Source organism: Hetaerina americana, unplaced genomic scaffold, assembly GCF_022747635.1.
Source record: "Hetaerina americana unplaced genomic scaffold, ioHetAmer1.1.p SCAF_77, whole genome shotgun sequence".
NCBI lineage: Eukaryota > Metazoa > Arthropoda > Insecta > Odonata > Calopterygidae > Hetaerina > Hetaerina americana.
Genome location: NW_027287394.1, coordinates 1028276 through 1100364, shown reverse-complemented (window position 1 = coordinate 1100364; position 72089 = coordinate 1028276). Strand labels below are relative to the sequence as shown.

The 72089-nt window shown below is 42.4% G+C and overlaps 6 protein-coding genes across 6 annotated transcripts; 4 read left to right on the top strand and 2 right to left on the bottom strand.

Moving 5' to 3' along the window:
• The first annotated feature begins 1746 nt into the window (after positions 1-1746).
• LOC139697465 (serine-aspartate repeat-containing protein I-like) lies at positions 1747-6086 on the top strand. Its single transcript, XM_071596188.1, has 5 exons — positions 1747-2029; positions 3088-3345; positions 4770-5291; positions 5618-5809; positions 5872-6086. The coding sequence occupies exons 1-5, from the start codon at positions 1747-1749 to the stop codon at positions 6084-6086; spliced, it is 1470 nt and encodes a 489-aa protein (XP_071452289.1).
• Positions 6087-13404: 7318 nt separating this feature from the next.
• On the top strand, positions 13405-14118 carry LOC139697464 (serine-aspartate repeat-containing protein I-like). Its single transcript, XM_071596187.1, has one exon. The coding sequence runs from the start codon at positions 13405-13407 to the stop codon at positions 14116-14118; it is 714 nt and encodes a 237-aa protein (XP_071452288.1).
• A 2351-nt stretch (positions 14119-16469) lies between these two features.
• On the top strand, positions 16470-18149 carry LOC139697463 (serine-aspartate repeat-containing protein C-like). The gene is made up of 2 exons (XM_071596185.1): positions 16470-16848; positions 17965-18149. Exons 1-2 carry the CDS (start codon positions 16470-16472, stop codon positions 18147-18149), a joined length of 564 nt encoding a protein of 187 aa, XP_071452286.1.
• A 5988-nt stretch (positions 18150-24137) lies between these two features.
• On the bottom strand, positions 24138-24944 carry LOC139697462 (serine-aspartate repeat-containing protein I-like). Its single transcript, XM_071596184.1, has one exon. The coding sequence runs from the start codon at positions 24942-24944 to the stop codon at positions 24138-24140; it is 807 nt and encodes a 268-aa protein (XP_071452285.1).
• An 18301-nt stretch (positions 24945-43245) lies between these two features.
• LOC139697461 (serine-aspartate repeat-containing protein I-like) lies at positions 43246-46791 on the top strand. Its single transcript, XM_071596183.1, has 4 exons — positions 43246-43423; positions 45475-45996; positions 46323-46514; positions 46577-46791. The coding sequence occupies exons 1-4, from the start codon at positions 43246-43248 to the stop codon at positions 46789-46791; spliced, it is 1107 nt and encodes a 368-aa protein (XP_071452284.1).
• Positions 46792-56642: 9851 nt separating this feature from the next.
• On the bottom strand, positions 56643-57449 carry LOC139697459 (serine-aspartate repeat-containing protein I-like). Its single transcript, XM_071596182.1, has one exon. The coding sequence runs from the start codon at positions 57447-57449 to the stop codon at positions 56643-56645; it is 807 nt and encodes a 268-aa protein (XP_071452283.1).
• Between the last annotated feature and the right edge of the window lie 14640 nt (positions 57450-72089).

The following is a 72089-nucleotide window of genomic DNA, read 5'->3' as shown; positions in this document are numbered from 1 at the left end:
ATAAGAATACGGATGCGAAATCTGGTATTTATGCGGAAACTTTTTAAACATTGTAAAAGTGTACATTTTCCCGAAGAGTATGCAAAAACGTCATTCTTATGACTATGAGGACATGATTGAGGTGTTCTTTAAGCAAATAATCCATTTTTAGAATTTAAATTTTTTTTCGTTTTACCGTAAAAAGTGCCATTACCCCCCTTGGATTGAAATTGGAATAAAAGATTGTAAAAACTAGCACCAGAAGTTTTGAGGGTGTTGATTCTTATGTGGATACGGATGCGGATACAAATGCGAATGCGCATGCGTATACGGATGCTAATGCGGATACAGATATGTATGCGGATGCGTATACATATCCGGATGCGGAAACGGATACGGATGCGGATAAAAATGCGGCTGAGGATGTAGGTACGAAATCTCTTAAGATTACGAAAAAAGATGCGGATACTGATGCAGGTACGGATACGAATTCGGTTCGGATATGAATGCAGATATAGGTACAAATACGAATGTTGATACAGATACCGATGTGGATGCCAATACGGATACAGAGGCAGATGCAGATGCTGACAGGAAGCAGATATGGATGCGGATATGGATTTGGATGCGGAAACGGATGCTAATTTGGATATGGAAGTGGATATAGATACGCAAACGGATGTGGATACGGATGCCGATACGGATACAGATACGCATGACGTGATAAATGTGGACACTGATTGGAATACGGATAATGCGGATGCGGATAGCAATGTGGATAGGCATGGGAATTCGGAAATGGAAACGGAAACTGACATGGATTAGGACACGAATACGGATGCAAATACGGATACGGATGCGGATACGGATGCAAATACCAGTACGAATGCTGATGTTATTATCTATCCGAACAAGATACTGACACGGATACGAATACGGATACTGATGCGGATACGGATATGGTGGCGGATATGGATTCGCATATGGATAAAGATACGGATGTGGATACGGATACGGATTTGGATTTTAATTGAACTGCTACTGCGGAAACGGATGCGGATGCAGATGCTGATGCGGATGCTGATTCGGATATGGATTTTTATAGGGATACGGATGCTGATACGGATAAGACGCGGATACGGATGAGGATTCGGATGCAAATACGCATTCAGATGCGGATATGGATACAGATGTGGACAGATATTAATGCATGGCCAATACGGATCTGAATGCGGATACGGGTACACATGCGTATTCGGATGCAGTTTTGAAATTGATAACGATACGGATGAAGATTCGTATGTGGATACGACGATGCGACCCATATAACTACGCAGATATGGGAACATTCAAATACGGATGCGGATTAAATTTGAATACGGATGCTGACATGGATACTGATATTGAACCGGGTATAAATGTGGACACTGATGCAGATCCTCATACAAATGTGGATGCGGATAGCGATGCGTATACGGGAGCAAAAGCGGATATGGAAACGGAAACTACCTCGGATTAGGACACGGATGCGGATATGGATGGGAATACGGATGCGTTCATAAATTTGAATGCCGATACGGATGCGAATTCCGGTACACATCTGGAAACGGATGCGGATTCGGAAAAAAATGACGATCATGTGACGGATACGCTTGTGGTTACGTATGTGGATGAGGATAGAGACGCGGATGCGGATTATGTTGCGAATTAGAATACGGGGAAGGATATGGATAGAATGTTGATGCGGAAACGGATGAGAATGGGGATATGGTTGCAGATACTGATGCGGATACAGATTGGAATTTGGATGCAAAATACGATGCGGATGCGAAATCAAATACTGGTGCGGAAACGGATGCGGATAAATACTCGAATGTGGATGCGGAAGAAGAAGCGGAACTAATTGCAAATGCGGATAAAGAAGCAGTTATATATACTGATGCAGATACGGATGCTGTAACTTCTACAGATATGGTTACGGATACGGAGTCGGATGTGGATAAGGATGAGAATGCGGATTCTATGTCGATGCAGAAAGGGAAGCAGTTACGTAATTAGATGCGGATTGGGATGCGAATGAAAATGTGAACGCAGATACTGACGCGGATACGGATTCCAATGCAGTCACTGGGGATACGGTTGCGGAAACAGATGAAAATACTGATACAAAAAAGGATAAAGATGTGGATACGGATACAAATGTGGACACAAATTCGGATGCGAATGCGGATACGGATGCGAATTCCAATGCTAATTCAGATACGGATACATAAATGGTTGCGGATACGGATACGTATACGGATCCGGATGCAGAATCCAGTACAGGTACGGACATCTATGTAGATACAGAAACGGATGGGGATAGGGATTCGGTTGCGGATACCGATACTTACACAGGTGCGGATGCAGATATCGAAGGGGATACGGATAAGGACACGTATGGGGAAATGGATACGGGTTCGGAACGACCTCTGATGGGGAAACAGATACGGATGTGGATACGGATGCAAATACGGAAAGTGTGGCGGACAGGGATGCGATTGTTGTTACGGATTTTAATACGGATATGGATTCCGATGCGGATATGTATGAAGAAATAAATAAGGATGTGGACGTGGATGAGAAAACAGATGCTGACACTGATACGAATGGTGATGCGGATATGGATGCAAAAACGGATGCAGATACGGATACGGAAGCGGATTCGGTTCGGAGACTGATGCGGATACGGATGCCAGACAGACGTGAAAAGCGGATGCGAAAGTGGTGCTGAATGAGGATACCGATAAAGGGACGGATGCAGATACGAATGCGGACTTTGATTCGGATGAAGATGCCGATAGAGATGCGATATATTATTCGGATTAGGATACGGATGACAATTCACCTACGGATACGGATTAAGATACGGATGAGGATATTAAGCCGGATGCGGAAACGGATACGGATTCAGAACCAGATATGGATTGGAAATAGGTGGCGGAAATGGATGAGATTACAGGTTCTTCAACGGATGCGGATACTAATGCACATACGGATTCAGAAGCGGATATGGTAGCAGATATGAATACGGATGTGGATACGGTTACGGATTAAATGCGTATGCAGATGAAGTGGCGGATACCAATGCAAATACAGATCCGGATGCGGATGTGGATAATAATGCAGATACGGATACCGATAAGAATATCGATGCACTTATAGTAATGGATAATGATGTGGCTACGAATACTGATGTGGATTTTAATACGGATGCTGATCTGGAAACGGATTTGGATGCAGATGCTGATGCGGATGTAAATACGAATGCAGATACGGATACAGAAGCGGATACGGATAAAAACACGGATGTGAATACGGATTCGGGTACGTATTATAATACGGATGCGGATAAGTATTCGGAATCTTTTGTGAACGCATATGGGAAACGGATCTTAATCCAGATACGGATGCCGATTTGGATACAGACGAGGATACAAATGCGATTACATATGCGGATTAGGATACGGATGCGAATTCATACACATATACGGATTACGATGCGGATGCGGATGTATATCCGGATGCGGAGACGGATAAGGATACTTAACCAGATGTGAATGCGGAAGAGATGGCGGATACGGATGCGAATACGAACCCGGTTTCAGATATTGATGCGGATACTGATGCAAATAAGGATTCCGATGCGAATATGAATGCAGATACGGATATGGATGTGGATACGGATTTCAATTCAAATACGTATGCGGATTCAAATGAGGTGGCAGATACCGATGCGAATACAGATGTGGATGCGAATACTGATACAGATACCGATTAGGATATCGATGCGAAATAGTTACAGATACGTATGCGGATACGGATACGGATGGTGATACGGATACGGATGTGGATTTTAATACAGATGCTGGTGCGGAAACATATGCGGATGCACATGCAGATGCGGATGCAGATACGGATGCGGATACGGATTTCAATAGGGATACGTTTGCTGATTCGGATAAAGAAGCGCATACGGATGGGGATACGGTTAAAAATACGGATTTGGATACGGATTTAAATACAGCTGCGGATACAGATACGGCCATAGATATGAATGTATAGCGCGTGCAGATCTGAATGCTGTTACAGATGTTGATATGGATGGGGAAACCGATGCGGATACCGATGCAGATTTAGAATCGGATTCCGGATGCGGATACAGTTTGGAATACAGATGCGGTTACCGACGCAGATAAGGATACATTTGCGAATACGGATGCAGATTTGGAAACGAAAACCGATGCGGATACGGATGGAATTTGGGATATTTATGCAGATATAGATGCGAATTTAGATACAGATGAGGAAACAGATGTGAAATCAGATACTGATGCGGAAACGATGTAAATATTTTAAACGTGTACGTATTACTGAAGATTGGGGAAAAATGTCATTCTTTTGTTTTAGATTCCATGATTGAGGTTTGGTTATGCATATTATCCATTTTTACCAATTTAATGTTTTCTTCTTTTACCATGAACAGAGAAAGTTAACCCCCCCCCTTAGCTTCAAATATTCGATCGGAAAAAGAAGCATTAAAAGGTTTCAAAGGTGTTGATGCGAATGTGGAACAGGATGCCGATAAAAATAGGTATACGGACACGGATACGGACACAAATACGAATACGTATATCGATACGGATACTGACAAAATGCAAATGCGGATGCGTATATAGATGCTAATGCGAGAACGAATATAGATGCGCAAACAGAAGCATTTGCGAATGCGCAAACGGATACGGATGCAGATAAAGATGCAGCTGAGGATGCGGATACGAACACTCTTGCGGATGCGGATAGCGATGCAGGTACGGATAAGGATTCGGTTAAGGATGTGGATACGAATAAGGATGAGAATGTGGATACAAATGCTGATACGGATACCGACGTGGATATGAATGCAGATATGGATGCCGATGTTGATACGGATACGGAAATCAATTCGAATACGAACGCGGATGAGGTGACGGATACCGAGGCGAATACGGAATCGGATACTGATGCGTATATTGATACCGATGAGGATATGGATGCGCATATAGTAACAAATACGGATGTTGATATGAATATGAATGTAGATTTTAATAGGGGTTCTGATGCAGAAACGGATGCGGATGTTGATGCTGATGAGGATGCAGATACGGATGCGGATATGGATTTGGATAGAGATATGAATGCTAATACGAATAAAGAAACGGATACGAATGGGAACACGGATGCTAATGCGGATTCGGATATTGATGCGGATACGGATGCAATTGCGGATGCAGGTGAGGATATGGATACGAATGCGGATACGGAAGTAGATACCAATGCGGATAAAAATGCGGATGAGGATGTGGAATCGGAAACGGATAACGATGCGGATTGGGATGTGAATTTAATACGGATGCGCGTAGAGGTGTGGATACCGATGCCAATACCGAAGATTGATATGCTGATAGCGATGCGAATGCGGATGCTGAAGCAGATACGGATACAGACGTGGAGACGGATGCAGCTCCGGATACGGATACGAATGAGGATACGGATAAAAATGAAGATACGGATACATTTGGGTATTCGGAAGCGAATTAGGATGTGGTTGGGAATGTAGGTACGGATACGGATGCAGATTATGATGAATATACAGATGCAAATCCGGATGATTATCCGGATGCGGAAATGGATACTAATGTGGAGCAAGATCCGAATGTGGATGCGGATGAGGAAGCGGAAACGGATGCGAATGCAGATACGGATGTTGATACGAATGCAGATATGGTAATGGACACGAATGCAGATAACCGTATGGAAATGGATATGCATAGGAATGTGGAAACGGATGTGAAACATATTCAATTTCTGCAGAAGAAACGGATGCTATTACGGACACGGATATCGATTTCTTTACGGATGCGGATACAGTTACAGATGCTGATTCCAATATGGATGCGGATACAGACATGGATGGGAATTTATTTTTGGGTACGGATTTCGATACGGATGCGGATACATATCCGGAAGCGGAGCGAGATGTGGATATAGAAGAGGTGGCGGATAAGGATGCGAATACGGGTTCTTAAACGGATGCGGACACTTATGTTATAACGGATTCCGATGTGGATATTGATGAAATTATGGATCGGATGTTGTATGGATACGGATTTAAATTCCATCGCGGATGCGGAGGCCTATGAGGTGGCTGATATGGAAAAAAAATACGGATACGGATGCGAATACTGATGCAAATACCGATGCGTATATTGATGCTCATATAGATACGGATACGGTTGTGTAAACGAATATGGATTTAATTTAAATGAATATTTTGAAACGGATACGGATGAATATGCTGATGCGGATGCAGATACGGACGCGGATACGGATATGGATAGGATTACCGATCCTAATGTAGATACAGAAGCGATTAAGGATTGGGACACAAATGTGATTACTGATTTTGGTACGAATGCGGGCACACATGTGAATACATAGCTCATACGTATTTGAATGCGGAAACGGATACTCATGCGGATACAGATGTAGATTTGGATTCGGATACCAATGCGGATGTAGATTCGTATACGGATGAGAAAACCGACGCAGATAAGGATACATATTCGGATAAAGATGCGGATTAGGATACGGATACGGATGCGATTGATGATAAGTATGCTTATACGGTTGCGGGTTTAAATGCGGACACTGATGCGGATACGGATACAAATGCGGATAAAGATAGCGATGCGAATACGGAGGGGAATACCGAAATGGAAACGAATACGGAAACGCACACGGGTAAGGACACGGATGTGAACACAGATGGGGATACGGATGCGAATACAGATGGGAATGCGGATGCAGATACGGATGCGAATTCATGTTGGCATACGGAAGCGGATAATGGATGCGGAAACGAATGCGTAAAAGGAGACGGATACGGATGCGGTTACGTATGTGGATGAAGATACAGACGCGGATGTGGATACGGATGCTGATACCGATGCGGATAAGGACACGGGAGATATTTTGATGCTTTAACGGATGCGAATGCGGATAAAGATGCAGATGGGGATACTAACGGGGATACAGATGCGAATTTGGATGCGAATGAGGATAGAAATGCGAAATCAGATACTGGTGAGGAAACGGACACGGATGCGGATACATATGCGAATATGGATGCGGTTGAGGATGCGGACCGAGATAAAAGTGTATATTCAAAAGCGATTACGTATATGGATGAAGATAGTGATGCGGTTACATTTGCAGATTCGGACAGTTAAGGAAACGGATGCGGATAAGGATGAGAATGCGGAGAATAATCCCTACACATGCATGAAAGGAAGCGGTTTGGTATACGAATGGGTATACGGATACGGAATCGGATACAAATGCTGGTGCAGATACGGACGCGGATACGGACGCGGATACGGATTCGGATGCGGACAAATATGCGGATAAGGTTGCGGATAGAGATGAAAATACGGATACGAATAAGGATGTAAATATGGATACGGATATGGATACGGCTACGGATGTGAATGCTCATGCGGAAACAAATTCGGATGCACAGGCTGATAAGGATGTAGATTCGGATGTGAATACGGTTTTGGATAGGGATAAGTATACTAGTACCGATACAAAACGGATACGGATTGGATCACGAATGCTAAAACGGATTCGGATACGGATTTTAATACGGATTCGGATACGGAGACAGATGTGAATGCATGGCGGATACGAATCTTAATGCGGCGACGGATACCCATTCGGATATGGATACGGAAGCCGATGCGAATACGGACGCATACTTGGAAACGGTCACCGATGCGGATACAGGTTTATATACGGATGCGAATACCAAAACAGATACGGATATATATGCGGCGACGGTTGTGGATTTAGATACGGATACGGATGCTGTAACGGAGACGAGTACAAATGCGGGCACTGATGGGGATTTGGATAAAAATGTGGATGTGGATAGCGTTTCGGATACAGATGCGAATACGGATATGGAAACGGATTAGGACACGGATGCGTATACGGATGCAAATGCGAATATAAATGCAGATGGGGATACCGATGCGGAAACAAATTTTAATTTAGGTGACGATAAGAATACGGATGCGAAATCAGATAGTTTAGCGGAAACGTTTTAAACATTGTAAAAGTGTACATTTTCCCGAAAAGTATGCAAAAACGTCATTCTTATGCTTAAGAGTATATGATTGAGGTGTTTTTAAATCAAATAATCCCTTTTTAAAATTAAAATTTTTTCTCGTTTCACCGAAAAAGTGCCATTACCCCCCTTGGATTGAAATTGGAATATAAGATTGTAAAAACCAGCACCAAAAGGTTTCAAGGGTGTTGATTCAAAGTGGATACGGATGCGGATAAAAATGCGAATGCGCATGCGTATACCGGCGCTAATGCGGATACTGATCTGGATGCGAATGCGGATAAACATCCGGATGCGGAAACGGATACGGATTCGGATAAAGATGCGGCTGAGGATGCGAATACGAAATCTTTCGAGAATACGGAAACAGATGCGGATACCGAGACAGGTACAGATACGGATTCGGTTGAGGATGCGGATACGAATAAGGGGACGGATGTGGATACATATGCTGATACGGATACGAATATGGATGCGGCAGTTAAAACGGATACGTTATTATAAGCGGATGCAAATGTTGATACGGTAATTAAGCGGATACGAATGCGCAAACTGATGCGGACACGGATGCCGATTTAGATATGGATAGGGATATGTATACGGATACGGATGTTGATACAGATACCGATGTAGATGCAAATACGAATACAGAGGCTGAGATAGATGCAGATGCTGACAGGATGCAGATGTGGATGCTGATACAAATTTGGATGGGGGAACGCATGCTAATATTGATATGGAAGTGGATATAGATGCACACACGGATGTGGTTATGGATGCTGATACGGATACAGATACGGATATGAACTTTTATTTGGAAATGGCCTTGAATGCGGATAAGCATGAATGTACGGAAAAGGATACCGATGTGGATACACATGCGGTTACGTATACGGATGAGGATACGGATGCGGATAAGATATTGATTCGAAAGCAGAATACGATGCGGTTTCGTATTCGGATGTGGATAGGGATGCGGATGTTAATGCTGTGGAAGATACGGAATGGAACACGGATAAGGATTCGGACACGGAGGCCAATACGGATTCGGCCAAGGAGGCAGATACGGATACCGATATATATGAACATGCGGTTTTTATTAAGGATGTGAATGCAAATACGGATATGGATTTGGATTCGCAATGGATACGGATGGAAACTCGCATGCGGATATGTGGATGTGTTTATCGGTGAAATGCGGATATGGTTAGGGAAACGTAGGAAAGGAATAATTCGTGCTCAATGACCAAAAATTAAGTAGAAAATAATTAGGTCAAAAATTTCACCTCTATTAAATGCGTAAATTTTACCGAAAAATATCCAAAAGATGTCTTGCTCTTAAGGAGTAAATGCTTGCGGTATTCTGAAGGCATTACTTCCATTTTTAGAATTTTTAATTTTTATTATTTCACCATGAAAAGTGTCAGCCCCCCTAGATTCCAATCGTAATAAATCGTAAAAAAATAACACCAAAAGTATCGAAGGTGTTGATACGAATGTGGATACGAATGCAGATACGGTTGCGGATACCGGCGTGGATGCGGACACGGATGCAGAAATAGTAGCGGAAGCGGATACTGATGTAATTGTAGATTCGGATGCGAAAGCGGATACGGATGCGGATAGGGATATGGTGCGGAAACTGAAAAATTTGCTGATATAGACGCCAATGGGGATACGTATTAGGATGCTGATATGGATAAGAATGCGGATACAAATGGGGATGCTAAGGTGGATTAGGATATGGATACAGTTGCAATTGTGGATGCAGATGAGGCCATGAATACGGATGCGGATACGGAAGTGGATACCAATTCGGTTAAGGATACGGATATGAACGCTAATGCGGATACGGATGCTTATACGGATGTGAATACTGATGCGAATGCAAATATGGATGCGGATACGGATGAGACACGGATGCTGATGCAGATGCCAATGCGGATGCTAAGGCGGATGCTGATGCGAATACGGACGCGGATATGGATAAAGTTCCGGATACGGAAAAGAATGTGGATACGGTTAAGGCCACGGCTACAAATAAAGATGTAATTCGGAAGCGGATGAGAATGGGGATGGGAATGCAGACAATGATACGGGTGTGGATTATGATGCGGATACAGATGCGGATACGGATGTGGGTGTGTGTTCATAGCGGATATGGAAGCTAATGCGGATAGGGATGCTTATACGGATGTATATAATGTTTCGAATACAAACACGGATGTGGAAATGGATAAGACGCGGAGGCCAATGCGAAAGCTGAGGCGGACACTGATTCGTATACGAATGCGGACACAGATGTGAATGCGCATGCGGATACGGATGCCAATGCCGAAAACGCATACGAAAGCGGATACGGATGCTAAAACGAATGCGGATAAGGGGACCTATACGAAAGCGTTTACGTACGTAGGTTAAAGACGCGAATACGAAAGCGAATAACGATGCGGATTTGGATGGGGAAATGGATACGGATACCGATGTGGGTACGGATGTGGATTCGAAAATGGATGCAAATGCGGATACGGATGCTGATGCGGATGCGAATACGTATTCAGATGAGCTGTGGTTACGAAAATGGATGCTGATACAATTACGGAAGTGGATCCCGAAGCAAACAGGGATGTAGATACGAATGAAGATACGGATTCGGATACGTATATGGATACGAATAAGGATACGTATGCGGATACGGATGAGAATGCGGCTGGCAGAAATATATGAATTCTGATGTGGAAATGGATATGAATGCGGATACAGATAGGGAATCTGATGCAAATAAGGATGCGGATGCAGATACGGATGCGGATTTGATTACGGATGTGGATACAGATTTATTATGCCCATTATGCAGATATGAATACTTAGGGTATCGGATCTGAATGCGAATACGGATACGCATGCAGACTCGGATACGGAAGCCGAAGTGGATACGGATGAAAATTAAGAAACAGATACCGATGCATATGCAGATTCGTATTCGGATGCGGATACCGACGCAGATACGGATACATATGCGGATACGGATATGGTAATGGATACGGAATCGAAAGCGGATACGGATACATACGCGTATGCGAATTTGGAGGGGAATTCGGATATTGATACGGAAACTGACAGAAATTAGGATGCGGATATTGATACGGATACGGACGCCAGACAGATTTCAATTTGGATGCGTAAATGGGTTTGAATGCGGATTCAGATACGGATGCGGATACAGATGGGATTTATCATGCGGATTAGGATACTGATGCGAATTTATATACGGATACGGATCACGACACGGAAGCGGATATAGATCCGGAAGCGGGACGAATACGGATCCAGAACCAGATGTGAAAGCAGAAGAGGTGGCGGATCGGGATGCGAATACGAATCGTGTTTGGATACAAGGATGCGGATGCTGATGCAGTTTGATGCAGATGCAGATTCTGATGCGGATATGGATACGGATAAGGAAAGGGATACCGATGTCAATTTGAAAACTGATGCGGATGCGGATGAGTTGGCCGTTAACGATGCGAATACAGATACGGATGCACATGCGGATACTGATGCGTGTACGGATACCGATGCGGATATGAATGCGCATATAGTTACGGATACGGATGTGGATACGGATACGGCTGTGGATTTTAATACAGATCCTGATTCGGAAATGGATGCGAATGCAGATCCTAATGCAGATACGGTTGCGGATATGGATTTCGATAGGGATACGGATGCTAATATTAATACAGAAGCGGAAACGGATTGGGACAAGTATGCGAATATGGATTCAAAAAAATTTTAATACGAAGACATATACGGAGTGGGTCACAGATGTGAATGCAAAGCGGATACGGATCTGAATGCCGATACGGATACGCATTCGGATTTGGACACGGAAACCATTGCGGATACGGATGCATACTCTGAAACGGATATTATTAGGATATAGATTCGTATACAGATGCAGATATACACGCAGATACGGATACATATGCGGATTAGGAATGTGGATTGCGGAATACGGATACATATGCGGATGCGGGGACCCTGATGCAGATACGGATACAAATGCGGATGCGTCTAGCGATGCGGATAGGGAGGTGAATTCGGTTATGGTATTGGAAACGGAAATGGAAAAGGACACGGATACGGATATAAATTTGAATGAAAATTTTTATCCGGAGGCGATGCGGATACATATGCTGATGTGTCTAACGCTGCGGATAGGGAGGTGAATTCGGTTATGGTATTGGAAACGGAAATGGAAAAGGACACGGATACGGATATAAATGTTAATTCGAATTTGGATGCGGATGCGAATGCCGTTACGAATGCGGATGTGGTTACCAATGCGAATTCAATTACGGACACGGATACTTTTGCGGATACGGATGCGGATGCAGATGCTGATGCATACGCAGATACGGATGCGGATAAGGATTTGAAAAGGGATACACTTGCTGATACGGATTAGAATTGGATACCACTGGCAGCACATATGCAAACACGGTTTCGGATACCGATTTAAATACGGCTACGGATACGGATACGGACACAGATGTGAATGCAGAGCGGATACGAATCTGAAAGCGGATACGGATACGCATGTGGATTCGGATGCAAGAGATGCTCATTCGGATGTGGAAATTTATTAAAATTAAGCAAATGATACGGATGCTGATTTATGTACGGACGTGAACGTAGATACGATTTATAATGCGGATTAGTACACGGATGCGAAACCAGATGGAAATGCGGAAAAGGTGGTGGGTTCGGATGCGAAATCAAATACGGGTTCGGATACGGGTGTGAATACTAATGCGGATATGGATTCCGATGCAAATAAGGATGCAGATTTGTCAATGCAAATACGGTAGCGGATGCGGATGAGGTGGCGGATAGCAATCATAAAACAGAAACAGATGCGAATACTAATGCGGATACGCATACCGAAGCTGATATGGATTCCTAAATGGATACGGATACGGATGTGGATTTGTATACGGCATATGACAATTTTAATACGAATGTTGATGCGGAACCGGATGCGGATGCAGATGCTGTAAGGCAGAAGATATGGATTCCGTTTAGGGTTTTGATGGGAATACGGATACTGATACGGATACAGAAGCCGATACGGATAGGGACTCCGATGTAAATACGGAGTCGCTTATGGATTAATATACGGATGCGGATACAGATGTGAATGCATTGCGGATATGGGTCTAGATGCGCATACGGATACGCATGCGGATAATGTAACCGATGCGGAGGCGGATGCATACTATGAAACGGATAACGATGCGGATACAGATTTTTATACGGATGCGGATTTCGAAGCAGATACGGATACATATGCGGATACGAATGTGAATTTGGATTCGGAGACAGATGCGTATACGGATGCTGATACGGATACTGATACGGATTCGGGTACAAATTCAGCCACTGATGTGGATACAGATACAAATACGGACGCGGATAGCGATGCGGATACGAAGGCGTACAAGGATATGGAAACGGACATGGATAAGAATGCGGAAGCGGATATGGATGCGAATATGGATGGGGATACAGATTTCAATGCAGATCCGGATGAGAATGCTGGTACAGATATGGAAGCGGAAAGGGATTGGAAAACGGATGTGGATAAGGATACGGAAAAGAGTGCAGTTACGTATGTGGATGCGGAAACAGACGCAAATGCGGATACGGATGCAGATACGGATGCGGAATTTGGAGAAGGAGAAAGATACGGTTGCGGTTACGAATGTGGATGGAATACAGAGGCGGATGCGTATACGGATGCGGATACCGATGCGGAGAAAGATACGGATACGAATGTGAATGCCGATACGGATTCATATGCGGATATGGATAAAAAAGAGGATACCGATGCGGATACAGAAGCCAATTTTGATTCGAATGAATAAACAGATGCAAAATCAAATACTGTTTTGGAAACGAACACGGATGCGGACACAAATGTGAATTTGGATGCGAATAAGGAATGCGGATGCGCATAGGGATGGGGTTGCGGAACAAGATACCCATGCGGATACGAAAGGAAATTTTGATGCGGATGAGCATACGGATGCGAAATCAGATACTGATGCGGAAACGTAAAAATTGTAAGCCTGTGCATTGTAAACATTGTAAAGGGGTACGAATTAAGCAAAAACGTCATTCTTTTGTTGAAAAGTAAATGATTGACGTGTTTTCAAGGCATAAAATCCATTTTTAAAATTTCGATTTTTTCTGATTTCACCTTGAGAAGTGCCATTCCTCCCAAGGAATATTGATGCTGATACGGATACAGAAGCTGATAAGGATGGCGACTTGGATGAAAATACGGATTTAGATACGGATTAAAATAGGAATGCACATACTGATGCGGACGCAGATGTAAATGCATAGTGGATACGGATCTAAATGCTAATACAGAAACGCATGTGGATACGGATATGTATATGGATGCTGAATCTGACACAGAACCGGATATATATATATATATATATATATATATACTAATACGGATGTAGATTTGGATACCGATGCGGATTCGGATACACAAGCGAATGCGGATAGCGATGCGGATAAAGAGGAGAATAAAGATATAGAAACTGAAACAGGCACGGATTAGAACACGGATTTGAATACGGATGCGGGTACAGATGTGAATGCGGATGCGGATGCCAATGCCGGTACGCATTCAGAAGCGAATACGGATGCGGAAACAAATTGGGATACGGATGCGGATGAGAATGCGAATGCGCACAAGGATGAGGTTGCGGAAAAAGATAACGTGGCGGAGATAAAAGCAGATTTTGATGCGGATAAGTAAACGGATGCAAAATCAGATATTGATGCGGAAACGTTGTAAACATTGTAAAGCTAGACACAATACAGAAAATTATGCACAAACGTTATTTTTTTGTTTCAGAGTAAATGATTGGGGTTTTAAAAGGCATATAATCCATTTTTAGAAATTGACCTTTCTAATTTCTCCGTGAAAAATGCCATTAACTCTCCTTGGAATATGGATGCTGATACTGATACGGAAGCGGATACGAAAGCGAACAAGGATAATGATACAGATGAAGATACGGATGTGGATACGCATACGAATGGCGGACAGATATGAATTAGATGCGGAAATGTATCTGAATTTCGGAAACGGATGCGGACGCTGATGCCAATAAGGATGTGGATGCAGATGCGTATACGAATACAGATGCGATTAATCATGCGGATTATGTTACGGATGCGAATGATAAACCAGATCAGGACGCGGAAGAGGTGAAGGATATGAATGAAAAGATGAATACGGGGGCCGGATACGTATGCGGATTTTGATGTATATACGGATTCGGATATGGATACGGTTGTGGATACGAATACGGATGTGAATTTGAATACAGATATGGAAGCAGAAAAGGTGGCGGATCCAAATGCGAATATAGATACCGATGCTGATATGGATGGGGACACGAATTCGGATGCCGATTCGGATACGGAAACGGATATGGATGCAGATGCGGATTTAGATAATGATTCGAATAAGGATGCGGATGCGAAAATGTAGAGGAATGCGCACGCGTATACGGAAACGGATGCATAAACCGATGAGGATACCGATAAAGATACGGAAGTTGATGCGGAAGCAGATTCTGATGCGGGTGTTCCTACGGACACGGATGAGGAAACGGATACGGCTGCCAATACCGATACGTAAGCTCATACGGATATGAATGCGGGTATAAATCAGTATCCGCATTTGCATCCGTATCCGCTTCCGTATCAACATCCTAATAGGCATCCCCATCATTGTACGTATCCGCATCCGTAAACATTTCCTGGTTTCAATATACCTTCCATATAGAACTAGAAACCCAGAATTAATGCTCCATGACAACGGAATTACGTAAAAAATAATTATGGCAAATATTTCATCTCTTTTAAATGTGTATATTTTACCTAAAAATATGCAAAAAATGTCATCCTTTTTATAGTATAATCCTTGAGGTGTTCTTAAGGGAATAATTCCATTTATAAAATTTTTAAATTTTCTCATTTCACTATAAAAAGTGATATTTCCCCTAGGCTTCCAATCGTAAAAAATCGTAAAGAAAACACCATTAGGTTTTGAGGTGTTGATTCCAATGTGGATAGAAATGCGGATACCGACGTTGATGCGGACATGGATGCGGAAATGGATGCGGAAGGGGATACTGATATAAATGCAGATTCGGATGCGAAAGCGGATACGGATGCAGATAGGGATATGAATGCAAAAACAGAAAAATATGCGGATATAGACGCTAATGTGGATACGGATGTGGATGCGGATATGGATAAGATTGCGGATACAAATGCAAATGCGGATGCGTGTACGGATGCTCAGGCTGATTCGGATATGGATGCGAATTTGGATACATATCCGGTTGCGGAAACAGATACGGATACAGATGCGAATGTGGATGCAGATGAGGATATGTATACGGATGTAGATACGGAAGTTGATAGCAATCTGGATACGGATACGGATGAGAATGTGGCTTTGGAAACGGAGAACGATGCGGATACGGATGTGAATGAGGATACAGATACGTATACGGATGTGGATTCCGATGCGAATACAGATACGGATAAGACGGATACAGGTACAGGATACGGACATGGAGACGGATGCAGTTCCGGATACAAATGCGGTTGTGGATAGGCATGCGGCCACGGATGCGGATGTGCATTATGATACGGATACAGATGCAGATACGGATGATGTTACGGATACTAATACGGATATGGGTACAAATGCTGACTCTGGTGTGGATACGATTACAAATGTGGATGAGGATGACGATGCGGATACGGAGGCTCTACGGATATCGAAACGGGAACGAACACAGATTATGACACGAATGGGAATACATATGCGGATTCAGATGCGAATAGAGATGTGAATGCGCACGCGGATATGGATAGGAATGCCGGTACGCATACGGAAATGGAATTTGATACCGTATACGGATGCGGATAAGGATTAGGAATGCATATGACAGACTGATGTGAATTCTGATGTGGCAATGAAGCGAATGCGGATACGGATACCGTTGCGCATGCAGATACCAATACCGATGCGGATGCAGATACGTACGCGGGTACAAAAGCGGTTACGTATATGGGTGCAGGTGCAAATGCAGTTGCGTAAACAGATACGAATACGGCTACGGAAACGGATGTGGAAAAGGATGCGGATACGGATGCAGATATCGATGCGAATTTTGACACGGATACGTAAACGGATGCGATTTAGGATCCGGCAAAAAATATTTTTGGGGAAAAAGTTACGGATACGGATGTGGATCCGGCTGCAAATACGAAAAAGGATGCGGACAGGAATGCAAATGGAAATACGGACACGGATGCGGATTTTTACACGGATACTGATGCGCAAACGGATGCGGATGCAGAATCTGATGCCTAAGAAAATAAGGATGCAGTTAGAGAATTTAGATAGAAATGCGGATGCTGATACGGATACAGTGGTTGATATCAATGTGGACACTGATACGAATACGGATTCGGATACTGAATGGAATACGTAGTTGAGTACTAATAAGGACACAGATGTAAATGCATTGCGCATACGGATGTGAATGCGGTTACGGATACCCATGCAGAAACGTATACGGATACCAATGCGGAAACGGATGCAGATTTGGAAAAGGATACCCATGCGGATACAGATTCGTAAACGGATGCAATTATCAACACAGATCCGGATACATATAATGATGTTGATAAGGATTTGGATACGGATACGGATGTGAATACGAATGCTGATACGGATACTGATACGGGTACAAATGTGGATCATGATGCGGATACGGATAGAATTGCGGATGCTGATAGCGATGTGGACACGGAGGCGTACAAGTATATGGAAACGGACATGGATTAGGACACAAATGTGGATACGGATGCGAATACGGATGCAGATACATATAGGGATGCTAATACGGGTGCGAATGACGGTACGCTTATGGCAGCGGATACGGATGCGGAAACGAAAGCGGATAAGGTTACGCATACGAATATAAATGCTAAAACGGATGCGAGTTTGGATATGGATGCAGACGGGGATACCGATGCGAATGAAAATTTTGAGGGTACGGATGCGAAGTCAGATACTGATGCAGAAACGTTGTAAAAAGCCTAAAGATGTACATATTACCAAAAATTACGCAAAATGTCAGTTTTGTTTTAGAGTGAATGATTAAGGAGTTCTAGAGGCATGTTACCAATATAAAGAGTTTTCATTTATTCTCTTCCACCTGTTAAAAGCACTGTTCGGCGCCCCTTTTGGCTTCAAATCATAATATTCGATCATAAAAATAACACTTAAAGGTTTCGAGCGTGTTAATGCGAATGTGCAAACGGATGAGTATGCAAATGCGGATACGGACGCGCATACAGACATGGATACGAATACGGATGCGGATACGGGTATGGGTAAATTTGCAACTAAGCATGCGGATACGAATACTCTTGCGGATAAGGAAACATGCGAATAACGATGGATGTACGTATTGCATTATGTTACGGTTGCGAATACAAATACGTTTACGAATATGTATACAGATGCTGATACGCATACGGATGCGGATAGGGATGCGAATACAGATACGTTAGAGGATAGGGATGCAAATGCGGATACGGATTATACGGCGGATACGGATGCATAAACTGATGTGGACAAGGATCCAGATTCGGATATGAATTCCGATATGTATACTAATGAGGATATATATACAGATGTCGATGCGAATACGGACAGAGATGTGGAAAAGATTGCAGATGATGTAGGGATGCAGAGACGGATGCGTACACAGATGTGGAGAGGGAAACAGATGCTGATAAGGATACGTAAGTGAATACGGATGGGCAGATGGATGCGGATACGGATGCTAATACGGATGAGGATGTAGTTGCGAATTCGTATGCGGAAAAGGATCTGAATGCGGATAAGCCTACGGATGTGGATGCGGAAACGGATGCGGATGTGGATTCTGATGTGGTTACATATATATACGGGTATATTAATGCGGAAATTAATGTGGATGCGGATACATATGCGATTTATTATTTGGATTAAAATACAGATCCTAATTCATATACGGATACAGATGAAGATACGGATACGGATCTTTATCCGGATGCGGAAACGATTACGGATGCAGCTGTGAATGCGTGAGAGGTGACGAATACGGATTCAATTACGAATACACAACGGAAGCGGATACTGATGCGGATACAGATTAAAATGCGAATATGGATGCTGAGATGGATACGAATGTTGAAACGGATGTCGATTCAAATACGGATTCGGATGCGGTTGCGGATACGGGTGCGAATGCCGATACGCATGCAGTTAAAGATGCAGATAATGATGCAGATACGGATACTGAGGCATTTATGGATGCCCATTTAAATACGGATAAAGATGTATTTACGGATTAGTTTAGCTTTTGGTTTTTAATACGGATGCTTAAGTGGATGCGGATGCAGCTGCTTTTCCGGATGCAGATACGGATGCGTATACCGAAATGGATAGAGATACCGGATCGGCAGGGAAGCTGATACCGATGCAGAAGCGGATACTGATGTAATTGCAGATTCGGATGCGAATGCGGTCACGAAGGCAGATGCAAAAGTGGATGCGGAACGGAACAATATGTGGATATAGATGCGAATGCAGATACGGATGATAATAGGAATACGGAAGCGGATACGGATGTGGATGCGTACATGGATGCTAATCCTGATTCGTATACGGATTTCGATACGAAATGCGGATACATATCCGGATGCGGAAACGGATACAGATGTGGATACAAATCCGAATGTGGATGCAGATGGAGATATGGAGACAGATGCGATTACTGATGCATATAAGGAAGCGGATACCAATGCGGATAAGGATACGGATGAGGATGTGGATTCGAAAACGGATAACCATGCGGATACATATCTGATTTTTTATACGGATGCGTATACGGAAAACGATGCGGATACGGATATAATATGGATGCTGATATAGATACAAATTCGGATGCTTAGGCAAATGCTGATGCGGATACGGACGCGGAGACAGATGCGAATGTTAACACGGATCCGTAAACGGATCCGTGTTAATATTTGCATCCGTTTACGAATCTGTATCCGCATGGGTATCCTTTTCCAAATCTGCATCCGTTTCCGCATTGGTTTCCGTATACGTATCTGCATGGGTATCCGTAACCGCATTCACATCCGTATGCGCAATGCATTCACATCTGTGTCCTTATTAGTACTCAACTACGTATTCCATTCAGTATCCGAATCCGTATTCGTATCAGTGTCCACATTGATATCAACCACTGTATCCGTATCAGCATCCGCATTTCTATCTAAATTCTCTAACTGCATCCTTATTTTCTTAGGCATCAGATTCTGCATCCGCATCCGTTTGCGCATCAGTATCCGTGTAAAAATCCGCATCCGTGTCCGTATTTCCATTTGCATTCCTGTCCGCATCCTTTTTCGTATTTGCAGCCGGATCCACATCCGTATCCGTAACTTTTTCCCCAAAAATATTTTTTGCCGGATCCTAAATCGCATCCGTTTACGTATCCGTGTCAAAATTCGCATCGATATCTGCATCCGTATCCGCATCCTTTTCCACATCCGTTTCCGTAGCCGTATTCGTATCTGTTTACGCAACTGCATTTGCACCTGCACCCATATACGTAACCGCTTTTGTACCCGCGTACGTATCTGCATCCGCATCGGTATTGGTATCTGCATGCGCAACGGTATCCGTATCCGCATTCGCTTCATTGCCACATCAGAATTCACATCAGTCTGTCATATGCATTCCTAATCCTTATCCGCATCCGTATACGGTATCAAATTCCATTTCCGTATGCGTACCGGCATTCCTATCCATATCCGCGTGCGCATTCACATCTCTATTCGCATCTGAATCCGCATATGTATTCCCATTCGTGTCATAATCTGTGTTCGTTCCCGTTTCGATATCCGTAGAGCCTCCGTATCCGCATCGTCATCCTCATCCACATTTGTAATCGTATCCACACCAGAGTCAGCATTTGTACCCATATCCGTATTAGTATCCGTAACATCATCCGTATCTGCATCTGTATCCGTATCATAATGCACATCCGCATCCGTGGCCGCATGCCTATCCACAACCGCATTTGTATCCGGAACTGCATCCGTCTCCATGTCCGTATCCTGTACCTGTATCCGTCTTATCCGTATCTGTATTCGCATCGGAATCCACATCCGTATACGTATCTGTATCCTCATTCACATCCGTATCCGCATCGTTCTCCGTTTCCAAAGCCACATTCTCATCCGTATCCGTATCCAGATTGCTATCAACTTCCATATCTACATCCGTATACATATCCTCATCTGCATCCACATTCGCATCTGTATCCGTATCTGTTTCCGCAACCGGATATGTATCCAAATTCGCATCCATATCCGAATCAGCCTGAGCATCCGTACACGCATCCGCATTTGCATTTGTATCCGCAATCTTATCCATATCCGCATCCACATCCGTATCCACATTAGCGTCTATATCCGCATATTTTTCTGTTTTTGCATTCATATCCCTATCTGCATCCGTATCCGCTTTCGCATCCGAATCTGCATTTATATCAGTATCCCCTTCCGCATCCATTTCCGCATCCATGTCCGCATCAACGTCGGTATCCGCATTTGTATCCACATTGGAATCAACACCTCAAAACCTAATGGTGTTTTCTTTACGATTTTTTACGATTGGAAGCCTAGGGGAAATATCACTTTTTATAGTGAAATGAGAAAATTTAAAAATTTTATAAATGGAATTATTCCCTTAAGAACACCTCAAGGATTATACTATAAAAAGGATGACATTTTTTGCATATTTTTAGGTACAATATACACATGTAAAAGAGATGAAATATTTGCCATAATTATTTTTTACGTAATTCCTTTGTCATGGAGCATTAATTCTGGGTTTCTAGTTTTATATGGAAGGTATATTGAAACCAGGAAATGTTTACGGATGCGGATACGTACAATGATGGGGATGCCTATTAGGATGTTGATACGGAAGCGGATACGGATGCAAATGCGGATACTAATTTATACCCGCATTCCTATCCGTATGAGCTTACGTATCGGTATTGGCAGCCGTATCCGTTTCCTCATCCGTGTCCGTATTAACACCCGCATCAGAATCTGCTTCCGCATCAACTTCCGTATCTTAATCGGTATCCTCATCGGTTTATGCATCCGTTTCCGTATACGCGTGCGCATTCCTCTACATTTTCGCATCCGCATCCTTTTTCAAATCATTATCTAAATCCGCATCTGCATCCATATCCGTTTCCGTATCCGAATCGGCATCCGAATTCGTGTCCCCATCCATATCAGCATCGGTATCTATATTCGCATTTGGATCCGCCACCTTTTCTGCTTCCATATCTGTATTCAAATTCACATCCGTATTCGTATCCACAACCGTATCCATATCCGAATCCGTATATACATCAAAATCCGCATACGTATCCGGCCCCCGTATTCATCTTTTCATTCATATCCTTCACCTCTTCCGCGTCCTGATCTGGTTTATCATTCGCATCCGTAACATAATCCGCATGATTAATCGCATCTGTATTCGTATACGCATCTGCATCCACATCCTTATTGGCATCAGCATCCGCATCCGTTTCCGAAATTCAGATACATTTCCGCATCTTATTCATATCTGTCCGCCATTCGTATGCGTATCCACATCCGTATCCTCATCTGTATCAACATCCTTGTTCGCTTTCGTATCCGCTTCCGTATCAGTATCAGCATCCATATTCCAAGGAGGGTTAATGGCATTTTTCACGGAGAAATTAGAAAGGTCAATTTCTAAAAATGGATTATATGCCTTTTAAAACCCCAATCATTTACTCTGAAACAAAAAAATAACGTTTGTGCATAATTTTCTGTATTGTGTCTAGCTTTACAATGTTTACAACGTTTCCGCATCAATATCTGATTTTGCATCCGTTTACTTATCCGCATCAAAATCTGCTTTTATCTCCGCCACGTTATCTTTTTCCGCAACCTCATCCTTGTGCGCATTCGCATTCTCATCCGCATCCGTATCCCAATTTGTTTCCGCATCCGTATTCGCTTCTGCATGCGTACCGGCATTGGCATCCGCATCCGCATTCACATCTGTACCCGCATCCGTATTCAAATCCGTGTTCTAATCCGTGCCTGTTTCAGTTTCTATATCTTTATTCTCCTCTTTATCCGCATCGCTATCCGCATTCGCTTGTGTATCCGAATCCGCATCGGTATCCAAATCTACATCCGTATTAGTATATATATATATATATATATATATATATATATATATATATCCGGTTCTGTGTCAGATTCAGCATTCATATACGTATCCGTATCCACATGCGTTTCTGTATTAGCATTTAGATCCGTATCCACTATGCATGTACATCTGCGTCCGCATCAGTATGTGCATTCCTATTTTAATCCGTATCTAAATCCGTATTTTCATCCAAGTCGCCATCCTTATCAGCTTCTGTATCCGTATCAGCATCAATATCGTTGGGAGGAATGGCACTTCTCAAGGTGAAATCAGAAAAATCTAAATTTTAAAAATGGATTATATGCCTTGAAAACACGTCAATCACTTACTTTTCAACAAAAGAATGACGTTTTTGCTTAATTCGTACCCCTTTACAATGTTTACAATGCACAGGCTTACAATTTTTACGTTTCCGCATCAGTATCTAATTTCGCATCCGTATGCTCATCCGCATCAAAATTTCCTTTCGTATCCGCATGGGTATCTTGTTCCGCAACCCCATCCCTATGCGCATCCGCATTCCTTATTCGCATCCAAATTCACATTTGTGTCCGCATCCGTGTTCGTTTCCAAAACAGTATTTGATTTTGCATCTGTTTGTTCATTCGAATCAAAATTGGCTTCTGTATCCGCATCGGTATCCTCTTTTTTATCCATATCCGCATATGAATCCGTATCGGCATTCACATTCGTATCCGTATCTTTCTCCGCATCGGTATCCGCATCCGTATACGCATCCGCCTCTGTATTCCATCCACATTCGTAACCGCAACCGTATCTTTCTCCTTCTCCAAATTCCGCATCCGTATCTGCATCCGTATCCGCATTTGCGTCTGTTTCCGCATCCACATACGTAACTGCACCCTTTTCCGTCTCCTTATCCACATCCGTTTTCCAATCCCTTTCCGCTTCCATATCTGTACCGGCATTCTCATCCGGATCTGCATTGAAATCTGTATCCGCATCCATATTCGCATCCATATCCGCTTCCGCGTTCTTATCCATGTCCGTTTCCATATCCTTGTACGCCTTCGTATCCGCATCGCTATCCGCGTCCGTATTTGTATCTGTATCCACATCAGTGGCTGAATTTGTACCCGAATCCGTATCAGTATCCGTATCAGCATCCGTATACGCATCTGTCTCCGAATCCAAATTCACATTCGTATCCGCATATGTATCCGTATCTGCTTCGAAATCCGCATCCGTATAAAAATCTGTATCCGCATCGTTATCCGTTTCATAATATGCATCCGCCTCCGCATCGGTTACATTATCCGCATGCGTATCCGTATGCGCATCTAGACCCATATCCGCAATGCATTCACATCTGTATCCGCATCCGTATATTAATCCGTAAGCGACTCCGTATTTACATCGGAGTCCCTATCCGTATCGGCTTCTGTATCCGTATCAGCATCCGTATTCCCATCAAAACCCTAAACGGAATCCATATCTTCTGCCTTATCAGCATCTGCATCCGCATCCGGTTCCGCATCAACATCCGTATTAAAATTGTCATATGCCGTATACAAATCCACATCCGTATCCGTATCCATTTAGGAATCCATATCAGCTTCGGTATGCGTATCCGCATTAGTATTCGAATCTGTTTCTGTTTTATGATTGCTATCCGCCACCTCATCCGCATCCGCTACCGTATTTGCATTGACAAATCTGCATCCTTATTTGCATCGGAATCCATATCCGCATTAGTATTCACACCCGTATCCGAACCCGTATTTGACTTCGCATCCGAACCCACCACCTTTTCCGCATTTCCATCTGGTTTCGCATCCGTGTACTAATCCGCATTATAAATCGTATCTACGTTCACGTCCGTACATAAATCAGCATCCGTATCATTTGCTTAATTTTAATAAATTTCCACATCCGAATGAGCATCTCTTGCATCCGAATACACATGCGTATCCGTATCCGCTTTCAGATTCGTATCCGCTGTGCATTCACATCTGTGTCCGTATCCGTAGCCGTATTTAAATCGGTATCCGAAACCGTGTTTGCATATGTGCTGCCAGTGGTATCCAATTCTAATCCGTGTCAGCAAGTGTATCCCTTTTCAAATCCTTATCCCCATCCGTATCTGCGTATGCATCAGCAATTGCATCCACATCCGTATCCGCAAAAGTATCCGTGTCCGTAATTGAATTCGCATTGGTAACCACATCCGCATTCGTAACGGCATTCGCATCCGCATCCAAATTCGAATTAACATTTATATCCGTATCCGTGTCCTTTTCCATTTCCGTTTCCAATACCATAACCGAATTCACCTCCCTATCCGCAGCGTTAGACACATCAGCATATGTATCCGCATCGCCTCCGGATAAAAATTTTCATTCAAATTTATATCCGTATCCGTGTCCTTTTCCATTTCCGTTTCCAATACCATAACCGAATTCACCTCCCTATCCGCATCGCTAGACGCATCCGCATATGTATCCGTATCTGCATCAGGGTCCCCGCATCCGCATATGTATCCGTATTTTGCAATCCGCATTCCTAATCCGCATATGTATCCGTATCTTAGTGTATATCTGCATCTGTATACGAATCTATATCCTAATAATATCCGTTTCAGAGAATGCATCCGTATCCGCAATGGTTTCCGTGTCCAAATCCGAATGCGTATCCGTATCGGCATTCAGATCCGTATCCGCTTTGCATTCACATCTGTGACCCACTCCGTATATGCCTTCGTATTAAAATTTTTTTGAATCCATATTCGCATACGTGTCCCAATCCGTTTCCGCTTCTGTATTAATATTAGCATCCGTATCCCTATCGAAATCCATATCCGCAACCGTATCTGCATTAGGATCTGCATTCGCATCCATTTCCGAATCAGGATCTGTATTAAAATCCACAGCCGTATCCGTATCCACATCCGTATCCGTAACTATATGCGCATTCATATCCGCATTGGTATCCGTACACGCATCAGTATCCGCATGTGCATCCGTATCTGTATTCGCACCGTTAACGGCCAACTCATCCGCATCCGCATCAGTTTTCAAATTGACATCGGTATCCCTTTCCTTATCCTTATCCATATCCGCATCAGAATCTGCATCTGCATCAAACTGCATCAGCATCCGCATCTCCGTATCCAAACACGATTCGTATTCGCATCCCGATCCGCCACCTCTTCTGCTTTCACATCTGGTTCTGGATCCGTATTCGTCCCGCTTCCGGATCTATATCCGCTTCCGTGTCGTGATCCGTATCCGTATATAAATTCGCATCAGTATCCTAATCCGCATGATAAATCCCATCTGTATCCGCATCCGTATCTGAATCCGCATTCAAACCCATTTACGCATCCAAATTGAAATCTGTCTGGCGTCCGTATCCGCATCAATATCCGCATCCTAATTTATGTCAGTTTCCGTATCAATATCCGAATTCCCCTCCAAATTCGCATACGCGTATGTATCCGTATCCGCTTTCGATTCCGTATCCATAACCATATCCGTATCCGCATATGTATCCGTATCTGCGTCGGTATCCGCATCCGAATACGAATCTGCATATGCATCGGTATCTGTTTCTTAATTTTCATCGGTATCCACTTCGGATTCCGTATCCGAGTCTGCATGCGTATCCGTATTCGCATTCAGATCCGATACCCTAAGTATTCATATCTGCATAATGGGCATAATAAATCTGTATCCACATCCGTAATCAAATCCGTATCCGTATCTGCATCCGCATCCTTATTTGCATCAGATTCCCTATCCGTATCCGCATTCATATCCATTTCCACATCAGAATTCATATATTTCTGCCAGCCGCATTCTCATCCGTATCCGCATACGTATCCTTATTCGTATCCATATACGTATCCGAATCCGTATCTTCATTCGTATCTACATCCCTGTTTGCTTCGGGATCCACTTCCGTAATTGTATCAGCATCCATTTTCGTAACCACAGCTCATCTGATTACGTATTCGCATCCGCATCAGCATCCGTATCCGCATTTGCATCCATTTTCGAATCCACATCCGTACCCACATCGGTAACCGTATCCATTTCCCCTTCCAAATCCGCATCGTTATTCGCTTTCGTATTCGCGTCTTTAACCTCCTCCACATACGTAAACGCTTCCGTATAGGTCCCCTTATCCGCATTCGTTTTAGCATCCGTAAGTAGAAGTAAAGTAAGAGTTCTGCCCCAGAATTGTTTAAACAATATAAAAACGTTATTTAATAGTTTAAACAAAAGCGCAACGAAAAGGTGGCGTTGGTGTCGAAGTGAGAATTCAATTGTTAAACAAAAGAAGGTCTGAAGCGTCAGGTTAGTCATTTGTCAATATGTTATTTAAACGTGCAAGGCGTTTCAATTTTTAAACAAGAGAAGTGATTCGGTTGGGGGGGTCGGGGGGATTGGGGGCATCTGGGTTTGTTGTACGAGGAAATATTGTTTTAAGTGATTTTTAGTTTTACGTGAGGAAATATTCACGAAACGCGAGGAAATTGATTTTTAGTTGTACGTAATATTCACGAAAAAATACGCGAGGAAATATTTTTTATTCACTTTGAAAGTTGTGATAGCAGTTTCCGGCAGCGCGAGGAAATATTTTTTATTCACGTTGCCGTGTTGGAAAAAAATACGCTAGTGATAGCAGTTTCCGGCAGCGCGAGGAAATATTTTTTATCCACGTTGCCGTGTTGGAAAAAAATAATTTTTCCTTAAGAGTACGAGAAGATTCCCGCGAGCGTCTATATTTACGATCTGTAATTATTGAGTCCTGAAAAGGACTTTTTTCCTATCAAATAGTCATCCTATCAGATATATCCTAGCAATCAATGAAACCATATCTCGATAAATAATAATTGTATTTTTTGTTATTAAGATATTTCAACCTATCAATTATTAACGGCTTTAATGCATCATCCGCAACTTTCGGGAAAACGTTGCATTCATAATGCCAATCGTATTGCAAACAAATGTTTTCCATAGCAGTGTGATCGGGATTATTCTTGGCCTTTTCTAAAATTTCCTCAAATATCTTGTCACCTGTTTCTTTTATTATTTGAATATGCTCTTCAAGCTCCTTCCAGAGGGGAATCGAGCCCCCATGTATGGAGCAAACGGCATACAAAGCGCAATCACCGTCCATAGGTCCTTACTGCTCAGCTTACTGGATATAAATGAAGAGGATCGTTCGAAACAAGTCCCAAGACGCCCCGCCGCGAGCGCTAAAGTTCGGAGGAGAGGGAAGAGGGGAGGGAAGAGGGGAGGGGTCGGGTAAAAAACTAATTGGATCGTTCCAAACAAGTCCCAAGACGCTCCGCCGCGAGCGCTTTGAGGGAAGAGGCATCGTTTCGAGGCATCAGGTGAAACTCAATGAAACTCAGAGTGTGAAGACATATTCAATTTATTAAAAAAAAAAATCATCCAGCAACATTGTCAAATGCATGGTTAAATTTCCAAATTCAATTTATTGACAATCATTCAGCAACATTGTCAAATACATGGTTAAATTTCCAAATTCAATTTATTGACAATCAGCAACATTGTGAAATACATTGTTAAATAACCAATTCATTCACTAATCATCCCTCCTGTTCTTCTTCTTCACTGTATTCTTTCTCAGCTTCAAGTTTTAACAAGAGTTTGTATGGAGGGACATTATCCAGAATCCATTTTTTCAATTTTGAACAGTTTTTCACTGCACACGTGAACTTATCCGTCTCATGACACGCTAATGTGCACTGCCCATTGAATGGTTGCTTGTACTTTAATGGGTGAAGGGACTTCAAAGCGGGGGCCTCAAGAAATTTTTCAAGTTCATGTACATTGCGATGCAAAACTTGCGAAAGGAAGTTACATTTTTCCATTCCCTTGGCAAATAGATGGTCATACGCCCTAGTATTTTCTTCAAGGATTTTTTGCAGTTGATCATATGGAATATCTCCCGCATCAGCGGGTATTCCATGGTGGATGGTTTCTGCCCACCTATTTTCACTGTTATCATCCAAGTCAGGGGGAAGTTGGAACACCCACGACTTACGCCGGTCATGTTCCAAAGCCTCAATGGCTAGTTCCCTGACAATGAATTTGTTTGCCATACCAATTTTTTTCAGCAACAATGCTTGAAAGTCTATAATTAGTACTTTCTCCATGGCTGAAAAAAGTGAAAATTTAGTGCGGTTGGACATTATGTGGGAATCTAACCTTCAAGACGTTGGACTGTTCGTCACCGAAAGTGATGCACACCTTCTCGATGCCCGAATCTTTCAACGCTTGATTAATACCCTTCAAATGACTGACCACCAAATTAGCAGATTGGGTGGCCAAATCAAGGGCCGAATCTATCAGCTCAAAGGAGGTTGATAATAGCTTCCAATCGCAAGCGTTAAAGGTTACGCGAGTTTTTTTATCTCCCAAATTTACGTGAGGCTTTCCAAAATACTTTACAAATTGGACGGATGAATCCACGTATGAAGGAATCACTAATGTTTCAAAATAGTCCGTGACGGATGCTGCGTAGTTTTCTAGGCTGGTCCACTGCTCGACGTTGAGTGTAACAGTTTTACTTGAAGATGTGATCTTAACACACGGAGCACCACTTTCAACCAACCAGCCGATGAACACGTTCTTGCTCTTTCCCAGCTTTAGTGATTTTCGTAGCAAGGGGTGCAATGATGGTGGATCGATGGAAGAGCTCCTCCTCCTCTTCTTCACCTCAGGCTTCTGCATTCTCAACTGATGAGCATGTTGCTTTCAATTCGACTCATATATCTGTAGACAGCCAGAGCAATCCTTTTTCATGGGTGGGGGGCCATCAATGCAAGAGCCCCCCTTGTTATAATGTTCATAACATAGACTGTACTCATTGTCACATTTTCCGAGTTGTCTAATTAACAAAAGGTGCACTTGCCGGGGGCGAAACACTTCCAAAAACGCCACGGGTAGATTTTTAATATGTTTTTCACTCAATAGGTTAACCTCACCACTCAAGGCAGCGCACGCGCGTATCGCCTCGTTTATCTCATCCATGTGGAACGTTGAAGCTTCGGAAGCCAACTGCCGGATGCTCCTCTTATCTCAATCTAAATTAAGCCGCGGTCAAGCAGAGCACAGCACTTCTGAGACATGGGGTGACATCTTCTTTTTCTTCCATGCCGACCAAACTCTCGGAGGAAGTACTTTGCAAGAATACAGTCGTTAAGACTAGTTTTGCGATGAAATAGGGATGGGAAAAGGGAAATAGGTTGGCGAGTAATGGACTTGAAGAGTGTATACAGACAGCAATACTCCCCACAACGATCTGATTTGTAATTTTGCAATCTTACTTTATTCGAAATCACGGTGAAAGGTTCCAGAAAGATAATTATATCCTCAATCAATGGAGGAAGGCCATAGGAGTCGAAATATTCGGCTCGATTTTCAGACACGTACACAGCAATCCAATGGGTCCCAGGCTTATATGAAGGGTCAAAATTAATTATGTAAATTCCTCGAGCTGCGCGACTAGGAAGTTGATCGGATGGAAAAACCCCTCTAAATTGGCGTCTAGTTCGGGAATCCCGCGTTAAAACATCTTCGATATCATCAGTCTGCATCTTGATTGCTACTTGACTCTATCAACGGAAGCAATCCTATTAAAATCGATCGTGATTTCGGAATTATACTCGGCATATGTAATTATAGTTACGGCATTAGGCAGAGGATTTTTAAATTTAGCTTCAAATCTCACATTACCCGCTATCGGTTTGGAGACGTGACTTTCTTCTCCGCTTCTATCAGGAGTTAGATCCCAGGCTAACATGGTGTAGCCGTGTTTGAACATGTTCAATGAGATTTGATTACCCCAATCACTGTGGTGTGCACCCAGAACTGAATAAAGCAGACGGTAGGCACGTGATGCATAATTATTACTATCGCTATGGAAATTCATTTCCAATCCCCCCACGGGGTTTGGAGAGCCGTTCACGTGAATGCAACAATAATGCATCGAATAATGCTTAAAGCTAAACGGGTTTTTCACCTTTTTACCCTGAAAAGCGTCATCATCAACCATAAGTATTAATAAATTGGTGGGAATTTGACCTACAATTCAGTTCTCATTATTGATCATGGTCACGTTGGATGGCACTGTAAATGTTTTTACCTCTGTGCGCTTGTATTGGTATACGGCATCATACTGTTGTAACAGTTGTTCGTGAGAAAGTAAAACTGAAGGATTGATTTCATAGTGTGGAACGAATAGCGTGGCCTGAATAATTTTAAGAATTGAATTACCATTTTCCTTTTCTTTAATATAAAACGATGGTTTTGCCAAGGTCAGAACGACGTCTACGTCAACACCATTTATGAGATAGCGTGGTTGATTGAATAAATCAACGTGGAGTTTCCCCTCCAATTCAACAACATTACTATTAGCAAACCACCCCTTTCTCTTTTCAAATCCTGAGTTGTCAGCTGTTTGGGCATCCAAATCCCTTCCAGTATCCAGTACCCATCCGTCACACTCGAGATGGGTGCGTGAAGCATCTGTACCATAATTTAACAAGTTTTCTATGTAGGATCTATAGTGGTAATTGTCCGAGGAAGTAATTCGACTTCCATTGAAATATACATGACACTGCTCAAACAATGAATGCAAAAGATTATTAACCACTCCAGGTTGATCTACGTCAGTCGATTTATAATCTGCACCGTTGCTTTTGCACAGCTTGGCTTTAATATTCAAAACGATACCATTCAAATCTCTGTACCGGTCACCGCTATCTTTAATCGCGAATCTTAATTCTGTGGCGTTGTCAATAGATGCAATAGGTCTATAGGGTACGACTGTACATCCTAGCACACTCGATTGCAGACTAGGACGTTGAAATATGTCTAAACAATCTGGAATGTACTCTCTGTCTTCCATGATGTTATCACTTTGACTGCAAACCTTTCAATAAACCTATTGTTAGCAGTTACAACGTATTTATCCAAAATAAGCAATCATGATGTATTTATCCAAATACATCCTTAACACGTTTTCGGAGTTTCCTTGCATAATCATTCTTCTTTTTATTCTTGCGCAAATTTCCACACTGTTTCTTTTTTCGACCACCACCTGCTTGAGTCTTTTTTATTTTAGTACTTTTATATTTTATTCTAGTTCGCTTTGGAGCACGCAAACCTGCTCCGGCCATCCTACTTATCTTATCCTCCGCTTTCCTTTTCAAATTCTCTACCGCCTCCATCGATCTTGATTGAAAAGCTTCCTTGATTGGTGTCCCAGCACTGATATCTGATAACACTCTTATACCCGTATCCCTAGCCTCTCTCCCTACAGCCTTGATTCCTCCTGTGACTAATGGCTTTACCACTTTCCATAGTCCTCTGAAAAAATTCCCCAAGCCTCTACCTTTTTGTCAATAATGACTCGATCGATACACAGGACCAATATCCCCACCTCCAACCTGTGTAAAGTATCGCCTATATCGATCTACGGATAAGGAGACGGATATGGACGCAGTTACGTTGGGGATACAGACGCGGATGCGGATACGGATGCAGAAAACGATGCGGATAAGGATAAAAATACAAATGTGAATGCCGAAACGGATGCGAATGCGGATATGGATGCAGATGAGGATACTGATGCACAATCAGAAACTGATGCGGAAGCGATGTAAATATTGTAAAAGTGAACATATTACCGAAAATTATTTAAAAACATTATTCTTTTGTTTAAGAGTAAATGATTCAGGTGATCTTAAAAAATGTAATCCCTTTTTAGAACTATAATTTTTTCTCATTTCACCGTTAAGAGTGCCATTACCACCCTTGAATTGAAATTTGTATAAATGATTGTAAAAAATAGCACCAAAAGTTTTTGAGGGTGTTTATGCGAATGTGGATACGGATGCGGATACAAATGCGGAAACGAACGCGGACACGGATAAGGATATGGGTGCGGATACGGATGCGGATACCAATACTCTTTCGGATACTGAAACATATGCGGACCCCTATCCAAGCACGGATACGGATTCAGTTACGGATGCGGATACGAATAAGAATGCGGATACGAATAAGTATGCGAATGTTGATAACACGCTGATACGGATACGGATGCGGATGCGGAAGCGAATACGTATACCTTAACATATAGGGATGCGAATGCAGATACGGATAATATCGCGAATACGAATGCGCAAACTGATACGAACAAGGATACCGATTTGCATATGCATCCGGATATGATACGGATACGGATGTTGAAACAGATACCGTTTTGGATGCTAATACGGATACAGAGGTAGAAACTAATGCATATGTTGATGGGATGTAGATTCGTACGCGGATACGGATGCGGATACGGATGTGGATACGGATGTAAATAGGAATAGGATGCTGATGCGGATGCAGAAGTGGATACGGATGCGCACACGGATGCAGATACGGATGCCGATACGGATGCGGATGCATATTTGAATTTGTATGCGGAAATGGATCTGAATGCTGAAACGGATACGGAAGTGGATACCGTAAGTATACAAATACGGAGGGGGATATGGATCCGGAAACGGATGCGGATAAGATATTGATGCGATGGCAGTATCAAATGCGGTTTCGTATACAGATGCGGATACGGATGCCGATGTAAATGCTGATGCACAAACGGAATCGAAAACGGATACGGAATCGGACACGGAGGCGGATACGGATGCGGATATAGATGAATTTTCGGTAAATAAAACGGATGTGAATGCAAATACGGATGTGGATTTTGATTCGGATACTGATACAAATGCAAATGCGCATACTGATACAGATGTGGATATCAATAAAAATGCGGATACGGTTACGGATACGTTTTAGAATGCGGATACGGATGTGGTGGCGGATATGGATGTGGATTTGGATTCGGATATGGTAACGAATGCAAATGCGCATGTGGATACGGATGTCTATATCGATGATATGCGGAATTGGTTACCTATGCGGATACCTATGCAGGTACGGATACGGATTCGGTTAAGAATGCGGATAAGGATAAGGATGCGAGTGTGGATACAGATGCCTTTTCGGATATGGATACGGATGCGAATATGGATTCGTTAGCGGAATCGGATATGAATGGGGATACGGAGAATAAAGCGAATACTGCTGCGCAAGCTGTGGCGAACAGGGATACCGAATCGGTTATGGATGCGGATGAAGAGACGGACACGGATAGCGATGCCGATACGGACACAGATGCGGAAACAAATGTAGATGCTGATCAGATGCACTCACGGATGCCGATACTAATTCGGATACAGATCTGAATTTCTATGCGAAAATGGATCTGAATGCGGATAAGCATACGGACGATGAAAAGGATGCGAATGCGGATATCTATAAACGCGAATACAGATTCAGACTCGGTTACGTATACGAATGCGGATGCAAATGCTGATGTAGATACGGAATCGGATACAGATACGGATGCGGACCAGGAGGCGGATACGGATACAAATGAAAATGTTGATATTAATACGGATATGAATGTGGATACGGATACCGATATAAATTTGGATTCGGATACGGATACGGTTGGAAATGCACGTGTGAATATAGATGCGGATGTGGATATCGATGCAAATGCGGATACGGTGTCGGAAACATGTGCGTATATGGAAGCGGATACGGGTGCCGATTCAGATACGGAAACGAATATGGATGCCGATCCGGATGCAGATACTGATGCGCATACGGATGCCGATGCGGATATGGAAAGGGATTCAGACACGTATACGGAAACGAATACGAATGCATAAAGCGATGTGGATACGGATGCGGATACGGATGTTGATGCAGGTGCAGATGCTGATGTGGATGCTAATGTGAGTACGGAGACGGACGTTGAGACCGATACATATGCTGATACCGATAATGATGCGGCTATATATCAGTTTCGGAATTCGCATCTGTATCCGGTTTCGTATCAACATCCTTAACCGCATCCTCATCATTGTACGCATCCGCATCCACATCCATATCCGCATCCGAATCCTTTTCCATATACCTTATAATATTAAACTTAAAATCAAAAATTCATGCTAAATGAGAAAGGATTAACGTAAAAATAATAAGGCTAAAATTTCATCTCTATTTAAATATCACCTTTTACCGAAAATTATGCAAAAGTGGTAATTATTTTGTTTTCGAGTAAATATTGAAGTCTTCTTAATGCATTAACTTCATTCCCCTCTGCTTCCAATCGATAAATTTGATCGTGAATAATAACACCAATAGGTTACAAAGGTTTTCATACGAATGTGGATACGGATGCAGATACGGATGCGGATACAAACGCTGATTGGAATGCAGAAGCGAAAATTGATGTGGATACGGATACAGATGCGGATAAGGATGCGCATTTAGTAACGGATACGGATGTGGATACGGATGTGGATATGGATACGGATGTGGAATTTAGTACAGATGCTGATGCGGAAACGGATGCAGATGCAGATTCGGATGCGCATACGGATTTGGATAGGGATACAGATGCTGATACGGATACAGAAGTGGACCCGGTTGTGAAAGCGGATGCTTATGTGGATTCGGATATAAATGCAAATACGGATTGAGGATACGCAAGTAGTTACCGATGAGGATACAAAACGTATGAGGGTTTTGATTTGTAAACGGATAGCAATGCGGAAACAGTTGCGAATATGAAACGGATGCGTATACGGATGTATATACCGGACCGAATACGGATACGGTTGCGTATAAAATAATGATTTCGATGCTGATACAGATGCGGAAGTGGATGCTGAGGCGGATACGGACACGGAGACGGATGCTGTTCCGGATACGGATAAGAATGTGAAACAGATGCGGACAGGGATGCAGAAACGATACGAATTCGGCTGAGGAAACGAATGAAATGCAGACAGAGATATCAATGTGTATACGGATGCGGATGCGGCTACGGATACGGTTACAGATGCTGATGCCAATACGGATGCGGATGCAGACACGAATGCGAAATCATATACGGATATTGATGAAGATACAGATGCGGAAACATATCCGGATGCGGAAACGGATACGGATGCGGATTCAAATATGAATGCCGAAGAGGTGGCAGATATAGGTGCGAATACGATTACGGTTTCGGAAACGGATGCAGATACTGATGCGGACACGGATTCTAATGTGGATATTAATGCGGATTTGAATCAGATATTTATACAGATACGGATGTATATTCCATCACGGATGCAGAAGAGGTGGCGGATACGGATGAAAATACGGATACGAATGCGAATACTGATGTTGATCCGGGGACCAATGAAAATACGGATGCGCATAATGATACGGATATATATACGGATGTGGATTTAAATACGAATGCTTATGCGGAAACGGATGCGGATGCAGATGCTGATGCGGATGCTGAGGCGGAAAGGGATGCATATACATATGAAAATGCGGTGAATGTGGATTTGGTTTCGGGTTAGGATACGCATGCAAATGCGCATGCGGATACGGATGCGGATGTTTATATAGATGAATGCATTTATGGGTATGGATACGTATACGTATACGGAGGCGGATACGGATACGGATGGCGAATCGGATACGGAAACGGATATAGATTCAGATGCGGATGCAGATACTGATACGCACACGAGTGCGGAAACTGGAAATGGATAGGAATGCGGACACTTAATGAAAAACGGATACTATTGCATAAAGCGATGTTTAAACGGACGCGGATAAGGATGATGATGCGGATGAATTTTCTGATGCGGATGTTAATACGGATACAGATTTTGAAACGTATACGGATGCCGTTACCTGTACGTTTACTGATACGGATATGAATGCGGGTTTGAATCAGTATCCGCATTGGCATCCGTATGCGCTTCCGTATCAACATCCTTATCGGCATCCACATCATTGTACGCATCCGTATCCATATCTGCGTCCGCATCCTTTCAATATACCTAATTATATAAAACAAAAAACCCAGAATTCATGCTTCATGACTAAAGAATTACGTAAAAAATAATATGAACCAAAATTTCACCTATTAAAAATGTGCACATTTAACAAAAAAAAATGCATGATGGTCATTCTATTTTTAGAGTAAATGGTAGAGGTATTCTTAAAGCATAAATTCCATTCCCCTTGGCTTCCAATCGAAATATTCAATCGTGAGGAATAACGCCGGTTAACAATTTACGAGAGTGTAAATACGATTGTGGATACGGATGCAGATACGGATGCGGATACAAATCCGGATACCGACGTAAATGCCGACACGGTTGCGGATATGAATGCTGAAGCGGATTCTGAAGTAATTGCAGATTCGGATACGAAAGCGGATACGGTCGCAGGTGGGGATGTGGATGCAGAAACGGAAAAAAATGCGGATAAAGACGCGAATACGGATACGGATGTGGATGGGCATATGGAAAAAAATGCGGATACAGATGCGAATGCGAATGCAGATTTGGATATGGATACCGATGTGGATACGGAAGCGGATACCAATGGGGATACGGATACGGATAAGGATGTGGCTTCGAAAACGGATAACGATACGAATACGGATGTGATTGCGAATAAGGATGCGTATACGGATATGGATACCGATGCGAATACGGATACAAATATGGATACAGATAAGACACGGATGATGATATAGATGTCAATGCGGATGCTGAGGCATGTGCTAATGCAGAGACGGACGCGGAGACAGATGCAGTTCCAGATACGGATGTAAATGTGAATACGTATGCGGCCACGGATACGCATAAAAATGTAATTTCATAAGCGGATGAAGATGGGGAGGCAATGCAGACATACGGACGCGGAGACGGATACGAATGCGGATACGGATGCGGCATGGATTCGCTTACATTTGGTAATTCGGAAGGGAATAACGATGAGGTTTTGAATGTAGATACGGATATAGTTGCAGATTATGATGCAGATACAGATGCGAATCCAGATGAATATCCGGATGCGGAAATACGAATTACGAATGCTGAGCAATGTGCGAATTTGGATGCGAATGAGGAAGCGGACATATGGATTAAAATACGGATACGGATGCGGATACGGATACGGATACCGATGCTGATGCACATGCTGATGCGGATGCAGATACGGATGCGGATACGGATTCGTATACGGATGAGAAAACCGACGCATATACGGATACATATGCGGATAAAGAAGCGAATTAGGAAAGAGATACGGATGCGCTTGATGATAAGGGTACTTATACGGATGCGGGTGTAAATGCGGACACTGATGCGGATATGGATATAAATGTTGATTCCGATATCGATGCGTATACTGAGGGGAATACTGAAATGGAAACGATTACGGAAACGCACACGGGTTAGGACACGGATGTGAATACAGATGCGGATGCGGATACGAATACAGATGTGAATCCGGATGCGTATACGGATGCGAATGCCGGTACGCATACGGAAGTGGATGCAGATGCTAAAACGAATGCGGATAAGGAGAGGGATACGGATGCGGTTACGTCTGTGGATGGCGATATAGACGCGGATGCAGATACGGATGCCGATACTGATGCGGATAAATAAACGGAAGAAATTTGGATGATTAAATGGATTCGAATTCGGATATGGATGCAGATGGGAATACTAACACGGATACAGCTGCGAATTTGGATGCGAATGAGGATAAAAATGTGAAATCAGATACTGGTGCGGAAACAGACACGAATGCAGATACATTTTGAATATGGATGCGGGTGAGAGGGCGGAACAAGATAGAAATGTGGAAACAAAAGCGTTTACGTATATGCATGCAGATACTGATGCGGTTACGTTTGCAGATTCGGACAGAGTTCCGTCCGTCCGTCCGTCCGGACGGAAACGGATGCGGATAATGATGAGAATGCGGACAATAATCCCAACACATGCTGATAAGGAAGCGGTTAGGTATACGGATAAGGATACGGATACGGAATCGGATGCAAATTCTGGTGCAGATACGGACGCGGACACGGATTCGGATGCGGACACGGATGCGGATAAGGTTGCCGATTGAGATGAAAATATGGATACAAATAAGGATGTAAATATGGATACGGATGTGAATAAGGCTACGGATGTGAATGCTCTTGCGGATACGAATGCAGATGCGGATACCGATGCGATGAAGCAGCACATACGTGTACGGATGCAAATTCGGATGATAAATCCAATACGGATGGGAATACCTATGTAGATAGAGATATGGATGCGGATATTGATTTGGATTCGGATACGGGTACGGATAAATATAGAGATGCGAATGCAATTACCAATGGGAATAGAGATGATGTATTGGATACGGTTGCGAATAAAAATGCGCATGCGGATACGGAAACCGATGCGGATTAGGATTCGCATATTGAAACGGATGTGGATACGAATACGGATCTGGAAATTAATACGGATGCTGATGCAGAAACGAATGCGGATGCAGAGGCTGATAAGGATGCAGAGGCTGATAAGGATTCCGAGGCTGATAAGGATGCAGATTCGGATGCGGATACGGTATTAGATAGGGATAAGGGTAATTATACGGATACAGAAACGGATACGGATTGGAACACGGATGTTTAAACGGATTCCGATACGGATTTTAATACGGATGCGGACACAGATGTGAATGCATAGCGGATACGGATCTTAATGCGGCGACAGATACGCATGCGGATATGGATAAGGAAACCGATGCGAATACGGTCACCGATGCGGTTACAGATTTTTATGCAGATGTGAATACGAAAGCATATGCGGATATATCTGCGGCTTCGGATGCGGATATAGATACGGATACGGATCCTGAATAGGAGACGAGTACAAATGCGGACATTGATGGGGATTTGGATAAAGATGCGGATGCGGATAGCGTTTCGGATACAGATGCGAACACAGATACGCAAAAGGAAACGGATTAGGACCCGGATGCGTAAACTGATGCGAATGCGGATATGAATGCGGTGATATTGAGTAAGGCGATAACGATTCGAATACATATTTTAATTTGGATGACGATAAGAATACGGATGCGAAATCTGGTATTTATGCGGAAACTTTTTAAACATTGTAAAAGTGTACATTTTCCCGAAGAGTATGCAAAAACGTCATTCTTATGACTATGAGGACATGATTGAGGTGTTCTTTAAGCAAATAATCCATTTTTAGAATTTTAATTTTTTTTCGTTTTACCGTAAAAAGTGCCATTACCCCCCTTGGATTGAAATTGGAATAAAAGATTGTAAAAACTAGCACCAGAAGTTTTGAGGGTGTTGATTCTTATGTGGATACGGATGCGGATACAAATGCGAATGCGCATGCGTATACGGATGCTAATGCGGATACAGATATGTATGCGGATGCGTATACATATCCGGATGCGGAAACGGATACGGATGCGGATAAAAATGCGGCTGAGGATGTAGGTACGAAATCTCTTAAGATTACGAAAAAAGATGCGGATACTGATGCAGGTACGGATACGAATTCGGTTCGGATATGAATGCAGATATAGGTACAAATACGAATGTTGATACAGATACCGATGTGGATGCCAATACGGATACAGAGGCAGATGCAGATGCTGACAGGAATCAGATATGGATGCGGATATGGATTTGGATGCGGAAACGGATGCTAATTTGGATATGGAAGTGGATATAGATACGCAAACGGATGTGGATACGGATGCCGATACGGATACAGATACGCATGACGTGATAAATGTGGACACTGATTGGAATACGGATAAATATGCGGATGCGGATAGCAATGTGGATAGGCATGGGAATTCGGAAATGGAAACGGAAACTGACATGGATTAGGACACGAATACGGATGCAAATACGGATACGGATGCGGATACGGATGCAAATACCAGTACGAATGCTAATGTTATTATCTATCCGAACAAGATACTGACACGGATACGAATACGGATACTGATGCGGATACGGATATGGTGGCGGATATGGATTCGCATATGGATAAAGATACGGATGTGGATACGGATACGGATTTGGATTTTAATTGAACTGCTACTGCGGAAACGGATGCGGATGCAGATGCTGATGCGGATGCTGATTCGGATATGGATTTTTATAGGGATACGGATGCTGATACGGATAAGACGCGGATACGGATGAGGATTCGGATGCAAATACGCATTCAGATGCGGATATGGATACAGATGTGGACAGATATTAATGCATGGCCAATACGGATCTGAATGCGGATACGGGTACACATGCGTATTCGGATGCAGTTTTGAAATTGATAACGATACGGATGAAGATTCGTATGTGGATACGACGATGCGACCCTTATAACTACGCAGATATGGGAACATTCAAATACGGATGCGGATTAAATTTGAATACGGATGCTGACATGGATACTGATATTGAACCGGGTATAAATGTGGACACTAATGCAGATCCTCATACAAATGTGGATGCGGATAGCGATGCGTATACGGGAGCAAAAGCGGATATGGAAACGGAAACTACCTCGGATTAGGACACGGATGCGGATATGGATGGGAATACGGATGCGTTCATAAATTTGAATGCCGTTACGGATGCGAATTCCGGTACACATCTGGAAACGGATGCGGATTCGGAAAAAAATGACGATCATGTGACGGATACGCTTGTGGTTACGTATGTGGATGAGGATAGAGACGCGGATGCGGATTATGTTGCGAATTAGAATACGGGGAAGGATATGGATAGAATGTTGATGCGGAAACGGATGAGAATGGGGATATGGTTGCAGATACTGATGCGGATACAGATTGGAATTTGGATGCAAAATACGATGCGGATGCCAAATCAAATACTGGTGCGGAAACGGATGCGGATAAATACTCGAATGTGGATGCGGAAGAAGAAGCGGAACTAATTGCAAATGCGGATAAAGAAGCAGTTATATATACTGATGCAGATACGGATGCTGTAACTTCTACAGATATGGTTACGGATACGGAGTCGGATGTGGATAAGGATGAGAATGCGGATTCTATGTCGATGCAGAAAGGGAAGCAGTTACGTAATCAGATGCGGATTGGGATGCGGATGAAAATGTGAACGCAGATACTGACGCGGATACGGATTCCAATGCAGTCACTGGGGATACGGTTGCGGAAACAGATGAAAATACTGATACAAAAAAGGATAAAGATGTGGATACGGATACAAATGTGGACACAAATTCGGATGCGAATGCGGATACGGACACGAATTCCAATGCTAATTCAGATACGGATACATAAATGGTTGCGGATACGGATACGTATACGGATCCGGATGCAGAATCCAGTACAGGTACGGACATCTATGTAGATACAGAAACGGATGGGGATAGGGATTCGGTTGCTGATACCGATACTTACACAGGTGCGGATGCAGATATCGAAGGGGATACGGATAAGGACACGTATGGGGAAATGGATACGGGTTCGGAACGACCTCTGATGGGGAAACAGATACGGATGTGGATACGGATGCAAATACGGAAAGTGTGGCGGACAGGGATGCGATTGTTGTTACGGATTTTAATACGGATATGGATTCCGATGCGGATATGTATGAAGAAATAAATAAGGATGTGGACGTGGATGAGAAAACAGATGCTGACACTGATACGAATGGTGATGCGGATATGGATGCAAAAACGGATGCAGATACGGATACGGAAGCGGATTCGGTTCGGAGACTGATGCGGATACGGATGCCAGACAGACGTGAAAAGCGGATGCGAAAGTGGTGCTGAATGAGGATACCGATAAAGGGACGGATGCAGATACGAATGCGGACTTTGATTCGGATGAAGATGCCGATAGAGATGCGATATATTATTCGGATTAGGATACGGATGACAATTCACCTACGGATACGGATTAAGATACGGATGCGGATATTAAGCCGGATGCGGAAACGGATACGGATTCAGAACCTGATATGGATTGGAAATAGGTGGCGGAAATGGATGAGATTACAGGTTCTTCAACGGATGCGGATACTAATGCACATACGGATTCAGAAGCGGATATGGTAGCAGATATGAATACGGATGTGGATACGGTTACGGATGTCAATTAAAATGCGTATGCAGATGAAGTGGCGGATACCAATGCAAATACAGATCCGGATGCGGATGTGGATAATAATGCAGATACGGATACCGATAAGAATATCGATGCACTTATAGTAATGGATAATGATGTGGCTATGAATACTGATGTGGATTTTAATACGGATGCTGATCTGGAAACGGATTTGGATGCAGATGCTGATGCGGATGTAAATACGAATGCAGATACGGATACAGAAGCGGATACGGATAAAACACGGATGTGAATACGGATTCGGGTACGTATTATAATACGGATGCGGATAAGTATTCGGAATCTTTTGTGAACGCATATGGGAAACGGATCTTAATCCGAATACGGATGCCGATTTGGATACAGACGAGGATACAAATGCGATTACATATGCGGATTAGGATACGGATGCGAATTCATACACATATACGGATTACGATGCGGATGCGGATGTATATCCGGATGCGGAGACGGATAAGGATACTTAACCAGATGTGAATGCGGAAGAGATGGCGGATACGGATGCGAATACGAACCCGGTTTCAGATATTGATGCGGATACTGATGCAAATAAGGATTCCGATGCGAATATGAATGCAGATACGGATATGGATGAGGATACGGATTTCAATTCAAATACGTATGCGGATTCAAATGAGGTGGCAGATACCGATGCGAATACAGATGTGGATGCGAATACTGATACAGATACCAATTAGGATATCGATGCGATATAGTTACAGATACGTATGCGGATACGGATACGGATGGTGATACGGATACGGATGTGGATTTTAATACAGATGCTGGTGCGGAAACATATGCGGATGCACATGCAGATGCGGATGCAGATACGGATGCGGATACGGATTTCAATAGGGATACGTTTGCTGATTCGGATAAAGAAGCGCATACGGATGGGGATACGGTTAAAAATACGGATTTGGATACGGATTTAAATACAGCTGCGGATACAGATACGGCCATAGATATGAATGTATAGCGCGTGCAGATCTGAATGCTGTTACAGATGTTGATATGGATGGGGAAACCGATGCGGATACCGATGCAGATTTAGAATCGGATTCCGGATGCGAATACAGTTTGGAATACAGATGCGGTTACCGACGCAGATAAGGATACATTTGCGAATACGGATGCAGATTTGGAAACGAAAACCGATGCGGATACGGATGGAATTTGGGATATTTATGCAGATATAGATGCGAATGTAGATACAGATGAGGATACAGATGTGAAATCAAATACTGATGCGGAAACGATGTAAATATTTTAAACGTGTACGTATTACTGAAGATTGGGGAAAAATGTCATTCTTTTGTTTTAGATTCCATGATTGAGGTTTGGTTATGCATATTATCCATTTTTACCAATTTAATGTTTTCTTCTTTTACCATGAACAGAGAAAGTTAACCCCCCCCTTAGCTTCAAATATTCGATCGGAAAAAGAAGCATTAAAAGGTTTCAAAGGTGTTGATGCGAATGTGGAACAGGATGCCGATAAAAATAGGTATACGGACACGGATACGGACACAAATACGAATACGTATATCGATACGGATACTGACAAAATGCAAATGCGGATGCGTATATAGATGCTAATGCGAGAACGAATATAGATGCGCAAACAGAAGCATTTGCGAATGCGCAAACGGATACGGATGCAGATAAAGATGCAGCTGAGGATGCGGATACGAACACTCTTGCGGATGCGGATAGCGATGCAGGTACGGATAAGGATTCGGTTAAGGATGTGGATACGAATAAGGATGAGAATGTGGATACAAATGCTGATACGGATACCGACGTGGATATGAATGCAGATATGGATGCCGATGTTGATACGGATACGGAAATCAATTCGAATACGAACGCGGATGAGGTGACGGATACCGAGGCGAATACGGAATCGGATACTGATGCGTATATTGATACCGATGAGGATATGGATGCGCATATAGTAATAAATACGGATGTTGATATGAATATGAATGTAGATTTTAATAGGGGTTCTGATGCAGAAACGGATGCGGATGTTGATGCTGATGAGGATGCAGATACGGATGCGGATACGGATTTGGATAGAGATATGAATGCTAATACGAATAAAGAAACGGATACGAATGGGAACACGGATGCTAATGCGGATTCGGATATTGATGCGGATACGGATGCAATTGCGGATGCAGGTGAGGATATGGATACGAATGCGGATACGGAAGTAGATACCAATGCGGATAAAAATGCGGATGAGGATGTGGAATCGGAAACGGATAACGATGCGGATTGGGATGTGAATTTAATACGGATGCGCGTAGAGGTGTGGATACCGATGCCAATACCGAAGATTGATATGCTGATAGCGATGCGAATGCGGATGCTGAAGCAGATACGGATACAGACGTGGAGACGGATGCAGCTCCGGATACGGATACGAATGAGGATACGGATAAAAATGAAGATACGGATACATTTGGGTATTCGGAAGCGAATTAGGATGTGGTTGGGAATGTAGGTACGGATACGGATGCAGATTATGATGAATATACAGATGCAAATCCGGATGATTATCCGGATGCGGAAATGGATACTAATGTGGAGCAAGATCCGAATGTGGATGCGGATGAGGAAGCGGAAACGGATGCGAATGCAGATACGGATGTTGATACGAATGCAGATATGGTAATGGACACGAATGCAGATAACCGTATGGAAATGGATATGCATAGGAATGTGGAAACGGATGTGAAACATATTCAATTTCTGCAGAAGAAACGGATGCTATTACGGACACGGATATCGATTTCTTTACGGATGCGGATACAGTTACAGATGCTGATTCCAATATGGATGCGGATACAGACATGGATGGGAATTTATTTTTGGGTACGGATTTCGATACGGATGCGGATACATATCCGGAAGCGGAGCGAGATGTGGATATAGAAGAGGTGGCGGATAAGGATGCGAATACGGGTTCTTAAACGGATGCGGACACTTATGTTATAACGGATTCCGATGTGGATATTGATGAAATTATGGATCGGATGTTGTATGGATACGGATTTAAATTCCATCGCGCATGCGGAGGCCTATGAGGTGGCTGATATGGAAAAAAATACGGATACGGATGCGAATACTGATGCAAATACCAATGCGTATATTGATGCTCATATAGATACGGATACGGTTGTGTAAACGAATATGGATTTAATTTAAATGAATATTTTGAAACGGATACGGATGAATATGCTGATGCGGATGCAGATACGGACGCGGATACGGATATGGATAGGATTACCGATCCTAATGTAGATACAGAAGCGATTAAGGATTGGGACACAAATGTGATTACTGATTTTGGTACGAATGCGGGCACACATGTGAATACATAGCTCATACGTATTTGAATGCGGAAACGGATACTCATGCGGATACAGATGTAGATTTGGATTCGGATACCAATGCGGATGTAGATTCGTATACGGATGAGAAAACCGACGCAGATAAGGATACATATTCGGATAAAGATGCGGATTAGGATACGGATACGGATGCGATTGATGATAAGTATGCTTATACGGTTGCGGGTTCAAATGCGGACACTGATGCGGATACGGATACAAATGCGGATAAAGATAGCGATGCGAATACGGAGGGGAATACCGAAATGGAAACGAATACGGAAACGCACACGGGTAAGGACACGGATGTGAACACAGATGGGGATACGGATGCGAATACAGATGGGAATGCGGATGCAGATACGGATGCGAATTCATGTTGGCATACGGAAGCGGATAATGGATGCGGAAACGAATGCGTAAAAGGAGACGGATACGGATGCGGTTACGTATGTGGATGAAGATACAGACGCGGATGTGGATACGGATGCTGATACCGATGCGGATAAGGACACGGGAGATATTTTGATGCTTTAACGGATGCGAATGCGGATAAAGATGCAGATGGGGATACTAACGGGGATACAGATGCGAATTTGGATGCGAATGAGGATAGAAATGCGAAATCAGATACTGGTGAGGAAACGGACACGGATGCGGATACATATGCGAATATGGATGCGGTTGAGGATGCGGACCGAGATAAAAGTGTATATTCAAAAGCGATTACGTATATGGATGAAGATAGTGATGCGGTTACATTTGCAGATTCGGACAGTTAAGGAAACGGATGCGGATAAGGATGAGAATGCGGAGAATAATCCCTACACATGCATGAAAGGAAGCGGTTTGGTATACGAATGGGTATACGGATACGGAATCGGATACAAATGCTGGTGCAGATACGGACGCGGATACGGACGCGGATACGGATTCGGATGCGGACAAATATGCGGATAAGGTTGCGGATAGAGATGAAAATACGGATACGAATAAGGATGTAAATATGGATACGGATATGGATACGGCTACGGATGTGAATGCTCATGCGGAAACAAATTCGGATGCACAGGCTGATAAGGATGTAGATTCGGATGTGAATACGGTTTTGGATAGGGATAAGTATACTAGTACCGATACAAAACGGATACGGATTGGATCACGAATGCTAAAACGGATTCGGATACGGATTTTAATACGGATTCGGATACGGAGACAGATGTGAATGCATGGCGGATACGAATCTTAATGCGGCGACGGATACCCATTCGGATATGGATACGGAAGCCGATGCGAATACGGACGCATACTTGGAAACGGTCACCGATGCGGATACAGGTTTATATACGGATGCGAATACCAAAACAGATACGGATATATATGCGGCGACGGTTGTGGATTTAGATACGGATACGGATGCTGTAACGGAGACGAGTACAAATGCGGGCACTGATGGGGATTTGGATAAAAATGTGGATGTGGATAGCGTTTCGGATACAGATGCGAATACGGATATGGAAACGGATTAGGACACGGATGCGTATACGGATGCAAATGCGAATATAAATGCAGATGGGGATACCGATGCGGAAACAAATTTTAATTTAGGTGACGATAAGAATACGGATGCGAAATCAGATAGTTTAGCGGAAACGTTTTAAACATTGTAAAAGTGTACATTTTCCCGAAAAGTATGCAAAAACGTCATTCTTATGCTTAAGAGTATATGATTGAGGTGTTTTTAAATCAAATAATCCCTTTTTAAAATTAAAATTTTTTCTCGTTTCACCGAAAAAGTGCCATTACCCCCCTTGGATTGAAATTGGAATATAAGATTGTAAAAACCAGCACCAAAAGGTTTCAAGGGTGTTGATTCAAAGTGGATACGGATGCGGATAAAAATGCGAATGCGCATGCGTATACCGGCGCTAATGCGGATACTGATCTGGATGCGAATGCGGATAAACATCCGGATGCGGAAACGGATACGGATTCGGATAAAGATGCGGCTGAGGATGCGAATACGAAATCTTTCGAGAATACGGAAACAGATGCGGATACCGAGACAGGTACAGATACGGATTCGGTTGAGGATGCGGATACGAATAAGGGGACGGATGTGGATACATATGCTGATACGGATACGAATATGGATGCGGCAGTTAAAACGGATACGTTATTATAAGCGGATGCAAATGTTGATACGGTAATTAAGCGGATACGAATGCGCAAACTGATGCGGACACGGATGCCGATTTAGATATGGATAGGGATATGTATACGGATACGGATGTTGATACAGATACCGATGTAGATGCAAATACGAATACAGAGGCTGAGATAGATGCAGATGCTGACAGGATGCAGATGTGGATGCTGATACAAATTTGGATGGGGGAACGCATGCTAATATTGATATGGAAGTGGATATAGATGCACACACGGATGTGGTTATGGATGCTGATACGGATACAGATACGGATATGAACTTTTATTTGGAAATGGCCTTGAATGCGGATAAGCATGAATGTACGGAAAAGGATACCGATGTGGATACACATGCGGTTACGTATACGGATGAGGATACGGATGCGGATAAGATATTGATTCGAAAGCAGAATACGATGCGGTTTCGTATTCGGATGTGGATAGGGATGCGGATGTTAATGCTGTGGAAGATACGGAATGGAACACGGATAAGGATTCGGACACGGAGGCCAATACGGATTCGGCCAAGGAGGCAGATACGGATACCGATATATATGAACATGCGGTTTTTATTAAGGATGTGAATGCAAATACGGATATGGATTTGGATTCGCAATGGATACGGATGGAAACTCGCATGCGGATATGTGGATGTGTTTATCGGTGAAATGCGGATATGGTTAGGGAAACGTAGGAAAGGAATAATTCGTGCTCAATGACCAAAAATTAAGTAGAAAATAATTAGGTCAAAAATTTCACCTCTATTAAATGCGTAAATTTTACCGAAAAATATCCAAAAGATGTCTTGCTCTTAAGGAGTAAATGCTTGCGGTATTCTGAAGGCATTACTTCCATTTTTAGAATTTTTAATTTTTATTATTTCACCATGAAAAGTGTCAGCCCCCCTAGATTCCAATCGTAATAAATCGTAAAAAAATAACACCAAAAGTATCGAAGGTGTTGATACGAATGTGGATACGAATGCAGATACGGTTGCGGATACCGGCGTGGATGCGGACACGGATGCAGAAATAGTAGCGGAAGCGGATATTGATGTAATTGTAGATTCGGATGCGAAAGCGGATACGGATGCGGATAGGGATATGGTGCGGAAACTGAAAAATTTGCTGATATAGACGCCAATGGGGATACGTATTAGGATGCTGATATGGATAAGAATGCGGATACAAATGGGGATGCTAAGGTGGATTAGGATATGGACACAGTTGCAATTGTGGATGCAGATGAGGCCATGAATACGGATGCGGATACGGAAGTGGATACCAATTCGGTTAAGGATACGGATATGAACGCTAATGCGGATACGGATGCTTATACGGATGTGAATACTGATGCGAATGCAAATATGGATGCGGATACGGATGAGACACGGATGCTGATGCAGATGCCAATGCGGATGCTAAGGCGGATGCTGATGCGAATACGGACGCGGATATGGATAAAGTTCCGGATACGGAAAAGAATGTGGATACGGTTAAGGCCACGGCTACAAATAAAGATGTAATTCGGAAGCGGATGAGAATGGGGATGGGAATGCAGACAATGATACGGGTGTGGATTATGATGCGGATACAGATGCGGATACGGATGTGGGTGTGTGTTCATAGCGGATATGGAAGCTAATGCGGATAGGGATGCTTATACGGATGTATATAATGTTTCGAATACAAACACGGATGTGGAAATGGATAAGACGCGGAGGCCAATGCGAAAGCTGAGGCGGACACTGATTCGTATACGAATGCGGACACAGATGTGAATGCGCATGCGGATACGGATGCCAATGCCGAAAACGCATACGAAAGCGGATACGGATGCTAAAACGAATGCGGATAAGGGGACCTATACGGAAGCGTTTACGTATGTGGAGGAGGTTAAAGACGCGAATACGAAAGCGAATAACGATGCGGATTTGGATGGGGAAATGGATACGGATACCGATGTGGGTACGGATGTGGATTCGAAAATGGATGCAAATGCGGATACGGATGCTGATGCGGATGCGAATACGTAATCAGATGAGCTGTGGTTACGAAAATGGATGCTGATACAATTACGGAAGTGGATCCCGAAGCAAACAGGGATGTAGATACGAATGAAGATACGGATTCGGATGCGTATATGGATACGAATAAGGATACGTATGCGGATACGGATGAGAATGCGGCTGGCAGAAATATATGAATTCTGATGTGGAAATGGATATGAATGCGGATACGGATAGGGAATCTGATGCAAATAAGGATGCGGATGCAGATACGGATGCGGATTTGATTACGGATGTGGATACAGATTTATTATGCCCATTATGCAGATATGAATACTTAGGGTATCGGATCTGAATGCGAATACGGATACGCATGCAGACTCGGATACGGAAGCCGAAGTGGATACGGATGAAAATTAAGAAACGGATACCGATGCATATGCAGATTCGTATTCGGATGCGGATACCGACGCAGATACGGATACATATGCGGATACGGATATGGTAATGGATACGGAATCGAAAGCGGATACGGATACATACGCGTATGCGAATTTGGAGGGGAATTCGGATATTGATACGGAAACTGACATAAATTAGGATGCGGATATTGATGCGGATACGGACGCCAGACAGATTTCAATTTGGATGCGTAAATGGGTTTGAATGCGGATTCAGATACGGATGCGGATACAGATGGGATTTATCATGCGGATTAGGATACTGATGCGAATTTATATACGGATACGGATCACGACACGGAAGCGGATATAGATCCGGAAGCGGGACGAATACGGATCCAGAACCAGATGTGAAAGCAGAAGAGGTGGCGGATCGGGATGCGAATACGAATCGTGTTTGGATACAAGGATGCGGATGCTGATGCAGTTTGATGCAGATGCAGATTCTGATGCGGATATGGATACGGATAAGGAAAGGGATACCGATGTCAATTTGAAAACTGATGCGGATGCGGATGAGTTGGCCGTTAACGATGCGAATACAGATACGGATGCACATGCGGATACTGATGCGTGTACGGATACCGATGCGGATATGAATGCGCATATAGTTACGGATACGGATGTGGATACGGATACGGCTGTGGATTTTAATACAGATCCTGATTCGGAAATGGATGCGAATGCAGATCCTAATGCAGATACGGTTGCGGATATGGATTTCGATAGGGATACGGATGCTAATATTAATACAGAAGCGGAAACGGATTGGGACACGTATGCGAATATGGATTCAAAAAAATTTTAATACGAAGACATATACGGAGTGGGTCACAGATGTGAATGCAAAGCGGATACGGATCTGAATGCCGATACGGATACGCATTCGGATTTGGACACGGAAACCATTGCGGATACGGATGCATTCTCTGAAACGGATATTATTAGGATATAGATTCGTATACAGATGCAGATATACACGCAGATACGGATACATATGCGGATTAGGAATGCGGATTGCGGAATACGGATACATATGCGGATGCGGGGACCCTGATGCAGATACGGATACATATGCGGATGCGTCTAGCGATGCGGATAGGGAGGTGCATTCGGTTATGGTATTGGAAACGGAAATGGAAAAGGACACGGATACGGATATAAATTTGAATGAAAATTTTTATCCGGAGGCGATGCGGATACATATGCTGATGTGTCTAACGCTGCGGATAGGGAGGTGAATTCGGTTATGGTATTGGAAACGGAAATGGAAAAGGACACGGATACGGATATAAATGTTAATTCGAATTTGGATGCGGATGCGAATGCCGTTACGAATGCGGATGTGGTTACCAATGCGAATTCAATTACGGACACGGATACTTTTGCGGATACGGATGCGGATGCAGATGCTGATGCATACGCAGATACGGATAACTTTTTCCCCAAAAATATTTTTTGCCGGATCCTAAATCGCATCCGTTTACGTATCCGTGTCAAAATTCGCATCGATATCTGCATCCGTATCCGCATCCTTTTCCACATCCGTTTCCGTAGCCGTATTCGTATCTGTTTACGCAACTGCATTTGCACCTGCACCCATATACGTAACCGCTTTTGTACCCGCGTACGTATCTGCATCCGCATCGGTATTGGTATCTGCATGCGCAACGGTATCCGTATCCGCATTCGCTTCATTGCCACATCAGAATTCACATCAGTCTGTCATATGCATTCCTAATCCTTATCCGCATCCGTATACGGTATCAAATTCCATTTCCGTATGCGTACCGGCATTCCTATCCATATCCGCGTGCGCATTCACATCTCTATTCGCATCTGAATCCGCATATGTATTCCCATTCGTGTCATAATCTGTGTTCGTTCCCGTTTCGATATCCGTAGAGCCTCCGTATCCGCATCGTCATCCTCATCCACATTTGTAATCGTATCCACACCAGAGTCAGCATTTGTACCCATATCCGTATTAGTATCCGTAACATCATCCGTATCTGCATCTGTATCCGTATCATAATGCACATCCGCATCCGTGGCCGCATGCCTATCCACAACCGCATTTGTATCCGGAACTGCATCCGTCTCCATGTCCGTATCCTGTACCTGTATCCGTCTTATCCGTATCTGTATTCGCATCGGAATCCACATCCGTATACGTATCTGTATCCTCATTCACATCCGTATCCGCATCGTTCTCCGTTTCCAAAGCCACATTCTCATCCGTATCCGTATCCAGATTGCTATCAACTTCCGTATCTACATCCGTATACATATCCTCATCTGCATCCACATTCGCATCTGTATCCGTATCTGTTTCCGCAACCGGATATGTATCCAAATTCGCATCCATATCCGAATCAGCCTGAGCATCCGTACACGCATCCGCATTTGCATTTGTATCCGCAATCTTATCCATATCCGCATCCACATCCGTATCCACATTAGCGTCTATATCCGCATATTTTTCTGTTTTTGCATTCATATCCCTATCTGCATCCGTATCCGCTTTCGCATCCGAATCTGCATTTATATCAGTATCCCCTTCCGCATCCATTTCCGCATCCATGTCCGCATCAACGTCGGTATCCGCATTTGTATCCACATTGGAATCAACACCTCAAAACCTAATGGTGTTTTCTTTACGATTTTTTACGATTGGAAGCCTAGGGGAAATATCACTTTTTATAGTGAAATGAGAAAATTTAAAAATTTTATAAATGGAATTATTCCCTTAAGAACACCTCAAGGATTATACTATAAAAAGGATGACATTTTTTGCATATTTTTAGGTAAAATATACACATGTAAGAGAGATGAAATATTTGCCATAATTATTTTTTACGTAATTCTTTTGTCATGGAGCATTAATTCTGGGTTTCTAGTTCTATATGGAAGGTATATTGAAACCAGGAAATGTTTACGGATGCGGATACGTACAATGATGGGGATACCTATTAGGATGTTGATACGGAAGCGGATACGGATGCAAATGCGGATACTGATTTATACCCGCATTCATATCCGTATGAGCTTACGTATCGGTATTGGCAGCCGTATCCGTTTCCTCATCCGTGTCCGTATTAACACCCGCATCAGAATCTGCTTCCGCATCAACTTCCGTATCTTAATCGGTATCCTCATCGGTTTATGCATCCGTTTCCGTATACGCGTGCGCATTCCTCTACATTTTCGCATCCGCATCCTTATTCGAATCATTATCTAAATCCGCATCTGCATCCATATCCGTTTCCGTATCCGAATCGGCATCCGAATTCGTGTCCCCATCCATATCAGCATCGGTATCTATATTCGCATTTGGATCCGCCACCTTTTCTGCTTCCATATCTGTATTCAAATTCACATCCGTATTCGTATCCACAACCGTATCCATATCCGAATCCGTATATACATCAAAATCCGCATACGTATCCGGCCCCCGTATTCATCTTTTCATTCATATCCTTCACCTCTTCCGCGTCCTGATCTGGTTTATCATTCGCATCCGTAACATAATCCGCATGATTAATCGCATCTGTATTCGTATACGCATCTGCATCCACATCCTTATTGGCATCAGCATCCGCATCCGTTTCCGAAATTCAGATACATTTCCGCATCTAATTCATATCTGTCCGCCATTCGTATGCGTATCCACATCCGTATCCTCATCTGTATCAACATCCTTGTTCGCTTTCGTATCCGCTTCCGTATCAGTATCAGCATCCATATTCCAAGGAGGGTTAATGGCATTTTTCACGGAGAAATTAGAAAGGTCAATTTCTAAAAATGGATTATATGCCTTTTAAAACCCCAATCATTTACTCTGAAACAAAAAAATAACGTTTGTGCATAATTTTCTGTATTGTGTCTAGCTTTACAATGTTTACAACGTTTCCGCATCAATATCTGATTTTGCATCCGTTTACTTATCCGCATCAAAATCTGCTTTTATCTCCGCCACGTTATCTTTTTCCGCAACCTCATCCTTGTGCGCATTCGCATTCTCATCCGCATCCGTATCCCAATTTGTTTCCGCATCCGTATTCGCTTCTGCATGCGTACCGGCATTGGCATCCGCATCCGCATTCACATCTGTACCCGCATCCGTATTCAAATCCGTGTTCTAATCCGTGCCTGTTTCAGTTTCTATATCTTTATTCTCCTCTTTATCCGCATCGCTATCCGCATTCGCTTGTGTATCCGAATCCGCATCGGTATCCAAATCTACATCCGTATTAGTATATATATATATATATATATATATCCGGTTCTGTGTCAGATTCAGCATCCATATACGTATCCGTATCCACATGCGTTTCTGTATTAGCATTTAGATCCGTATCCACTATGCATTTACATCTGCGTCCGCATCAGTATGTGCATTCCTATTTTAATCCGTATCTAAATCCGTATTTTCATCCAAGTCGCCATCCTTATCAGCTTCTGTATCCGTATCAGCATCAATATTCCTTGGGAGGAATGGCACTTCTCAAGGTGAAATCAGAAAAAATCGAAATTTTAAAAATGGATTTTATGCCTTGAAAACACGTCAATCATTTACTTTTCAACAAAAGAATGGCGTTTTTGCTTAATTCGTACCCCTTTACAATGTTTACAATGCACAGGCTTACAATTTTTACGTTTCCGCATCAGTATCTAATTTCGCATCCGTATGCTCATCCGCATCAAAATTTCCTTTCGTATCCGCATGGGTATCTTGTTCCGCAACCCCATCCCTATGCGCATCCGCATTCCTTATTCGCATCCAAATTCACATTTGTGTCCGCATCCGTGTTCGTTTCCAAAACAGTATTTGATTTTGCATCTGTTTGTTCATTCGAATCAAAATTGGCTTCTGTATCCGCATCGGTATCCTCTTTTTTATCCATATCCGCATATGAATCCGTATCGGCATTCACATTCGTATCCGTATCTTTCTCCGCATCGGTATCCGCATCCGTATACGCATCCGCCTCTGTATTCCATCCACATTCGTAACCGTAACCGTATCTTTCTCCTTCTCCAAATTCCGCATCCGTATCTGCATCTGTATCCGCATTTGCGTCTGTTTCCGCATCCACATACGTAAGTGCACCCTTTTCCGTCTCCTTATCCACATCCGTTTTCCAATCCCTTTCCGCTTCCATATCTGTACCGGCATTCTCATCCGGATCTGCATTGAAATCTGTATCCGCATCCATATTCGCATCCATATCCGCTTCCGCGTTCTTATCCATGTCCGTTTCCATATCCTTGTACGCCTTCGTATCCGCATCGCTATCCGCGTCCGTATTTGTATCTGTATCCACATCAGTGGCTGAATTTGTACCCGAATCCGTATCAGTATCCGTATCAGCATCCGTATACGCATCTGTCTCCGAATCCAAATTCACATTCGTATCCGCATATGTATCCGTATCTGCTTCGAAATCCGCATCCGTATAAAAATCTGTATCCGCATCGTTATCCGTTTCATAATATGCATCCGCCTCCGCATCGGTTACATTATCCGCATGCGTATCCGTATGCGCATCTAGACCCATATCCGCAATGCATTCACATCTGTATCCGCATCCGTATATTAATCCGTAAGCGACTCCGTATTTACATCGGAGTCCCTATCCGTATCGGCTTCTGTATCCGTATCAGCATCCGTATTCCCATCAAAACCCTAAACGGAATCCATATCTTCTGCCTTATCAGCATCTGCATCCGCATCCGGTTCCGCATCAACATCCGTATTAAAATTGTCATATGCCGTATACAAATCCACATCCGTATCCGTATCCATTTAGGAATCCATATCAGCTTCGGTATGCGTATCCGCATTAGTATTCGAATCTGTTTCTGTTTTATGATTGCTATCCGCTACCTCATCCGCATCCGCTACCGTATTTGCATTGACAAATCTGCATCCTTATTTGCATCGGAATCCATATCCGCATTAGTATTCACACCCGTATCCGAACCCGTATTTGACTTCGCATCCGAACCCACCACCTTTTCCGCATTTCCATCTGGTTTCGCATCCGTGTACTAATCCGCATTATAAATCGTATCTACGTTCACGTCCGTACATAAATCAGCATCCGTATCATTTGCTTAATTTTAATAAATTTCCACCTCCGAATGAGCATCTCTTGCATCCGAATACACATGCGTATCCGTATCCGCTTTCAGATTCGTATCCGCTGTGCATTCACATCTGTGTCCGTATCCGTATCCGTAGCCGTATTTAAATCGGTATCCGAAACCCTGTTTGCATATGTGCTGCCAGTGGTATCCAATTCTAATCCGTGTCAGCAAGTGTATCCCTTTTCAAATCCTTATCCGCATCCGTATCTGCGTATGCATCAGCATCTGCATCCGCATCCGTATCCGCAAAAGTATCCGTGTCCGTAATTGAATTCGCATTGGTAACCACATCCGCATTCGTAACGGCATTCGCATCCGCATCCAAATTCGAATTAACATTTATATCCGTATCCGTGTCCTTTTCCATTTCCGTTTCCAATACCATAACCGAATTCACCTCCCTATCCGCATCGCTAGACGCATCCGCATATGTATCCGTATCTGCATCAGGGTCCCCGCATCCGCATATGTATCCGTATTCCGCAATCCGCATTCCTAATCCGCATATGTATCCGTATCTGCGTGTATATCTGCATCTGTATACGAATCTATATCCTAATAATATCCGTTTCAGAGAATGCATCCGTATCCGCAATGGTTTCCGTGTCCAAATCCGAATGCGTATCCGTATCGGCATTCAGATCCGTATCCGCTTTGCATTCACATCTGTGACCCACTCCGTATATGCCTTCGTATTAAAATTTTTTTGAATCCATATTCGCATACGTGTCCCAATCTGTTTCCGCTTCTGTATTAATATTAGCATCCGTATCCCTATCGAAATCCATATCCGCAACCGTATCTGCATTAGGATCTGCATTCGCATCCATTTCCGAATCAGGATCTGTATTAAAATCCACAGCCGTATCCGTATCCACATCCGTATCCGTAACTATATGCGCATTCATATCCGCATTGGTATCCGTACACGCATCAGTATCCGCATGTGCATCCGTATCTGTATTCGCACCGTTAACGGCCAACTCATCCGCATCCGCATCAGTTTTCAAATTGACATCGGTATCCCTTTCCTTATCCTTATCCATATCCGCATCAGAATCTGCATCTGCATCAAACTGCATCAGCATCCGCATCTCCGTATCCAAACACGATTCGTATTCGCATCCCGATCCGCCACCTCTTCTGCTTTCACATCTGGTTCTGGATCCGTATTCGTCCCGCTTCCGGATCTATATCCGCTTCCGTGTCGTGATCCGTATCCGTATATAAATTCGCATCAGTATCCTAATCCGCATGATAAATCCCATCTGTATCCGCATCCGTATCTGAATCCGCATTCAAACCCATTTACGCATCCAAATTGAAATCTGTCTGGCGTCCGTATCCGCATCAATATCCGCATCCTAATTTATGTCAGTTTCCGTATCAATATCCGAATTCCCCTCCAAATTCGCATACGCGTATGTATCCGTATCCGCTTTCGATTCCGTATCCATAACCATATCCGTATCCGCATATGTATCCGTATCTGCGTCGGTATCCGCATCCGAATACGAATCTGCATATGCATCGGTATCTGTTTCTTAATTTTCATCCGTATCCACTTCGGATTCCGTATCCGAGTCTGCATGCGTATCCGTATTCGTATTCAGATCCGATACCCTAAGTATTCATATCTGCATAATGGGCATAATAAATCTGTATCCACATCCGTAATCAAATCCGTATCTGCATCCGCATCCTTATTTGCATCAGATTCCATATCCGTATCCGCATTCATATCCATTTCCACATCAGAATTCATATATTTCTGCCAGCCGCATTCTCATCCGTATCCGCATACGTATCCTTATTCGTATCCATATACGTATCCGAATCCGTATCTTCATTCGTATCTACATCCCTGTTTGCTTCGGGATCCACTTCCGTAATTGTATCAGCATCCATTTTCGTAACCACAGCTCATCTGATTACGTATTCGCATCCGCATCAGCATCCGTATCCGCATTTGCATCCATTTTCGAATCCACATCCGTACCCACATCGGTATCCGTATCCATTTCCCCATCCAAATCCGCATCGTTATTCGCTTTCGTATTCGCGTCTTTAACCTCCTCCACATACGTAAACGCTTCCGTATAGGTCCCCTTATCCGCATTCGTTTTAGCATCCGTAAGTAGAAGTAAAGTAAGAGTTCTGCCCCAGAATTGTTTAAACAATATAAAAACGTTATTTAATAGTTTAAACAAAAGCGCAACGAAAAGGTGGCGTTGGTGTCGAAGTGAGAATTCAATTGTTAAACAAGAGAAGGTCTGAAGCGTCAGGTTAGTCATTTGTCAATATGTTATTTAAACGTGCAAGGCGTTTCAATTTTTAAACAAGAGAAGTGATTCGGTTGGGGGGGTCGGGGGGGATTGGGGGCATCTGGGTTTGTTGTACGAGGAAATATTGTTTTAAGTGATTTTTAGTTTTACGTGAGGAAATATTCACGAAACGCGAGGAAATTGATTTTTAGTTGTACGTAATATTCACGAAAAAATACGCGAGGAAATATTTTTTATTCACTTTGAAAGTTGTGATAGCAGTTTCCGGCAGCGCGAGGAAATATTTTTTATTCACGTTGCCGTGTTGGAAAAAAATACGCTAGTGATAGCAGTTTCCGGCAGCGCGAGGAAATATTTTTTATCCACGTTGCCGTGTTGGAAAAAAATAATTTTTCCTTAAGAGTACGAGAAGATTCCCGCAATATATATTTACGATCTGTCATAGCGTTATTTAATTGTTATTAACAAAAAGCATCAGGCATCAGGTGAAACTCAATGAAACCCTGAGCGTTATGACATATTCAATTTATTGAAAATCATCCAATTGACAAATACATGGTTAAATTTCTATACATAAATACATATGGCCAAATGGCTTGTTATATATCCAACCCAGAAAGTCACTCATCATCTTCAACAATATTGTAAAATTCATGTGTCACAATATTATCAAATAGATGGTTAAATTTCCAATTACTTAAGTCACTTGTCCTCATCCCAAATATCATATTCATTACCTGGTGGGCCAGTTGTAACAGTGTACTCATCTTTCAATGGTAAAGAGAGACGACACCTACGACACTCATTAATAGACCTCCATTTTAAAGGTGGATAATCAGCGCATATATCACAGACTTGCGCATGATGGAGGTCACCGTTAGAATTAATAAGCTCATGAGTATAAACAACGGCTAGAGGGGCTACACTCAAAAAGGAAAAGCAAGTCTTACATACAGTTCCAAATCTCAATCCCTCGAGGCCGGGATACACTCCCCGTAATTTTCGTAAGAGAATTCCTCCGTTAAGAGAATTCTTCCTCCGTAAGAAATTGGCATGAACACGATAAAGCTTATATCTTACACACGAATACAACGGTTCAGATGAATTCATGGTGTTACAAATCTTCCGGGACGTACACTTGTCAACCTACACAAACGCTTCGAACTCTGTCGAGGTGGAGTCGCAATCAATGGTATCCACGGAACCGATGGATAAGTTGTCGCTATCAAATTCCTCGTCACTCGAGTCACAGCCAGGAAGTACTGTTAGCTCAGCAAACTTAACACTGCTCGGGATTGATCGTACACACCTCTGACAGTCTATAGCAGGTTGAACATTGAAGTGTGGTTCCTTCTTACAGAGTTCGCACTCAATGTAAAGACGAATGCTATTATTACGTTGTAATTCATGTACATGAACCATAGATATATATGGAGCATTCAAATTACGGAAGCAGTTACGGCACACGCACACGAGTCGAGAAGTAATTATTCGTAATGCTTTTCGTATGAATCGTCCGTGAACGTTGAACAGAGTATATCTCACGCATGCATACAGTATAGCTTGTGAAGCCATTCTGCGATAACTTAAAAATGAGCTCGCGTGAGGTTGAGTGTCGAAAGTTTCGTCCACACGTGTCAAGTGATATCAATAGTAATTATCTCATGCTTCAGACGTTGCTATGAGGATGGATGAGCTACATAATTAAAATTTTAATTAACTCACGCACACGCTGGAATGATAATCTGTGGGAACTGCATAGTTAAAATTTTAATTAACACAGATAGCCTAGCGAATTTCAATCATGGTGCGGATGTGGGGACTTGTGTGGTAGATAAATGATTAGTCCATTTAAATTAACGTAGGATGGAGTAAACATATTATTATTCGTTGGAATTTTAATTGTCTCTCAGGATGTTGTGTTTTAGTAAACAGATTATTATTCATTGGAATTTTAATTATCTCCCAGGATGTTGCGTTTCAGTTTAGAACTGTGAGGAAGCAATTGTGTAACCATTGAATTTGCTGATATAAATAGGAGCACTTAGGGGGCATAAGTTCTCATTATTGAAAAAGCGAGGAGACGTGCTTGAGGGACGGAGAACGAGTCTGAAACTACACCAGTAACTAACTCGAAGAGAGACTGCAAGCTTGAGACTACTAAACGAACGAACACAACTGCCTGAGTGAGAGTAAGTATATTCACTTTCGAATTAGAAATATGCATTTATCATAACTAATTGAAATTGGGTCTTGAATATTTATTTATTTTTAACCTATTTTTGCTAGATGGGTTCTGTGAAGGAAATGCTCATCCATATGCAGAGGGAGGCGGAGTATCTAACGAAGGAGGATCTGGCAGAGGGTGCTGAATACCCCGTAGAAAAGTTAGAGATCGTGACAACTAGGTACGGGGATACGTTACAGGCAACTGTGATGTTTGCAGGGATGCAGAGGAAGATTTATCTCCCCAAGCATTTCAAATTAACACTTGATGATATAGTCAAGTTTAATGCAAATGCTTGGGGGGAAAATATGTCTGTAATTAAAAAAAATAATTTAATAAAAATAAAATATTATTAAACTTACCTCGACGTATTATTTTAAAGATCCCAATCCATAAACGTCCTTATATCCATAACGGAAACGCCCCTTCCTCAAAACTTTCTCCACGAGTCCCTCCCCTTCCCATCCCTCTTGGATGAGCGGAAGCGCCACTTCCCTCTCAGAGTATGAGAACTCTCTCGTGATAACACCAAGAGCCTCCAAAGCAGTAAGACGTGTATAAAGTGAAAAGCTCTCGTGGAAAAATACCAGTTAAATTAGAGTGATCATGGAGGATTTTGTTCTTTGTGAAACGTGTTATGTGTACTATAGACCCCGGTACCTAGCCGCCCATGAGATGTCCCAAGTGCATCTTAGACATGCTCTACGTGGCCAGCAATCTGGAGGAGGTGGAGGACCAGCAATAGTACAATTGGAGTCCGCTGTCCGTGGCCGATTGAAAACCTTTTGGGTGAGTCCTGGATTGGGAGTGTAAACAGACTTGGTTAGTTTCTTGGATCGGATAAAAAATGTATTGATTGATAAAATTCGGAACTCTTTGCAAAACACAGCACTAAAAATTAACATAATGGTAAAGGCTATATTCCAGAAAGATGAAGAGCGACAGGAGCGATGTTTTAAAACAAAAAATGTTAGGGTTTTTGAAGCGGATGATATTGGTCAAATTTCGGAAGAATTATTCGCAAAAATTTTGAAAGAGAAATCTGAAAGTTCATCGAGAGGTTCTGGGTGGTCACTTGCTGAAATCTTAGGGTTAGAATTGAGAATAAATCGATATAAACCTCTAAGAGGGTCATCTTTCATTAAGGTTCCACATAAAATAATGTGCACGCATAGTGTAATTAACGTTCAGAACAGTGACAAATTTTGCTTTAAGTATGCGATTTGGTCAAAATATGTGGAAAATCATCCAGAACGAGTTCGTAAATATAACACGCTAGAATTTCAAAATGGCTACGGTTGGGATTGTATCGATTATCCAGTAGATATTCGTAAAATTCCAATATTTGAAAGAAGGAATAAGATTTCCATTAACGTATTCGGATTAGATGAAAAAAATAATGTGTATCCCATTAAAGTTGTTGCAGATGAACTAAATGATCATTTTGATCTTCTATACATCGTTGAGGGTGAGAATTCTCATTATTGCTGGATTAAAAATTTTGATAAATTGGTACATTCACAATTGACGAAAAATAACAATGGGGTAAAGATATGCAAGGCTTGTTTCAAGCATTCCACTTCGAGTGAATCCCTCGAAAGACATAAAATTGATTGCAAGCTGAATTCCCCCTCTAGAATAATTCTACCGGAAGGAAATGATGCTTATTTAAAATTCAAAAAATTTTCACATAAAATCAGACTTCCTTACGTGGCATATGCGGACTTTGAATGTGTTCTACCAAAGGTTTCCAGCTGTTTTCCACAGGATGATCATTCATATACTCAAAAGCGCCAGCAACATGAAGTTATGTCCTTTTGTCTGCTTATGGTTTCAAGCACTGGTGAATTTTTTGAGCCTATTCTCTATAGGGGTAAAAACGCTGTTGAAGTATTTCTCGAAAAGCTTAAAGAAATGTCACTTTTTGTGCAAGGAGTATACAAAAACAGTAAACCCCTATTGAAAATGAGTGATGAGGAAATTAATGCTTTTGAAAAAGCTACTATTTGTCATATTTGCGGATATTCACTGGGCGAAGATAGAGTGAGAGATCATTGTCACTTGTCAGGCAAGTTCAGGGGTGCTGCTCACTATGCATGTAATGTAAACTGTAAAAATTCAAAATTTTTACCAGTGTTCATCCATAATCTGTCTAATTATGACGCACACCTCATTGTACCGCACCTAGGATGTGATTCTATGAAAATTACATGTATCCCAAATACTGAGGAAAAGTATATCTCTTTCTCGAAAAACGTCGATTCCAATTTCTCATATCGGTTCCTTGATAGTTTTAGATTTTTGAGCACGTCACTATCTAGATTAGCCGATATTCTTCCTAAGGATAAATTCAAGCAAACGGCACACATTTTTAAAGAAAAAACTGAGAGAATCACGCGAAAGGGAGTATTTCCATACGAGTATGTAGATTCATGGGAAAAATTAAACGAGAGCAGCCTTCCATCAAAAAAATGCTTTTATAGTACTCTAACAGAGGGTAATATTACAGACGATGATTATTCGTTCGCTAAAACTGTGTGGTCCGAATTTGAGTGCAAGACGTTGGGTGACTATTCAGACTTGTATTTGAAAACCGATGTACTGATACTGGCGGACGTGTTTGAGAATTTTAGAGATGTTTGCATGTCGATGTATGAACTCGATCCCGCGTGGTATTTCACCTTTCCAGGACCCTCCTTTGACGCCATGCTTAAATATACAGGGGTCACACTAGAGCTGCTAACGGACTATGATATGATTCTAATGATGGAAAAAGGAATACGGGGAGGTATCAGTCAGTGCACAAAGCGTTACGCTGAGGCCAACAATAAGTACATGGAAGATTTTAATCCTTCACATGAGTCAACATTTATTGTTTATGTCGATTTTAATAATTTATATGCCGCAGGGTTATCAGCCCCCCTTCCCATGGGTGGTTTTCGATGGGTAGACCCACTTGACGTCACCGTAATCCCAGACGATTCTCCCAAGGGATATGTATTGGAGGTGGATCTAGAATATCCTAAAGAACTCCATGATTTTCATTCAGACCTACCGTTTTGTGCAGAAAAGAGAATCCCACCGAATGGTAGGTACCCTAAATTATTAACTACACTGTACGACAAAGAACGATACGTCATACATTACAGATCGTTAAAACAGGCGTTAGCAGCAGGTCTTAAATTGAAAAAGATACATAGAATAATTGAATTTGATCAATCCCCTTGGATGAAGCCATATATTGACATTAATTCAAAGAAACGGAGACTTGCAACGACCGAGTTTGATCGGGACCTATTCAAACTATTTAACAATAGTGTCTTTGGTAAAACAATACAGAATGTACGGAAGTATAAAGATATAGAATTGGTAAATAGAGAAAAACGATTAGATAAATTAATCTGCAGTTCATTTTTTCTCGATAGAACTATTTTTGCAGAAAATCTAGTGGCTGTTCATAAAAGGTATAGCAGTATAAAAATGAATAAACCTTTGTACATAGGACAGGCAGTTCTTGATATTTCGAAAGTGCTTATGTATGATTTTTTTTATAGTCATATTAAAGTAAACTATAATAATAACGATGTAAAATTGTTATATATGGATACAGATAGCTATATTCTAGAGCTGAAAACTAAGGATTTTTATTCTGATATTCAAAAGAGCATTTCCCTATACGATACATCCAATTACCCCTCAAACCACTCGTGCTATTCGAAAATAAATGAAAAAGTGATCGAGAAGATGAAGGATGAGTGTGGAGGTAAGATAATTACTCAATTTGTAGGGCTCAGAAGTAAACTGTATTCTTATCGTTTGCAGGGTCAATATGAGGGAAAACGGGCCAAGGGAGTTAAAAAGGCTACTGTAGATAGATCGATCACATTCAATGATTACGTTACTTGTTTGCGTGAAAATGCTCCAGCCTTCAGAAAGATGTCTCTGATTAGATCACAGAAACATCAGTTGTGTACAGTTGAAATAAATAAAACAGCTTTGAGCTCTGATGATGATAAGAGGTACATATGTGATGATGGAGTGAATACCATTGCTTGGGGTCATGACAAACTTTTAAGGAAGAGAAGCTATGATGATGCATTTGATGGTGATTGATTTGATTAGAGTAGTAATCTCTTTAAATTTACATGAAGGAAAGAAAAGGAACTTATTTGAGAGTTAGCTCCTGTAAAGGTCACAATGTGGACTCTCGCGTTAATTTTGACGACTTTATATTATCCAATTAGGGGTGATATAGACATGTGCGTCGCAGAATATTTACAACAATATGGCTACCTGGACGTAAGTGAAAACGAAATACGAAATATATCAGAGGAGAGCTTTGAGAAATCTCTCAAGCTATTCCAGGAATATTACAATTTGTCAGCAAATGGGATAGTGAATGAGGAGACATTGAATTTGACAAAAGCTCCCCGCTGTGGCGTTGAGGATGACATTAGCTTCACTGTTTCTCACCACAAGTGGGGTAAGAATGACATTACTTGGCATTACCCATTGGCTACTGCAGCACACGTGAAGTTGGCAGAAGCGGCTTTCGATGCGTGGAGTGAAGTGACTAATTTAATATTCAGACACGACACTGTTAGACCTGATATAACAATAGTGAATGCCATGGATAAGCATAGGTATTATGCTAAGAGGGGTATATGCCCTTTTCCTTTAGACGGACATGGTAAAATCTTGGCCCACGCTGAATTACCAACCGTTGAGAGCCACCCATTAGAGATACATATCGATCAAGCTGAGAACTGGTATTTGAAGAAGGATATGAATCACTCGATTGAATTTGCTAATTTATACAAGGTGCTGCTTCACGAAATTGGACATAGTTTAGGAATTTCCCATTCTAGAGACAAGGAAGCTATTATGTATTCGATTTATTCGCACGAAGCGTCATTGTCGTTAAAGGAAGATGACATACTGGCGATACAAAGCTTGTATGGGAAACCTGAAAATGATAGGAATCGTGAAAGGAAAGAGCCGGCTGGGGATGAAGGTGGTGAAGAAGGGAAGGAGGAAACTTCTTTATGCGCCGTTAAGGAAATTGATAACCTGCTTATAATTGATCACATCATGTATGTATTCAGTGGTAGACTATTTTGGATGATAGATTTGATTAATTTGAATGACGAGTTGCCAAAAGCTCAAGTTATCACTGATTGGCTTCCTTTTCTCCCATCAGATATTAAAAAAATTGATGCTATATACCGCAGACCGTCGGGCGAAATTGTTATTTTCATACAACATCGAATTTACATGTTCCATTATGAAAGCTTAGCACTTATTCAGGGCTTTCCGAAAAGGTTAGAAGATGTGCGCCTCCCTCGTAGTGCAATTATTCAAGGGGCTTTAAATACGTACTCTGGCAGAACTTATTTGTTTTACAGCGATGTTTTCGTCGTAGAAATGGATGAGTGTAGCTTCGAGCCAAAGGAGTTTAAATATTTGAGCACAAATTTCCCACCCATACCTGCGAATATCAGTTCAGCCTTTAGGTATACGAATGGATTCATATACTTTTTCAAAGGAGACAATTACTATGAATATAGTGAATTCAATAAGACACTACGAAACGCAGGTCCAAGTAGTCTATCACTCTTCGGAATTCAATGCGCAAAGGAATCAACTCTATCAAATGTAGTCGATGAGTTAAAAGGCATCGTCGCGAAGTTGGAAGGTAATGTATAAACTCAGTGGGTCACTCTTAATTGTAACTAGTGATGTATCCGACGTTGCTGTGGAAGCATCCATTTACATGTATTTGTGCTGGTCCATCATGTTGTGGAAAAACAACATTCGTAATAAGATTTCTATAGAATTTAAAGGAAATGGTTGATGGAAAAATCGAAAAAACAATATGGTGTTGCAATCGTCAAAGCAAACCTGATAAGGAGCTGAAAGGTGTGGAGTTTCAATACGAAGTGCCAAAGTTTGATAATCCACGAAAGATATCAACCCTTTACGTAATAGACGATTTAATGCACGACTGTTATAACAAGGGAGTCAGCGAGCTCTTCACACGTGGTTCACATCATTCAAATATATCCGTCATCCTTATTACTCAAAATGTTTTTTACCAAAGTCCTCAGGCTCGTAATATTTCCCTCAACGCTAAATATATAATAGTTTTCAAAAATCCACGAGATAGGTCACAGTTTCGGTTTCTTGCAGCACAGGTTTATCCGGAGCATCCCAGTGAACTGCTGAGGGTTTATAAAGACGTGACTTCCGAACCGTATACTTACTTAGCCCTCGACCTCTCACAAGAGACGGACGATCGAGTGCGTTTCAGGACACAAATATTTCCGGGAGAAGTAACTTCCGTGTTTGTTCCAACGTATGTAAAAAATTATGAAGAGATTGAAGCGGCACAGACATCTCATAAGGCTATTAAAAACTGCCAATCCAAAGTTGCGAAAATCAATTATTGAGTCTGTAAACGAGGATGGTATAAAAGCTGTTTGCGAGTGCTGTCTAAATACAATAAATGGGAATCACAAAATAAGTGGACTAGTGAAGAAAAGGTTGACCCCCTATAAGGAAACTCTTCGTAAATTGAGCTGTTCTAACGTATCCATCAAGAAAAAGCGTCAATTATTGAAACAGAAGGGAGGTTTTTTACCAGTCCTTTTGGGATCTCTTTTGAGTAGTGTCCTTGGTAACCTGATAGGATGAGCTTAAAAAGAATGTTCCTTATCGAGCCGCAAACGCTTAAAAAACAGCGATTGAGGCGGGATGTATCAAGATTAGACGAGGGAATGCAAAAAGTGCTTAGTACGAAAATGGATGATTCGAAAAAATGGCACCACTACCGTAGGGTTTTAGATTCGTATTTAGGAGCTGTAAACAGCATGAATGACCCCATTTCTATAACATATGTAGACGAAGATAGGAAAAATTTGGAAGGGAACAAAAAAGGGAGTGTCAAGACGACAACACACGGTAGGAATCTTTTGAAAGCTGAACGTAGGATTGGTAAATCATGGACAAAAATGTTAAAACGACGAGCGGCAAATATGGAAAGAGTTCTGGACGATTTTGCGAAAACAGCCAAGTTGGAAGAGGAAGAGGAATTGCGTCCGATCACACCCATCAAAGACCGTCTAAGAAAAGTGAAAAGAGCTCCGCGTTGGAAGAAGCTAGATTGAGTTCTATATATTATGACCCCGTGAACCCCGCTAGCTATTCCACTGTTGATAGACTTTGGAATGGTGTTGGAAGGGAAATAAGCAAAAGACGTGTGAGGGAATGGCTAGAAAGACAGAATACTTACACGTTACATAAACAAGCACGCAAGACGTTCCCCAGAAATAGATATACTCCTGAATATATAGATGAGACGTGGCAGTATGACCTTAACGATATGCGAAAGTTGAAAAAATACAATAATGGATATGCATACCTTCTCACAGTGATTGATTTGTTTTCCAAATATGCATGGGCAATCCCCCTCAAAAGTAAGACTGCCGAAAATGTGATCAACGCTTTTGGAACAATATTAACCGATAGAAAACCTAACAAAATTCAGAGTGACAAGGGGAGTGAATTCTCTAATGTGAAGTTTAAACGTTTCCTTAGTGATAAGGGAATTGACTATTATACAACGAACAACCCAGATGTCAAGGCTGCAATAGTTGAACGCTTCAATCGCACACTCAAGGGTCGTATGTATAAATATTTTACCTACTTTAACACTTTGAACTATGTTGATGCGCTACCGAAACTATTGAAAGGATGTAACGATGGTGTACATTCAAGTATAGGTGTACCTCCGAGTAAAGTGAATGATAAGAACGCATTCAAGGTCGCGCGTCGTTTAGTGAGGAGCATTCGGAAACGGCCCAAATTCTCCATCGGTGATTTTGTACGCATATCAAAAGAGAGGACACCATTCAAAAAGGCTTACGAACAAAATTTTTCCGGAGAAATCTTTAAAGTTTGGAAAGTTAATAGAACGCCAATTCCAACCTATAAATTAGAGGATCTGAATGGAGAACGGATAGAAGGATCTTTTTACGCTGAAGAACTCTCCAAGACATCAGTCGGTTCGGATACAGAATATCAAATTGAAAATATTTTAAAACGAAGAGGGAGGGGTAAAAACCTGGAATACTTTGTTAAATGGACGGGGTACGGTGATAATTTTAACACTTGGATCAGAGCCAGCGGCGTGAAAAGATTATGACGACCGAAGATTTTTTCCTATTTCTTTTGAGCGATAGCTCCGGAAAATATTTCCCCGATAATACAATAGCAAATTTTCGAGTGAAATTACCCCAGCGCATAGCCACTGAGGATTCATGGAAAGTAGGCTTAGCTGAAATTTATTTTCCCAAACTTGACCTTCCTGTGGACCCCCCGGAAGATAAACCTGTGGAAGAATCACAAGTCAAAGTGGAACCGGAAGAAAAACCACCTTCCACAAGGCTTAAACTTGAAGCTCCTCCGTGCCCCGTCATTGAGGTTGAAGTAACAGATGGTGTAGTAATTAGTTTGAAAGCTCGAACGTATAGTCTGACAGATTTGCTGAGAACAATTAATAGAACAATACCATCTGAACAAAAATGGTATTACATTACCAAGCTACACAATTGGTTTCAAAATAAACTCTCTCTCGAGTCTGGGAGTATACCATTAATTAAACGCTCCTCGATAAAATGTCCCTATACGTTCATAGATATAGGGGGTGTTAAAATACCACTATCGTTTACTAGATACACCCTTGATGAACTTCTCAGTACGATCAGAGTAGATATTAACACAGAATTTGCGAGGGCTGAATTTGACATACAATTCATGCGGACCATTGCGGAACTCAGTATCCCCCCAGATGGGAGTCGTAAACGAAAACAGAGTTCAGAAATGGAGGCGGTTATACGCGAGGAACCTGAGCGTCTGACGAGCCAGGTGTTTGTCTACCTAGACGTGTTAGCACCGCAAATGGTTGGAGATGTCATGTCGAAGTGTTTGCGTGTAGTCATGGGCGATCGCGGAAACCACCAAATATTCACCTCGCCGTATTATATGCATCTTGATAAAAAGGACTTTGACACTGTTGAAATTAAATTGTTGAATAAGATGGGTGAACTGTATCCATTTACCGATAGCATAAACCCTTCAACAATTGTTTTACATTTTATAAGGCAATAAATACACATGCTGAGTAATCGTGTTTCAGTTATCGATAGGATGTTGTCGGACGTAGATCGATATAGGCGATACTTTACACAGGTTGGAGGTGGGGATATTGGTCCTGTGTATCGATCGAGTCATTATAGACAAAAAGGTAGAGGCTTGGGGAATTTTTTCAGAGGACTATGGAAAGTGGTAAAGCCATTAGTCACAGGAGGAATCAAGGCTGTAGGGAGAGAGGCTAGGGATACGGGTATAAGAGTGTTATCAGATATCAGTGCTGGGACACCAATCAAGGAAGCTTTTCAATCAAGATCGATGGAGGCGGTAGAGAATTTGAAAAGGAAAGCGGAGGATAAGATAAGTAGGATGGCCGGAGCAGGTTT

Coding starts and splice junctions, on each gene's coding strand:
- LOC139697465 (XM_071596188.1), top strand. CDS start 1,747: ATGGTTGCAGATACTGATGCGGATACAGATTGGAATTTGGATGCAAAA. Junction 5,292..5,617: donor GGATGCAATTGCGGATGCAG/GTGAGGATATGG, acceptor TTGGGAATGTAG/GTACGGATACGGATGCAGAT. Junction 5,810..5,871: donor GGACACGAATGCAGATAACC/GTATGGAAATGG, acceptor CAATTTCTGCAG/AAGAAACGGATGCTATTACG.
- LOC139697461 (XM_071596183.1), top strand. CDS start 43,246: ATGGATTCCGATGCGGATATGTATGAAGAAATAAATAAGGATGTGGAC. Junction 43,424..45,474: donor GATACGGATGCCAGACAGAC/GTGAAAAGCGGA, acceptor ATACGGATGCAG/ATAAAGATGCAGCTGAGGAT. Junction 46,515..46,576: donor GGACACGAATGCAGATAACC/GTATGGAAATGG, acceptor CAATTTCTGCAG/AAGAAACGGATGCTATTACG.
- LOC139697464 (XM_071596187.1), top strand. CDS start 13,405: ATGGGTCTAGATGCGCATACGGATACGCATGCGGATAATGTAACCGAT.
- LOC139697462 (XM_071596184.1), bottom strand. CDS start 24,944: ATGGGTCTAGATGCGCATACGGATACGCATGCGGATAATGTAACCGAT.
- LOC139697459 (XM_071596182.1), bottom strand. CDS start 57,449: ATGGGTCTAGATGCGCATACGGATACGCATGCGGATAATGTAACCGAT.
- LOC139697463 (XM_071596185.1), top strand. CDS start 16,470: ATGAATGCAAAAACAGAAAAATATGCGGATATAGACGCTAATGTGGAT. Junction 16,849..17,964: donor TACGGATAAGACGGATACAG/GTACAGGATACG, acceptor TTATCAACACAG/ATCCGGATACATATAATGAT.